General features: G+C 38.9%; 1 protein-coding gene across 1 annotated transcript; it reads right to left on the bottom strand.

The window, feature by feature from the left end:
* Positions 1-6,388: 6,388 nt before the first annotated feature.
* On the bottom strand, positions 6,389-56,752 carry UBE2W (ubiquitin conjugating enzyme E2 W). Its single transcript, XM_079796400.1, has 6 exons — positions 55,848-56,752; positions 41,009-41,100; positions 34,811-34,913; positions 23,447-23,602; positions 19,670-19,745; positions 6,389-11,507 (listed from the first exon to the last, which is right to left on the bottom strand). The coding sequence occupies exons 1-6, from the start codon at positions 55,860-55,862 to the stop codon at positions 11,494-11,496; spliced, it is 456 nt and encodes a 151-aa protein (XP_079652526.1). The 5' UTR covers positions 55,863-56,752; the 3' UTR covers positions 6,389-11,493.
* Positions 56,753-72,089: the final 15,337 nt, after the last annotated feature.

Below are 72,089 nucleotides of genomic sequence, written 5' to 3' on the forward strand. Positions count from 1 at the left end.
GTACATTATTTCCCCTTTTTTGCATGTATAGCCCTAGCCGGTTTTGCTCAGTGGATAGAACATCAGCCCTCAGACTGAAGGGTCCCAGGTTCGATTCCGGTCAAGGGCACATACCTAGGTTGTAGGTTTGATCCTCAGCCCATTGGGGCGTATGCGGGAGGCAGCCAATCCATGTCTCTCTCTCACATTGATGTTTCTCTCTCTGTCTCTACCCCTCTCTGTCCCTCTCTCTAAAAATCAATGGAAAAATATCCTCAGGTGAGGATTAACAACAAAAGTAATTTTTGGGTACATTTTGCTCTCATTCCCTGGCTGCATTCTCCCCTCCAAGTATTTTCACTCCTGATGCTAAGTTGCAGCTGAAAATTACTTTGTCTTCCACCCTGGATTGATAGGTGAAAGCGAAGTCACACTGCTTGTGACCTAAGGAACTTGGAAGTGAGTTAAAACTGTCATCCTTGAAGCTGTCTCTGTGTCAGAATCATCTGGGGGAGCATTATTCCCCCAAATATAATTCTGGCTCCAATCCAAATTGTACCAGCAGGAGATTGAGTTGACTTGACTTAGCACTCAGCAATGCTATACTCTTATTTTTTTTCTTGACGAGACAGGATATAAAACATTATCTCTACTCTCTGGCACTGGCAGGCATGGATGAGTTCATGAGAGTCTCTTCAGCTTTGTGAACAGAGGAACACTTTGGCCAGGTCCGCGTTTTCACTAAGATGTGATTTTAAGAATATCAAGATGAGAATGATGAAAAATTATGTTTGAAGAGTTCAGAACTTTTGTTAATCATGAACGTTTATTGAATTCCTGATCTACAGCAGGCAATATGGAAGCAACTGGGATAAAGAAGTAAAAAGAGCCCTGGCCGGTGTGGCTCAGTGGTTGAGCGTCATCCCATGCACCAAGAGGTCACTGGTTTGATTCCCAGTCAGGGCACATGCCCGGGTTTCGGGTTCAATTCCCAGTAGGATGTGTGCAGGAGGCAACTGATCCATGCTTCTTTCTCATTATCCTTCTCTCTTTCTCTCTCTTCCCCTTTCTCTCTCTCAAATCAATAAAATCATTTTTTTTAAAAAAGAAGTAAAAAGATTATTTTTTACGTCAAGTTCAAAGTCAAGTAAATTTCCATGACTTAAGTAAAATTTCCAGGGGTACTGTTATTTTTATTTCTGTTAAATTGTATGTATTGATACTCAATTCTTATGTACTACAGAAGGTTATGTTCTCCAAAAATTCTCTTCTGATATAGAAACTGCATTAAGATCTACGAACTGTCACTAAAGAACTTTAATAGTACTTCTTGGGAAAAATTATGCTCAAGCAAAGTTACAATGTCTTCTCCCAGTCTAAATCTGTAAGAGATTGCCTTGCGTCTATTCAGATTCCTAAGCTGGCCATTAGGGACAATTACCCCTGTCAAACTGGCCTTATCGCTGCCTGTCCCCAGACACAAGAAATCCAAAGTGGCCCGGCGGGCGTGGCTCAGAGGTTAAGTATGGACCTCTGAACCAGGAGGTCCCAGTTCGATGCCCAGTTGGGGCACATGCCCAGGTTGTGGGCCCAATCTCCAGTGTGGGGCATGCAGGAGGCAGCCAATCGATGATTCTCTCTCATCATTGATATTTCTCTCTCTCCTTTCCTCTCTGAAATCAATAAAAATATATTAAAAAGAAAAAGAAATCCAAAGTGCTAAAACAGTAGCTATAACTTGGACTTATATAAAACAATGGGACTGGTGCTATGTCCCCTGGCAGGAATGGGGTATGTAGTTTTCAGGACCCACGTTCTTCCTACTGGAGACGAAGCCCCATAGAGAGGTCTCCGATTCCAGAGCATGTACAGCGTCCTGGAAGATGGCGTGCACCTTCGAAGATGGTTGCCTGCAAGCTGACACATCATCGTCCCTCAGCAGGCTATTCTAATGCACTCTCGGGCCAATCACTTCCGGATGATGCATACATGGTAAGGCCAGCTGACCCCATGGCCACGAGCCCACTCCTGCACCTCCTTTGCTGTGAAGTGAGGCTCCTGGTCAGACGGCATGTTGTGTGGACTCCATGCCTGTGGATCAGGCACTCCCATGAGAGACCCCAGACAGTGATGTTGGCTGACTGACTCGACTGGCAGAAAAGGGAAACCGTTACCCTTTGCATTAGATTGCTAGTAAAAATTTTCACAAACTGGGAAGCTTGAACAGAAATTTATTCTCAGAGTTCTGGAGCTGAAAGTCCACGATCAGGTGTTAGCACGGCTGTGTTCTCCAAAGGCTCTGAGCAAGAATCCTTCCTTGACTTTTCCCACAGTCCTCGGTGTTCCTTCGCTTGTAGTTAACATCACTCATTGTTCCATGGTGTTCTCCCCTCAGGTGTCTGTGTCTTCTCCAGTTCTTAAAAGGACACCACTCACACTGGATTAAGGTCCACCCTACTCCACTATGACCGCACCTTAACTAACCACATCTTCAATGACTCTGTTTCCAAATACAATCTGAGGTAATGGGAGTTAGGACTTCAACATATCTTGGTAAGGGACACAAGTTAACCCATGACAGATGGTAATAGTTGGGAGGCAGATTGCAGTTTGGGAGAAGTAACTTTCTAGGAATAAGATTTATTCAGAAGTGTAATAACTTTCTGAGGTTAATTCTCATCAGTGAAGGTGGACAGGGGTGACCCTTCAAAGATGTTGAAGAATGACTAATTCAATGGTTAGGTTATTGAACTAGAAAATATTAAATTCCTCTCCAGCTGTTAGTCAATAAGCTCATGAACTAAGTAAAATTACAGCACACTAAATGTTTCATTGGCATTGCCACCTAAAAACTTCAGTTCACATCTCCACTAATTGACTAGATAAGCTACTATACTTGGTGCTATGGGGAATACCATCATATCTCCTCCCCCAAATTGGTTTCTCCTTTTGTGGAAGTCATCACTCCTCACCCAGTTGTCCAACTAAAAAATACAGCGTCCTACTAAGTATAAAACTATTGACTTAGAGCAGGATTTTGGAGTAAGTCAGACAGACTTAAATTTCAGCTCCATCACTTTTGAGCAAGTTGTTCATTTTCTCATTCTCCACTTCAGGTCATCATCATCATCTGCTGTTTTTATTGCTGAAAGCCTAATTCTGCTCAATTAAAGCAGAATGTTCAATAAATAACAAATACTTAAAGTATGTAATTCAATAAGTTCTGACATGTATCTGTGAAACCAAGATAATCAAGACGAAGAATATGTCCATCAAGTTCATTCATGCCCCTTCCCACCACCCCTATCCTCACACAAACTCTTACCTAATTTTTGTCACTATAAGTTCACATTTTCTAGAATTTTAATGCAAATAAAACCATATAATATGTACTCTTTTCACCTGGGTGTTTTCACTCAGAATAATAGAAAGTTATCAATGTTGCATGCTTCAAGTTTTTTCCTTTTTTTGGGGGGAGGGGGGGTCCTTTTTTTTTATTGCTGAGCAGTACTCCATTGTATAGATATACCAGGGTGCTGCAATCCAATCACCTATTGATGTTGACATTTGGGATAAACTTGAGAAAAGATTTGTGATTAAGTCTTTGTGTGGACATGTGTTTTCTTTTCTCTTGGGTAAATAATACATGGGTGAAATGGCTGATTTGTATAGTAGGTACATGTTTTACTTTTTGAGAAGCTGCCACACTGTACTCCCAACTGGCTGTACAATTCTGTTCCCATCGTAGTGTAGGCAAGTTCCCATTGCTCCACATCCTTGCCAAAACTTGGTACGGTCAATGCGGTGGGTGTCTCCCATGTTATTAATTCGTATTCCCCTAATGACTAATGATGTTGGGTAGCTTTTCATGTACTTATTTGCCATCCCTGTATTTTCTTCAGTTAAGTAGCAGTTCAAGTCAAAATATTAATAAAATTTTCCCATTTTTAAACTGGGTTTTCTTCATGTTATTAAACTGTTTTAAAATATAGCCTAAATATGTCCTTTATCAGATATATTTTGCAATTATATTGCCTTGCCTTTTCAGTCTAAGTGTCTTTTGAAAAGTCTAAGTTTTAAATTTTGATGAGCCCAATTTAGCAATTGTTTTTGTATCACAAAGCATATCCTGGGCTTTGTTTTATGGGCAACCTTCCCTGTGCTATTGCCCACACAGTGGCTCAGGTTCCTAATTTCCTCCCTATTGATAAATGTCCTGAGGACAACAGGAACTCTGACTGCTAGTTTATCTGTTGAGTGGAAACTGAAAGCCCAAAGTTGGTTTTTACTGAATGTGTATCACTTTCACACCATTAAGTTGAAAAATTGTAAGTTGGGAACTGTCTGTACCTATTTAATGTCCATTTTTAACCTTAATGAGTGTGAGGTTTACCTTTATGATCTCAGGGCTCCTCAGATGTACTCAGTTTAAAGCAAGTAAGTTCTTAACTTATGAATATATTAAAGACAACCAACTTATCTCAGAGATATAACAAGAATATGATAAACACCCTTTTTTAAATAAAAGAAAGCAAACACAATGAATTTACTTAAGAGTAATAATTTTCTGAAGAGTAATTTTTTTCTAACTCTGGGATGGGAAGGGTAGCATGTTCTGCTGTAACACTTCATAGATAGTGATTTAGATGTATGTATGTTTCAAAACTGCTGATGCTTGCCTAAGTTTCTTTGAAACAACTATGATAAAAGACCAAGTACCATCAAGTTACTACAAAAAACATTTATTAAAAGCTTATATGATAGGACTATGTGCTGGGGACACAAACACAGTTGGGACATTGTTCCTATGGAGTTCAGGATAGAAGACCGAAGGACAGAGGTAACATTTTAACTGGTGCTTTCAGGTAGGAAAGCAGATGATGAACACTCCAGGGACTGCAGAGACCATCGGCCAAGTACAGGCACTCGTGCTGTTACTACCTAAGGAACGAGGTGTGTGGACAGCTGCAGAGCAGCCTAGGACACCAGGACCAAGTAGTGTAAGGCCAAGGGGACTGAGAAAAGGGAGAATGTCAGAGATGTCTTAAAGACAGGCTCAACAGGGCTTAAAGATGTCAGAGATAACTAGCAAGTAACGTTAAATTCCCCATTTGGATAACTAGATTGGATAGAATGCTATTATGACAGGAAAGATAAATGTTTTGGGGTGTGAGTGAGGGTAAAAAAATTTTAATGTCAAGTTGAATACCTATTCTGCAGGACACAGACATCCATATTAGGTACTCGCCTGATATGAATCTACCCACATTATGTCCTTGAAGGCAAACACATATAAAAGATATTTTCTACCTTAGTTTATTTTACTTTCCTATTAAAATACTCCACTGGACTGGAAAGGGCACACAAGTATTCCCACTTATACACTCTGCCTTAAGCAAACATTAAAAAGAAATCTCATATGCAATTTAAAAGACTTGTTGACAGGGATTACCAAAAGGACAGAACCACTGTGGCCTTGGGCCATATTCTCCAAGCACACAAAACCCTTGGCTGTGTCACCTGACCCTTCAATTCAGTTCATGTTTGATTTTGCTGTGTGTTATATGAGTGTGAAAGTACTAAAGAATACAGGAAGGGCTTCAACAGAAACACTCATTTATAGCAACTTACACTAGTGGAGAAGTCATACCATCTATGACAGGTAGAAATTATTCTGAGGATTACAGTAAAGGTGAGAGTGGCATCAGAGTCCAGAGGAGATGGATCTTGTATTTATCTAAGGAGCTGCTCATCGAGCTGGTTAGGGCTGCAGGAACTGCCCGTGGAGATAAGACATCCCGCAGGATGGCCGCCCAGGTAGGAGTGAGGTGCTCCTCGGGCCACAGATGCCCTGTGAAAAGAACACCACTCAGACCAGCAGCAGGGCACACGAGCTTCCTCCTGCTAGGAAGAGCTGAGATGCAGATGGCCTTCTGCTGCTTGCTTCCTTCTCTCTTCTCATAGCTTCAGGAGTCCTCATGTACCTTAGGTGATGGGTCTGTATACTCAGGAAAATACCAGAAGTTCTGTAGAGTATGCCCTTATTAATCACTCAACTTGAAGTTCAACAGCACCAGACTCCTGTTAACTCTAAGTGCCCAGGTCTCTATTTCCACCTTTTCTGAAAAGGCCCAGTCTTTCACCAGGACTTAATTAAAGCACGAAGAAGCACTAAGAGGCAGCAGGCTACACTGCCAGGTGAAGGCGACCTGTGACAGATACAAACAAGCCGCTTTAGTGACTGTCTTCTCTGTTGCCCTCATTTTGGAAATGGACACGTTACTGTTTCCGTAATCTTTTAAAGATCAGTCTTTGTAAAGAAGAACTACCATAGAAATAAATTTTTACATTATTATCTATAAAGAGGTTTAATATCTCTGCGATTTAGTATTCAAGTCTACAGGAAAAAAACAGTGACAACTGCTTTATTATTAAAAGTTACTGAATTCCATGAAGCACACAATGTAACTTATATTCAACTAACAAAAGTTTGATACATGTATTTAAAAATATATAATATATAGGCTTTATCTGTCTTTTAACATTTATATTCTATTTAAAAAGCAATAGCTTTACATATTTTACAACTTGGATTTATAAAATATACACATCCACCCTCTTCAAGTCTTCAAGCAAAGCTTCCATTCCTATTAATAAAATGCACAATGTGTATTTCTAAATATTGAGAGGAAAATGGTACCAAATAATAAAAAATCCATTTTGACTTATAAACATGCAGTCAATTCTAGATAATTTAATAATCTATTCAAATAATTATTTTACCTCAAGCGTGACAATCCATTCCATTTATGTGAACAATCTGTGGCTAATTATGGAGAGGTTTGTATTTTCATGGTAACTGACACAATCTACCAACCTGCTTAGCAGTCTTGCTTCAGGCTTTATAATTAAAGAGGCAGGATTATTTCATCTTTCCCTTTACCAGGAAATGTGACAAGTGATGTCATGTTGAACAAGCCAAAGCCCATGCTTCTGCCTTTGAGCTTAGAAGTAACATAGGAACAGTTTCCTCAAAAACCTGCCAGTGTCTGTGCCAAGAATCAGACCGAGAACTGTTTCCTTTTCTCACTACCTGCACTCGGCTCACGAAGCTGGTGCTCCTTAGGGTGTTAGACAGGCCAGCTTCTAGTCTGGCATTCCTTCCACACATTCAAAATGACTTCCGATGTTACTTTTTTTTTTTTAACCAACGAAGTACCTTTCATAAAAAAATATCTTCTTGTAAACATTCTGGAGATTCATCCCCAAATATATGTTCCAATACTAACATTTTAGAATTAAAATCACAGTCAGTACCATAGAACCAGAACTTCCGACTTCAGGGAAGAGATGGAGTTTGAAAAATGTGTTTAAATTCTGTGGGCCTCTAATGATAATGATAAACAAACGCACAGTTTATGCTGAGAAAGCAAAGGTCTCCCACAAATTATAGTTTAAAAGAGTTCCAAATCTCAAAGTGACTCAGAAACTTAAACAGAAATATACTTTTACTAAAACAAGTAATTTAAAGGAAAGGAAAAGGGAAGTAAAGAAAAAAGGAAAGGAGGAAGGAAGGAGGAAGGGAGAAAAACTTAGAAGTCAGAAAGAGAAACTGAAGAACAAAACACTACACACACATCTGTGAGGACACAGTGAGGAAAAAAGAGGAATAAAAAAACAAAACAAAAAACAACCGACTGTGAAGAGGACTAGGGCTAGTTGGTGCAGATGAAAGACACCCTCTTCACAGATCTTACTCATGCAAAGGTATTAGCCCAACACAGAATACCAGAGCAGCTGATTCTGATAACAAGGAAACCTCAGAAGAGAAACATATGGTTAAGACTGAGTTCTTTATAAAAATCAACTCACACAATTATAAAGCTAAAGCATTCAGCTAAAATATGCACAAAAAAACTAAATAAAAGTGAGAGCGAGAAATATAAGCAGGAGTAACAATAAAGCCTTAGAACTAGTGACACTGAATTCTTTATTTAAAAAAAGTTAACACACAGTACCTCCTCTTCTCTTCTATTTTTAGGGAGAAGCTTTAACAAGGCTTAAATATCTCAATTCTCAAAAACAATAGGCTTTTTAAAAAATAAGACTTGATTAGCAGAAACAAGTCATATGTGGTTACATACCATTTTCACATCACTACTCATTTCCATTATCTGTCAATTCATCTTTGATGCAATCTGGGAATGATCAAGCAGCCACTAGATACCTGTTTTAGAATCTGACAAAATTATTATCCACCACAGGAATCTAATGATATATTATATTGCATATATTTAAAATTTCAGAAGGGAAAAAGTAATAAACTATTCTAGTAATTTTATACCAAATACGGGTATACCTCGTCAAAACAATAAGGATTAATATCTTTCTCCAGGTGAACTGTTTAGAAAAGCTATTTTTAGCATTTGCCCCTGGGGATTAAAAAAAAAGTTTTATTTCCCTGCTAGCTAAAAGGAAGAATTTACACATTATAAGTAAAGTCCTTTAGAGGTGAATATCAAATTCCTTAAGAGAAAATCCATAAAATTTACTTTTAAAAAATGTATCTTAAAAAACTGAAAACCATTTCTCTCTTTAAAGTCTACGGCAAATACCTACTTGACATAATAGTATTTTTCTTTTTTTGAAAGGGCCAAGTTCCTGATCTAAGCATGCAAAATGAGGAACTGAATGCATCACTGTCTTAACAGAATTTGGCAAACCAGAAGAATGGCCTTCAAATAAATAAATAAATAAATAAAAAAGAAGAAAGTGCGCGTTGTCTGAATATGAGAGTAGGATTCTGTAGGCCTCCGCGGCAGACAGTGCCCAGAGGGAAGCAGGGAAGAGGGAAGGCGCAGGTTCCTATGTACATTTTCTTGGCATTGTGGTTGTCTTTCAACAACGTATCACAGAGAAATAGTCATTTAATTATTACAAAGCCATTAATTGCCCTTTCCAGAGCAATGACTCAGGTAAACATCTTATGTCTTTTAATAATGTAACTTACATTTAAAATTAACTCATTAAATCTAAGTGCAAAGGACTTTTCAATGATTCCTAAGTTCAAGGGAGAAATAAAGTGTTATCTGATTGCAAATTTTGAATGGTTGTTGTTTCTATATTTTAGGATATTTCATCCTCATTTCTTCTCTTTAAACCATAAAATGTACTGAAATTATTTGGTTTTCCTTTACTTTCCTCTGCTTCATTTTAATTTTTATGGTGTCTCCATGTAGAGAGAGAGGTATGTTAAAACACTATTATTCATATTTTAAAAACTGAACTGAGGTTATATCTATAATATAGCATTGTTAATCTCTGACCTGGTATATCAATTCTTTTGGTAAATAATGTCACAGGTCATTATTTTTAATAAAAGGATTTTAGTAAGAGGACCAGCAGAACAAAGAGAATTTCCCCCACCTTCACCCCCGAAAATGATCACGTTAATCAGTTTAGAGCAGTTATGCAAAATATGAAAAATATATAATTTACAGCTGCGATTTTCATATTAAAAAGCAGTTAAAAACTAAGAGTAGTTCAAAGCATCCCCAAAAACATTTTCTGTCTTGGTTAAATAGGCCATCTAGTAAGATAGATAAAGACTACTGTGGGAACTTATTTATGCCTAGTCAAGAGAGAACAAAAATGTTTTTAATTTTAAAAAGTGGTAGTTGCTAACTAGCAGTATAAACAGTGTCCACAATTTGGTGGCTGGCTATAGTTTTAATTTTTTTTCAAGTTATTTCTAAAGCAGACGTATTTTTGAAGTCTACCCACCCCTGAGTTCAGCAATTATACTTTAGAGTGTAAAATTATATGCCCTTAATTAACAACATGTACAAAGCTACAAAATGTTGTCTATACAGAGGTTAAAAACAAATTTTAAAATATTATTTGCCAATTATTGATTGGACAGTTTTGCTGGGGTACATATTTCAAATCTTTCAGCCAATTGGCTTTTATTTTTAAGCCCAAATTGATTCATAAATTCACTGCAGGATATGTTAAAAGAGTGCAACAATATGCATTAGTAAAAATAACATTGTAGTAGAAACAGATTTTGCATATGTGAAAAGGTAATTTATAAAATACATTAATCACTTTTTAAAAAGAGAACCTAGCTGCAGTATCATTAACTTACACAGTACTGAGAATTGGACCTTTCAACAATTTTTTTCCTATAGAAAAATTTTTACTGTAAAGCAAAGACTGTAAGCAAAGTCTTTTAAACAAGAAAACAAAACAAAAGAAATCTCTCCAGGAATAACTGTATGGTTGTGTGAGATAAATAAAATAAGTAAACATACCATTGTATAGTGTACTTCTGCCTAAATTTTAAAATAAAAATGTCCACACTCTTTTGATAAAACATTAAGCCTCTGTCAAAAATGTATTTCTTATTTTAGGGTACAGGATTGAAGGACAAGATGATAGTTACAAGTAAAGAAAATTTACAAGAAAAAAATTGACAAAAGTTTTTCAATTAAAATATTGTAACATTCAAACTTGACTTGAAACATAACAAAAGAAACAAAATGGCAAACAAAAAATGGTTTGGGGTTTTCCAAACAAATAAATGAAATAGTGTTTAGGCAGTAGGGCTCATGCTGATGGCTAGCAGGAAGTAACAGAGTGTACTCTACTTGGAAAAATCATTAATGTACAAACAAGCCCAAATTATGGACTGCAGTAATTTAATCATCACTGCCATTTATCTTCCAAAATAAAGCCTTGATTAAACCATTCATACCCTATTATTACTCATACCTTTACTCCAAAGATTAAGGAACTATATACAACAAATGAATTTATTTTCACCATAGGGATAACATATTGTACCTCTCTGCCAATGTTACTTGAAAACCTTCCATGTCAAAACAACTTGACAGTAGATATAAACAATTCAATAAATACGCAATGATCTTTCATTACAGTCCTTTGAAGATGCATGTTAATTCATGCTGTTAACCTTAGGATCACAGTGCATAGAATCCAAACAGAAACAAGTTGGGGTGACTTTCAAAGTAATGTTGGATCCCTCACTTTATTTATAATCCCACTAGAACCGTTAACGTTAATTTCATAGGCCCTATCATGCATTAATCACTGGGTGGCAGGAGTTAATGAAAATTTTTCCTGTTATGACGTCCATTGCCGGCAATGAACGTCCCAAAACCGTCAAGGAAGTCATTGTTATTGCACAATACATGAGGACCTGGAACTTTTCCAAAAGCTTAAAAAAATAAAAATAAAAAATGGAATTATATTTGACATTTCCTGACACCTGCATTAATACTGTATGACTAATAAAAGCATGTCAGTTGCCTGGACTGAACCAGCGATCAACATGCGCCCAGAATGCACACGAGTAAAAATGCAGTAAAAGGAAGTAGTCTTCATTGCCTATAGGTCACTTCCAGTCAAAGGTTAAAGTTCAAAGACTGAATGATCAAAGTGCTCATTTTCTCAGTAGGACTATCTTCTGCTAGGAGGATGATAATAGTGGCATCAACAAGTATCATCTTGAAGAAAAGGAGAAAAAATATAATTAAAAAAGTCAAGCATGTGTTAGTAAAATCTATAAGTTAGTCTGACATAAAAATAATTTCAAGTACCAAGAACAATTAGGTTTACATGTCTGACTTGCTTCCCCCAATCCCTGCAAATAAAAAAGTCCAATTTGTGTTCATTTATATAGTGACAAACAAATCAAGTCCTATTTTTTCAGGGAAATGGTAGTTCATACAAAATTTTTTTAGTTCATACAAATCTTAAAAAGGATGTATTATTAGTTCTATTTAAAATAATAAATTAATATATGTTATCACATATTCAGAATTTATTAATCTTAAGAGAATTCCTTTATGGGCAATAATTTAAAATGGTAACAAGTTCAGAAGTACACCCCTGAGCAACACTGCCATGCTATTTAACACAAAACCAACAAGTCATGTCTTCAGTCTGTTAAAGGAAATAACTTCACAAAGGAGGTATAATCTCCACATCAATCAAATAATGTCATTTTAAAAAAACACGCAGAATTATTTAGTAACGCCTTCTCGTAGCCTCAACACATATTTCTGTAATACGTAGCATCATCTTCTGGGTTCATGACTTGTTTTACAAGATTTATTTCATAAAACATATCTGAAGGATTTATTTTGAGGACTGGTTATTCTTCAGAAAGAAGCTAGATTAGTAGCAACTACTAGAGTTGTTAAAGCTTTCTAACAGAAAATTCTGAAAAATTGGCCAAAATATTTTACAAACCATTCCATGTTCGGATCAATATATTGCTATTACCATTCCTATTCATAATGAGAACTAAAAACCAGTAAACTGACTTCTATCCTAGATAAACTAATGGAATATTCTGTGATCCTACACCTTCTTTTAGAAAAATATTTTTATTGATTTCAGAGAGGAAGGGAGAGGGAAAGATAGAAATATCAATGATGAGAGAGAATCACTGATAGGCTGCCTCCTGCACACCCCCGACTGGGGATTGAGCCTGCACCTCAGGCATATACCCTTGACCAGAACTGAACCTGGGACCCGTCAGTCCGCAGGCCAACGCTCTATCCACTGAGCCAAACCAGCTATGGCTGTGTTCCGTAATCTAAAGGGTGAAACAGACTAGATTTTAAAAATAAATCACATCTAAATTATTAGAATCTCTATAATAAAGAGCCAGGGTGTAACCACTGATCAGGACCAAAGGCTGACCACCCGGAAGTCAGCGCTGGGTTGCCATGGTGACCAAACGCTGACTACTGAGGCTGCAGGCCTGGAAAGAGACCTGAAGAGAGAAGCAGGGGCTAATCTGTAGCATCTGTGGCAGCTTTTTACCAGCACTTGCCTCTCTCTTTCCCTCCGAGCCTGGCAGGCAGCCCTGCCTCCATTTCTCTTAGAGCCTCCATCGGGGCTGCTGATCAGCCCTGCCTTTCTGATCAGGCCCTGTTGGTAGGCCCAGAGATGCTGACTGGCATAGAAACTGACCAATTAGAACTAAATTGGCCAGCAGGGGAGGGCAGTTGGGGGCAACCAGGCTGGCAAGGGGAGGGCAGTTGGGGGCGAGATCAGACCAGCAGGGGAGGGCTGTTGGGGGTGAGATCAGGCCGGCAGGGGAAGGCAGTTAGGGGCGATCAGGCAGGCAGGCAGGTGAGCGGTTAGGAGCCAGTGGTCCTAGATTGTGAGAGGGATGTCCGATCGTGCCTAAACCGGCAGTCGGACATCCCCCAAGGGTTTCCTAATTAGAGAGGGTGCAGGCTGGGCTGAGGGAACCACCCCCTCCATGCACGAATTTCGTGCACCAGGAAACTAGTCCTTTAATAAATAACAAATCTTTAAGAAACTGATGTGGCTCAATGGCTGTGCGTCAACCTAAGAACCAGGTGGTCAAGGTTCAATTCTTAATCAGGGCACATGCCTGGGTTGCGGGACCAATCCACCATGTGCGTAGTGCACGAGGCAGCCAATCAATGATTCTCTCTCATCATTGATGTTTCTATCTCTCTCCCTCTTCCATCCTCTCAGAAATCAATATAAAGTGGATAGTTTATAGCCTCTAAGTGTCACAACTTGAAACTATCTGTTTCTTAAATTACTGTGGAAATGGGAAAAAGAGGACATATTAGTCATGGATGTACAAACTTAAGAATATGAGTAAGTTCTTTAAAATATCACTTCTCCAGTAGTGTATTTCATAATACTAGAAATTAATACTAAAACTAATGACATTTAAATCTCTAAGCTAAGAGATAGCACTAAACTCTATCTAATATGTCAAACTACTGAGGATATAAACTTTAGCATCATGTCATGTGACAAAGTATGCACTAAGTGACAGATAAAATCAACTCAAAGTTACCCAGCAATAAGTTTTTATCTCCAAAGACATATCATCTTTGATAGGTGGTACCATAAATGTACCTTTATCAGGTTGTTCATTCTGGAAGTTTTCCAGGAGAATAGGCTGATGTAGAATGTGCTACCAACATCCAAAATGACTGGGAGATCCATGTGAAGCTATTATTCCTATCTTGATTCCCATGTTGGGTCAGATGTTAAAAGAAATGTAAAACTAATACGACACTATCTGCCTTGAATACTGTATCCTTGGAGGAATAAACTTCCTAAATAAGTTCTGAAAATGGAGTCAATTAAACATTACAACTCCACAATGGCTGTATGGCATCAAGAGTCTGTGAGCAAACACTTAAGTATAGAGACAGGTACAAGCCAAAGCCATGGCCACCTTCTCCTTAAAAAAGAAGGCTCGCCGCTAAGAAGCAAAAAACTCATTGTTAGGAGGAGGAACACAGCGTCCTGGCTAAATGAGAGGGTTCTGGGATACCAGAACTGGCTTACAAAAAATAGTTGTTATAGTGAGCCCATCTTGGATCAAAACAAATATAGGTCTACAAAAGGTACTGAAAGAACACAATGTATTTAACCTCCTGGCTAACGTGTTTGTGGCAAGATGATGTCCTAAAAAAAAAAGAAAATCTATTAACCATTTAATTTTTTTCTGGAACTGCAGAAGCCCCTGCTAAAATTATATTCTCAAATAGAATATACAAATTACCAGTTCCAAACAGGTGACACCTACCATGGCTAACTTCATTGGATTCTGGGAAACATGAATGAGAGAGAACTATATTAGAAGAAGGTCATTTAGTTTTCCCCAGAGTACAATTACCATCACATTATACTGGAAACCATCTCCCTGAATATTTCCAGGAACAGAAGATTAGAAGAAAAGGGACACAGAATAAGATCAGTAGATATGAAGTGGTATGCTACCTCCAAGAAAGACAAAAATCAATCTTTACAGTTAGATTCGTCTCTCAACGTTTAGGGAATTGAAGTTTTCCTTTGATGAACCAATTCAAGAAAGATTTCAGATCAGACAATAAAACTGATATAAAGGGCAAAAGACTGTTAAAATTAGTATAAAGTTTGGACTCATCAATTTAGAGTTCAAAAAGGTAGCACAAATAAAAAGGTTCACAACTAATGTAGATAAATCTATGAATTTATAAGGCAAGGAGAAAAAGAGTTTGTTAATACTAGTTTGAGATTAATTTTATGTTCTTATTCCCTTATAATCCTGCAGGAAATGTTTCAGCTGAATGGAACCAGAATGTAGTCTATAGTTTTGCAAAAGACATTCTTCTGCTCCTTATTAGTTTACTGAATAAAACATATAAACCAGTGATGGGCAACCTTTTGAGCTTGGTGTGTCAAACTTCGCCAAAAAACTGAGCATAACTCGAGTAGTGTGTCACTTTGAGGAAAAAACTAACTCCAAGACTCTAGTCGCAAATGTTTCATCCTCAGGAGCAGCAAATGTTTCATCCTCGGCATGCGGCCGCGTGTCATTAGAAATGGCTACGCGTGTCAGTGCTGACACGCGTGTCATAGGTTCGCCATCACTGATATAAACATTATGCCAATTTACTTCCTATAAGCCTAGTTTTCTGGAGCCAATACTCGAAAGCAGTCTTAAGCTATATTGTTCAATAATCTATCACCTTAAGAAAAGTGCTTCAGTAACCACACATCTGTACTCCTATCTATAGAAAGCAGTAATTTAAGAAACTAAGTTGTAAATGTTTTATATTAATTCCAGAAAGCAAATGTATATTATTAATGGATTCTAGTTGACTGCTAGCTCACTGAAAGTTTTTATAATCTCATAAAAATATTCTTTCTTATCTTTTTCAAGAACAATTGTGTCTGCTTTATAATATAAAAAGTTGAGGCTCAATCATTCATTCACTTGTACACTGAACTGGATACAGACTTGTCATTTAAGAAGATTCTAGCTCTGAACCACAGGTAAATCCCACAGATCCTCAGTATGCTGAGATAAACTGTCCATTCTAATACATATTTTGGTTAGGTCCCTTTATTTTTTTTAACCCTATTCTCTCAACTCAATTGATTTTTCAAAGCATATGGATCCCTGCTTTAATTAGCAACACAGAATATTTGCATCCCAATGCAGATATGATCTTGGTCAACTTCAAGTAAGCAATAATAAAGGATATGTATTCACATATTAATGAGTTTTATAATACATATACCTAGGCCATTGGTATAGCCTACTGCCTCGGCTACAGACCAGTACAGCATGTTATTGTACTGAATACTGTAGGCACCTGTAATGCAGTGGTAAATATCTAAACATATCTAAACATAGAAAAGGGATAGTAAAAATATGGTATTAAAGATTATGAGATTATATTCTTATGGGAACACTGTTGACTGAAACATCGTTCCGTAGCACAGATTATAAAATATATAATGTATATAAAGACAATTAATAGTAGGGTAGCAGTGACTAGGCTAATTTTCAAGGTATGCTAACTAATAATGCAGAAGATGACAAATTTAAGCTGAGAGGCTTTTTTTCAAGAACCCAACACTGGTAATATCTGGCAGCTCAATTTTGGTGTCAGCTGAGTCCTCCTCTTCTAAAACCAGGAGATAAACTAAATCTCAGATTTGTTGTTTTTCATTAATAGTGCCTTCATCCTGCATCCAGAAGCCCCCTCTGAAGTACACATAAATCACCAGACTAAACCCCAAACCTCTCCTGTCTCTTTGGCTACACTTGACACATATTCTGACCCACGCTGATCCAAGGATGTTGGCTAGCACCACAGAGCAGGACTGTGGAGCTCCATACCTGAGGCCTACCATTCTGCATGTTTCTAGAAACTGAAATGTTAAGTGTTTCAGGAAGTTCATCCAATTCCAAGCAAATCTTTGTTTAGTCTGATCTTTTTGTTTAGCTTTGCTGACACACTTTTTAATCCTTTCAGAATTAGATGCTGCTAAGAAGTAACAAAAGACCATCAGTCTTGGTAACTTGGTTATAAAGAGAACATGGTCAATGAAGATCTTTTGGAAGAAAGCAGCTAAGCAGAAACAAACATCTAAAACTTGATATATTCTGCTTTATAAGTGAGTATGATTACCTTTTTGATAAGATTTTTCAAATTCAACTACAATGTCAAGGTAGGCTGTTTTTCACATTGCCCATAACTGTTAATTATTCTTAAGTGTAAAAAGAAGACACTACATGGTACCCAGCTGACACACTTTATCTTTTTTTTTTTAATATATATTTTATTAATTTTTTACAGAGAGGAAGGGAGAGGGATAGAGAGTTAGAAACATCAATGAGCTGCCTCCTGCACACCCCCTACTGGGGATGTGCCCGCAACCAAGGTACATGCCCTTGACGGGAATCGAACCTGGGACCCTTCAGTCCGCAGGCCGACGCTCTATCCACTGAGCTAAACCAGTCAGGGCCACACTTTATCTTTTTAAAGATGAAGAAAATGTTCAAAGAAGATTCTCTGCACGTATCCACCCACATTTATAACTGAGCAGCTGCCCTACCATCACAAAATATATACTAATATTACTCTTCCACATCAGGCTCACTCATGGAGCAAAACTGTTGATTTAAGAGTAATTGTGGGAAGGGAATGATTTAAACTTACAGGGTTCAAGAAAACACATTGAGGTAAGAATGGTCGCTATAAGTTAATGAACTAAGGATGTTCGAAATAATTATCTGTAAATGAAAAAGAACATGTGTTCTGGGGCTAGGATACTATCCCAGGACTGAAACTGGACTAGAGTAGTCATGATTTAGTTGAATTAGAATCCAGTGCCTTTAAAAAATGGCTTATTATTTGTATTTCAGAGGGAGGGAAAGGAAGAGGGGATACTTTTAATCTGTTTATTGAGAAAATTCATTCCGATACAAACCCTGGACTATTTTACATTAAGAGGTAAATTTTGCTTAAAAAGTCTCGCTTGGCCTGGCTGGCATGGCTCAGTGGTTGAGCGTCAATCTATGGACCAGGAGTTCACATTTCGATTCCCGGTCAGGGCATGTGCCCAGGTTGCAGGCTGAACCCCCAGTGGGGGGCATGCAGGAGGCTGCCAATTGATGATTCTCTAATTGATGTTTCTATCTCTCTCCCTTTCTGAAATCAATAAAAAAAATGTATTAAAAAAAAAACACACAACTCTGTCTTTTCTTGGCACTTTTTGGCCAACTTAGACATGATCCATCTCCAAATATTAAAAGACTTTTCTAGTTTAGTTATGGAAGTACAGATTTCTCAGAAAGTAACAGATAAAAACTATTTATATCGAAATAACTTCTATTATAAGTGTATTTTATTTTAAAGAACTGATTTTTATATTTTTAGTATCACTGTGTGAATTTCTCCATTTCTTATTAAAAAACAGGTAATAAGAAATTCTGGAAGTATCTATATATATAAAAGCCCAGCAACCAGAATGGTGGAACGACCAGAACGACCGGTGGCTATGACACACACTGCAGCAGCCAACCAGCCTGATCCGGGCCCTGATCAGCCCCACTTCCCCCACTGGCCCAGCCCGATGGGCCCCCACTGGGGTGGGCTGGCTGGACCCCACCTGTGCATGAATTCATGCACTGGGCCTCTAGTTCTTAGATAAAAGGCTTCTCATAAGTCCTTTCAACTATATAAGGGCAGCATTGGAGATCTTGAAAGATGATTAAGTTGTAGAGAGGGTTATACTTTTTTTTAATCCTCACCCAAGGGCATACTTAGAAAGAGGAAGGGGGGAGGGGAGAGAAGGAAAGACAGGGAGGGAGAAGAGAGGAAAGGAGGGAGAGGGGGAGGGAGGGAGAGAGAGAAAAAGAGAGAAACATCAATGTGAGAAATACTAATCAGTTACTTTATGTTAGCACCCTGACGGGGATGAAGCCCACCACCCAGGTTACGTACAACCAGCAACCTCTAGGTGCATAGCACAATGCTCAACCAACTGAGCCACTCCAGCCAGGCAAGAGAGGGTTATACTATAAAAATAGATGTATTTTTAAAATTCACCACTCTAGGACAATTTCCTCTCACATTTTAAAACTTGGTTAAAAGCATTATAAAAGACAATGGAATTTTTCTGTTATTAGTGAGGCTGAATCTGAAATAAAATGACCACTATCTTAGGAACTTTGACACTTTAAAGGCACAGAAGAAAGAAGCAGCATAGTGTTTGGTCCTACAATGCAAGAGGCAGTAAAAGAAGGAATAGTCAGCAATGTGAATTGAAGTAAAGGGCCGTTTAATCAAAGTAGGGTCTTGTTAAAAGTTTTAGTGGAACTTCAGTGCTCAGAAAGAATTCCTGAAATCTGACTATTAATGCATCTTATTTGGAACGTTGTCCTTTATAGCTAAGAATCCCTGAATAACTATTAGAGGAGGAAGCATTTTCTTTAATTTGATGGGTCAGCTCTAACAATGTGGTTCTCCCTCCCAGAGAACAGCACCAAAACTGAAGGAGTACACAGGCATCAAAACCTCTATTTCAAACATCAGGTTTCCCAATAACTAGCTATAATTTGATCTAAACATTATTAAGGACTTCCTTTTTGTAATATAATGGTAGTTTCAAAATGTTAAAGCAATTTTAGATTTTACTTGTATGATGGTTATGATTTTACGTGCCCCATTAAGAAGCTAATCTAACTTATCCATAAAATATCTTAAAGTATTTTTAAAAATTTTCTCCATATTACAAAAATCCAACATCTTTTTCTCAAGCAAAAAGATATTTTTCAAATCAAAATGCTAAAAAGTTATTATTCTAAAATAAAACTGCTTACCATGATACCACCATTTTGTTTTCTTTGGATTCTTGTTACATGTTCGAACATAAAAAGAATTATCTGGTGGTCGTCTCTGAAACGAAAAAGAGTTTAAATAGATAAGAAGTTGTAAAATAGAAAAGCATAAGGGAGAGACAGATTTAATAAAAGCTTTAGCAAAACTGTTATAGAATGTATAAAAAAACAATATAACTGCTGATGGCATAAATGAAAGAAAACCTAGGGAATGTAGACATTTGACACTAAAGTTGCTTTTAAAAAACTAGAAGTGTGTGGTTTAGTTTGAGTTAGGCTCCTGTGGGATTACTAGAGAATGAATATCAACTAGTAGTGGCATCATTAGGTTTGAAAAATTTTGGTTTCATTTACCTTATCTCCCTAGAAATAAGTTAATAATTACTTTTGTGAGCTAATTAAAACAAAAAAGTCTACCTAATTAGATTTGTCTGAGAAAACTAATGCAACTTATACACCTCCACAAAGGATTTTACTTTTCTGTAAGATCACCAAGGACAGACCACAGGATTCAGTTTCCAAATAACATGAGAAAAAAGGGGAAAAGATATATTGGCATTTCTGCTGTACATATATATGCCTTACTAGAGCCATACTATAAACATATGGCAGCTTTGCAAGAGATATACATCAGAAACAGTGATGCCAACACTGAAGATAGATTATAGAAGAGGGCTGTCCTGAAAACTTTTGTATATTAATCAGGCACAAGGAATATGTGACACTAAAGATTTGGAAACAGGTCAAACCTGTACTACAGTCACAGAGGGTAGGTTTGTAGCTAATAGGATAGGCTCAAGCAAAATGCAATGGAGAGCAGGACTACCTAGAGACAGCAGGAAGGAAAACAGGTAGTCCACCTCATCTAAAACTCACATACACGACTCTAATCTTAGCCGAGCCTCATAATGCCCCTAGGAGTTAATATTAACTTAACAAAAGGGAAGAGTAGAGCATAAGACGTACAACAACTATCCCAAGATTACCCTGTTAATACAGTCTGGGGAAATTCCTGAAAAATTAATATTATGACATTAGATGCCTGACTACTTCAAAGACTAGATGATCTGCTGTTGCTTGTCCTGCAAAGTCATAACCAGTGCTCACATGGAATAAATTGCTACTACTACGGCAAATAATTTCACAAACTACTTTTATGTATATTTATTAGAACCCAATTAAAAAACACTTAACTCTATTTGTTTAAGTCAAGAATATAACCTAACTGGTAAGTAACCAAGGAGATTGTGTTCTTAGAAAAAATAAACTATATATAAAGATGGATTACCAAATTGTTTTAGAAATGAAACATAGGCTGGGAAGTTTGGTCTATCTGTATTATTAGGGCACTGAGAATAAAGGGTTGATTACTGAAAAACCCTTGATCTCAAATCTACTAAAACCTACTGACATAACAGATTTACTAGTAAATGCCTCAGTTTAGGAAACCAGTCTTGACTATGAAAAGGGAAACTGGAACAAAACAATTATGACTAAATCTAAATTCTTAAAAGCCTATAGTAAAAATTAAAATTTGCATTAAAGAAGAGTCAACTAGCAAAGTGAAACTCAGACAACCATGTCACCACAGAATACAATTCACCTGCTTTACTAGAAGAGTTTTCGGTGGATATTTAAAAGACATTTTAAAGCTTATTTGAAGCTAGAGCACCTCAATGACAAAGCAAGTTTCCTCTTTGTAATCTACTACTTAGCACAGTTAAAATAGCATCAAGTAGGTACCTAATAAATGTTTGCTGAATTTCATTACAGAGTTAATGCTGCCAGAATGCTGACTTCCAGATTACCATCTTTGTTGAATACATTATAGTTGATACAATATTATATAGCTTATCAATAATTCAAATGGAGTGGCTAGTCTTACATATGAAATATCAAATAAATGGTAGCAAACAACTAAATATGAGGGGAATGGTAAAGCTTAGAAAAAGATGAAGAAGGTAAAGAATATAGTAATTTTCTAGTTTTTAATAGTAAATCCATAAATTTAAATGTAAACAAAAGTTAATCATCAGGTATATGCAAGAGCTATGTGCAGATATCACTAGTATTCATCTCAGCTTTTCTTATTCAATCCTGTTACTTCCTCACTTTTCTATAGACATTAAACATTAGCAGGGACATAGAAACCCTAGTCATTGCAAACTGCTCTGTTCTACTAAAAGCTTAAATTGGTATGTGTCCTGGGGAAGAAAATATGGAAGTAATAAATGAGTAAGACTTATTTCCAAAGCCCTAGGGGTTTACTAAAGCTCAAATTTAGTGTTAAAATGCAGCTTAGAAAAGCCAAAGAGGAAACTAAAGTTAAAAAGTGATACTAACATATGTACCCTATTTCATCTCTTTTAAGATGTACATTTTTCCTTTACAGTTTAATATTCTTAACTAATGGTGTGTCACAAGTTTAACTGCCCGAGTTAATTTCCTTACTTATATGGTATATAAAAGTGCATTTTAAGGGCTCTTAATACTGTAATTTGAAAAAAAACAAAACAATTTAACCCATTATTTAACCATGCCCAGTTGAACAAACCCTTCTTTTTTCCTTTTTAAACCTAACATCAAGAAACTTGTTATGGAACTAACATCCCAAGAAACTTACTTTGCAAACAGTGGCTTAAAGTGCTTGAGTCTAGATAACCTACTGTTTAAAAACAAAGTACTCTGCTAGCCAGTTTGGCTCAGTGGATAGAGCGATGGCCTGTGGACCAAAGGGTCCCGGGTTTGATTCCGGTCAAGGGCATGTACCTCGGTTGCAGGCTCCTCCCCTGCTCGGGCCTTGTCAGGGAGCATGCAGGAGGCAACCAATTGATGTGTTTCTCTCACATCGATATTTCTCTCTGTCTTTCCCTCTCTCTTCCACTCTGTCTCTAAAAAAAAAAATCAATGGACAAATATCCTTGGGTGAGGATAAAAAAAATTAAAGTACTATCTTAAAAGTTCTCTAAATACAAATTTAATAAAAATGACAGTTCAATTTGGAAATAGAAAAATAAATAACCTCTCAGCTCTCTAATCTCAAGGAGAAGCTTGTTTCCTCTGTAAACAGAATACAAAGGAAAGCCCCAGGGGAAGTAAGGCTTCAAAACCACAGCACTCTATGAATATTGTGCCGCACTAACCCTCAAGTGGGAGTGACAAAAGGACCAGAAGTGCAGAGGATTTAGGGTCTTTAAAAGGATATCTTAAATATTAACTCATGTGACTTTTGTTTTTGGTCTTATTCTCCTCTGCATCAGACAAAGAACCTGTGGATTTGTAAAGGAGAGTAAGAGGACAAGTCCTAAAAATTCTCCTGGTAATCTAGTCTGTCGCCTTCAACCTAATCATTATGATAGCAAAGCTCCAGTTCCTGGGAAATGCCTTCAAAGAGGCTGATACGGTGAGAGCCAGCACAGGAAGAAAGCAGGGGAGTAGGGAACTCCCTCATGATGCTTGTTCTTGGGGCTTTTCACTCTGAAATCTAGAAACAAGAATTTCTTGTACACTTTTGCCCTGTGCATGTTTATGGAAATAAAATGCAGACTGTTTAGAACATCTGCAGGTATTTTCTGTTTAAGAAATATAAAACAATATCTAACTTCTATTTGGGATGAAAGATGATCAAAATATGCATTCCCTATTAACTTTATAATAAAAAACATTAAGTCCTTCCTTCAAGTAAAATTATATTAAAATAGTTTCTCTACCTAAACTGAAAGAAGAGACATTACCTGGAATAATTCTGAAAAGTCCTACCTTTTCTTTGCAGCTGGAAAGCATGCTAATAATGCTAAGACAAACTGATTGGACTGAGAGCGCTGGGGACCAGTCTTCTGTTAGAATGGATAAACAGATATGACCATTGCTATAAACATGAGGATGAACGGGAATATTTTCACCAGTAAACATGACCTAAGAAAGAATAAAATTCCATTAACATGCAAATATTCTGTATGACCAAAAAAAAAAAAATTTCCCCACATAACTTAATATTTTTAAAACCAAATTAAAAACAAACAAAAACAGTGCCAGGAACAAGATAAATAACTGCTTTTTTATTCTGATGAATTCAGTAAATACTGGTTTCACTGTATGAATGCCCACGTCATAGGGGGAGGAAACCCCCAAATTATCTATTTTGTATTTCAGCTATTTTTCAAATCCCCTATAAAAATTTTCAAACTACCATGTATTTTTAGACTAGGAAAAGTCAACTTTCCATTTGTAAGAATGGTTTTCAAATTCTATTCATTGCTCTCCGCATATAGGAATCAAATACAATAAAATTCCCAACAGAAAGTATTCAATTTTGAGACAATATGAGTTATAGTTGGGAGGAACACCCCTTCCACCTGGAACAATGCTACCAGCTCAGGTGCTATATGCAAAAGGAAATGACTGCATGTATCCACCGCCTCTAAACTCACACATCCATTATGATGGGCACAAATTACTACTTATTAATCAGTAAATAACTATGTGTCTAGACAAAAATAAAAAACACAAAACTGGGGGTTGCTGTTTTTCTCTGCCTTTTCTTTTACTCAATTCTTATAATAGTTTTTCCTTTCTCCATCTTGCTTATACACTATTTTGAAAGGTAATAAATCTATTATTTCCTTCCTTTGCCCTAATAATACAACAAATATCCTAACAGTAGTGTTTCTTATACATATCTACCTAAGCATCTGAAAAAGAAGATTAGATCCATGTATCCTGAAGAATTTATAAGCATAGCCCAAAGTAGGTCAAAGACAATAAAAGTTATTTTTAAGAATGTTTATATGTTACTTCATATTAAATTATTTATTTTAACATATAAGTTAATTCACCAATCTTTAACTGAATTTTATTCTGCAATAAAATGTACCATTTTTATTCTGTTGTTTAGTATTCATTGCTAATTCCTGAACTGGCCTTTAAAAAAATTACCTGAAGATGTGGATAAAAATACAAATTCAAGGATCCACTTTCACAGATTTTGAATCAGTAGGTATAATGGGATTATTATAAAGCTCATCAAATATAAACCAGTAGTTTCCAAACAAGACTTACAGTATTTTTCTCAGTCCTGCAAACTGCCTCACACTTGAATATAGCAGAATCTTAGTATGAAGAAACTTTACCTTAACTTATGACAGAAACTGATGATGAAACATATATTGCTCTAGGCATACCTTTCCTTCCCTTTAGAGAGAAAAGAGAGCCAGTGAAATAAACGTGGCCAGCGTAAAGTATGTCATAATTTAATATAGGACACGTTGTAGAAGATTACCATATGCTAGGCCTTTTCTTTTATATTTACACAGCTAGCTACAAATCTAATTTTATTACAATCTCACAAATACTTACATTTAACAAAGCACTCTTTCATACAAGTAGGAGTTCTCTAATATTTCAAACACACTACTAACATATGGGACTCATTTCCTTGGCTAAAGCTAATATAAGACAGCAAAAGGATTTTTTTTTTCTCAAAGGAATGACTTTTTCAAACATTATTCTTTTTTTTTTCTCTTTAAAATCTGGCCATCCACCCTCCATTCACACTAAAGAGAGCTAAAATAAAGCTGAAAAATAAAAGCAAAATCTCAAAATAAGAGACATCAAGTTGCTTTCCCTGCCCAATTACAGAAAACCCCTGAAAGACTGGCACAGCTGGGTTAGAAGTATACCATTTACCTGAATTATATCTACCCATGCTAATGCTTTTTTCACGACTTTTTGCTTAAAGAAAGTACTGCTCTGCAAAAGAAAATGACTGCTTACATGGTCTTGCAATTCTTGAGTTTATCCTAGTTTCCACAGGCTATTTTAATTTAATTTTTAAAATTAAATTTTATTTTTTACCAGTACAAATTATAGTTTATTATTACATGCATTTGATATTCCCACAACCTATTGTAGATGTCTACAGTGGGTATTAACGAATCTCACAGAATATGCATCTGCTTTGGGATATTCCTTTTGCCAGAAAATACCATTGGACCAGTAGGATATATTTATTAAGAATGCAAGCAATGCCCAAGAGCTTATTCCCTGACCACAACAATTATTTTTTCACAGGATATTTTTCAGTAACAACTCTTTTTTAAGAAGTCAAGTAGAACAGTGCTTTGAAAGTGCCAATAAATGAATAACCACAAAGTTATCTTCTTTGGCAAAAAAGAATCAATGTTTCAGCAACCATCAAAGGAAAATACACAGACAAATACAAAGGTCAACACTGCATGCTCTGACTAGCCAATGCACAGAGCAGAAGGAAAGCAGTATTCTTGGACAGAAATGATGGTATACGAAATCATTTGGCCTGGGAGCCAAGAAATATGCACAGACCAGAAGGAAACAAGGAGAAGCGAGAGGAAAGGGACACCTGCAGCAGAAGCAGCACAGTCTGTAAGCAGAGAAGAGCCAGAAATCAAGAGATCAGCTCCGAAGTATGAGGGGACTGAAATAAAAATCAAGTCTCCGTAACCCTTAAAAAACAAACAAACAAAACGGGGCTTTTTAACATGCTGCATGCAGGGCAAATGCAGACAGTCCAAAACTTTTAGCCACCATAAAAACAGGGGAATGAATTAGTTGTACACAGTACAGGTAACCCCTAAGGCTTAACCTGACAGATACAGAATTTTAGAAGTCCCAGGTCTAAACATGGAAAGGCTGAGTTTACATGCCATAGATGAATTGCTAAAATAAAAGAAAAAACTTTTCAAGAGTTTATCATGTAAAAAGCTGGTAAGTGGTTTCTACAGGCTGTTTTAATGTAAACTTTACTATTCTGGTCCTCTGCATGCGATTGGGAGAGTAACCAAGGCTGAATTTCTTCAAGATCACTCTCTCAATCATCCTCATTTACTTAACACCAGTAGAAGCCAAAGGAGGAAATGTACATTTCAGTTATTTTAATGCAGCCAAGTAAGTTCTAAAACCTTAAGAGATAATTAAGCTATTTTCAGAGTTCAAAACTTTTTATTTGAAGTCCCAAGTAGCTGATAAAACTATCTAAAACAAGTCTGGCAAGACAACTGAATACAAACGAAATTGAAACCAAAAGGAATAAATAAGAATGTTGCTAATTTATTTATTTTTAAAATAATTTATTCATGCCCGGCTGGTGTGGCTCAACAGGTGAGCACTGACCCAGGAACCAGGAGATCGCTGGTTCAATTCCCGGTCAGGGCACATGCCCAGGTTGCGGGCTTGATCCCCAGTAGGGGCCGTGCAGAAGGCAGCCAATCGATGGCTTTCTCTCTCATCGATGTTTCTATCTCTCTCTTTCCCTTCTTCTCTCTAAAAATCAATAAAAATATTTTTTTAAAAAATAATAATTTATTCAGATACAAACTAGTCATATAGACCTAATGCATGTAAACCACACCTAAAGTTCTCAGTCTGCATTAGAAGCAGTCCTCAGATGTCTCTAAACTTCCAAACATCTCCCTATCAGTGTGGCTCATTTTCAAGAGCAGGTGAGATCTGAGAGAGAACTGTGCTCAAGATTCATATAATTTTATAAGCGTGCATATCATACATCCAACCTAAAATTTTAAGCAAGCCAACCTCTGGGTACTGAATGTACGGTCATAAAAAACTACTAAAATTTAAACTGAAAGCCACCAATAGTGACAAAATAAAGGCTGGAGCTTAGCTGTTCCTAATATGAAATTAATGCTACTCATATATAAGATTTCCAAGCATCAAGCTGAACCGTACAATACAGAGGTCTTACCACAAGGAAGGCATATTACTGTGTTCAGACTAGTGCACGAGAAGTAATTATAAAGTCAGATACCTAATCTGGCGTTAGGTTATGTCAAAACACAGCATATACAGAATGAGTAGTAGAAAAGAGGCTATAATTATAAAAGCCAACTGATACTATGTTTAACAAGATTTCTCCAGGGACAATGCGAGAGAATACTTTCTTTCCTGATGAAAATTGTAAGTGGATGAAATAATGTATAACCATAAAACTGAATACACAAGCAGAGAATTTACTGTAATAAACTAAATTGAGTATTGAATTATGAATAATACTAGAGGTCCGGTGCACAAAATTCGTGCACGGGGGGGGGGGGGGGGGGGTCCCTCAGCCCAGCCTGCACCCTCTCCAATCTGGGACCCCTCGAGGGATGTTCAACTGCCCGTTTACAGGAATCGGGCCATGGGGATGTGGCCGGCCTGGGTGAGAGGCAAAGGGGCTGTTTTCAGGCTGGCCACACCCCCTTAAGGGTGGGGGTCCCCACTGGGGTGCCTGGCCAGCCTGGGTGAGGGGCTGATGCCTGTTTGCAGGCTGGCCACACACCCCGGTGACCTAAGCTCCCAGCCCCTCCATTTTTTCTTTCTTTTTTTTTTTCAGCGCCTCCTTGAGTGGAGGCCAGGGCTAGCTGGAAGCAGGTATCTGGGATTTATTTATCTTCTATAGTTGAAACTTTGTAGCCTTGAGCAGAGGCCAGGGCCAGCCAGGGCTGGCCAGGGTGGGTGGGAAGCTTGGCTTCCTCCATCGCCAGAGGCAACCCAAGCCTCCTGCTCACTCTAGCTCCATGGCTGCCGCCATCTTTGTTGGGTTAATTTGCATACTCGCTCCTGATTGGCTGGTGGGTGTAGTGGAGTGATGGTCAATTTGCATGTTTCTCTTTTATTAGTGTAGATATGATTATAGGTAGTCTAGTGTAAATAGTGAATCTTTGACAAAAGTGACTAGGGATTAGATTTTAACAGTTTTCAACTCAATTCCTCCCTTTGGTCATCTACTATGAATTGGCAGCATCAGCACTAACTGTTTTCCCGGTCTTTCAGAATTACCATGACCATACAGCTATACCTGTACTGCAAAGACAAAATTGCTGGTTATAATTAAACTAAGATTGGGTTCCCCTGGATGGTAACAATTCTCTCCTTTATGCCCTGTGATCTTCTAGCCTACCAGTCTTTTCCTGTACCTTCCCTCCGCTTAACTTCCAAGGCTTCAATGAACAGGGTTCATTGTCAGATATCCTAGGTGGTAGACAATTTAAGGCAATAGAAATTGTTAGTAAGACTTTGGAAAGCTTTCCTGCCATCACATGACAGAGCAAGGAGAATCAGAGCACAGATGACAGGACGAGGACACTATGAAGACAGGCTTGGGATCTCCACAGTTAGGGAGTTCTCAGCAACCAAATGAAAGGTCTATGTTTGGGGCATGCAGAGGAGGGGAATAAGGGTGAGGGAGAAATGACTACTCTTTTGCCCCAATGTTTTGAAAGCTTTGTAGTCAAGGCAAGTATATTTTTAGCACTGCTCTTAGCATCAATATGGTTTCAAAACTAAACAGTGTCCTCTCCCTTCTAAAAAAATATTTCCCCTCCTATTTCTAATATGCCTAAAATTTCTCCAACAAAAATTAGTTGAAAGCTTAAAAACATCTATAACTGGGACATTTACAACCTAATATAGGTGTGCTTCAGATTTGTTTTATGCAAATAGGATGCTCTGCCCTAGCTGGTTTGGCTCAGTGGATAGAGTGTCGGCCTGTGGACTGAAGGGTCCCAGGTTTGATTCTGGTAAAAGGCACATACCCGGGTTGCAGACTTGATCCCCAGTAGGGGGCATGCAGGAGGCAGCCCATCAATGATTCTCTCTCATCATTGATGTTTCAATCTCTCTCTCCCTCTCCCTTCCTCTCTGAAATCAATCAACAAACAAACATAAATCAACTAGGATGCTCTGACAGGGGAACGGGGTCTAAGAGAGTAGATATTTTCAGGAAGAGGAGTTGTGAATGTGAAGGAGGAGGTAGGAAGGAAAAGAAGCAAAACAGTAAAGACATAAGCTTGAAGACTTTATAGTTTTGATGGAGACTGACCATACCTCCCAAGTCCTTTGAGATAAACTTCAAACTCCTTCACATTATTGTTTTGACAGATTCCCAAATATCCATTCACTTTAATCTCTCATTGTAGCCCTCCATGATCTACACACAAAACCACAACAACATAAGCTCAAATAACTCAGAAGAGGCCACATTCTCTCATGGCTTGCCCATTTGACCTAAACTCTTCTTGTTCTTAAGTCCCAATGCAAACAGGTTTTTCAACAAAAATTAGTTGAAAGCTTAAAGACATTCTACTCTAAATCAGTCACTGCTTTCTCTTTGCTCCCAAGCATACAATCACACTTCCAGTTGCAGAGCCCAAAACTTGTGGAGTCCTCCTCTACTCCCTTCATTCACATTCCACACTGATCCATCAGCAAATTCTGTTAGCTCAACTTTTAAAATAGGTACAGCCCAGCCAGCGTGGCACAGTGGTTGAGTATCGACCCATGAACCAAGAGGTCAGGGTTTGATTCCCAGTAGGGGCACATACCCAGGTTACTGGCTTGATCCCCAGTGGGGACTGTGCAGGAGGCAGCCGACCAGTGATTTGCCCTCATCACTGATGTTTGTTTGTTTGTTTGTTTCTTTCTTTCTTTCTTCTTTTTCTTTCTTCCTTCTCTCTCTCTCCTTCCCTCCCTCTCTCTCCCCCTCCCTCCCTCCCTCTCCCTTTCTGAAATCAATAAAAATATATTTAAAAATAAAATAAATAAGTACAAAATATGGCACCTTCCATGACCTCCATTGCTACCCTTCCTGAATTATTTCAACAGCTTATCTGGCCCTAGCTAGTTTGGCTCAGTGGATAGAGCGTCAGCCTGCGGACTGAAAGGTCCCAGGTTCGATTCTAGTCAAGGGCATGTACCTGGGTTGCAGGCTCCATCCCCAGTAGGGGGTGTGCAGGAGGCAGCCGATCAATGGTTCTCTCTCATCATTGATGTTTCTCTCTCCCCCTCTCCCTTTCTCTCTGAAATATATATATATATATTTTTTAAAGCTTATCTGGTATCACTGCACCCGTGTCCCCAGTCAATTTGCTATGTAACAGCCAGCTTTTACCTTTTAATTTTAAGTAGGATCATGTCATTTCTCTACTCAGAATCTTCAAAGGTTTTCCATTTCATTCAGAGTAAAAGTCAAAATTCTTACCATGGGCTTTAAATGTCCTATCAGCCCAAATTACCTCTGCTCTATGCCCTACACTTCCCGCCTTGTTTATATAGCACTCTAGGGACCACTACGGGAGCACTGGAGTCACCTGCTCTTCCCCTCACCTCTGTCACATGGTTCACTCACTCATCTCTTTCAGATCTCTGCTCCAATGCCACCTTTTCAGTGAAATCTTCCTTAATCACTCTTTCCAAAACCATAACACCCTCATTCCTCTTTTCTGTTTTTCCCCCCATCATTTTCCATACTACTAGTATATGTGTTTTACTTACTGTCTGTCTCTTTCCACAAGAATACAAACTACATGTAAGCAGGATATTTTTTTCTCCTGTAGTTTTGTTTACCACTGAATCACCAATACCTAGGCCAGGATCTGTCCTATGCTATGTGCTATATAAATACTTACACAATTATTGAATAAATGTCTACCTGTCCAAATATTTAACAGATTATAAGGCAGGACCAATGCTTTTTAATTTCTGTACTCCTATCTCTAAAGTACACAGAAGAGTATTTGGCGCACAATTCATGCTCAATACAAGGTAAATTAGCCATTTACCTGCATGCTAATATAGAAAAGTAGTATATTCAAAAATATTATATTTTCTTTATGCCTGGTCGTAAATGCACATTCGTAGAAACCAGTGATGAAAAGGTGGCTCATCTTGGCTCTCACATTAACTGAAAAAGTTTTTTGTCGTTGTTATTATTTTCTTTAAAGCAAATGGCCAGGCCAAACAACATTATTTTAGATAGGTAGTCTTTTCACTATAAAGTGAAATAATGTGAGATAAATGATAACTAGTAGGGGAAAAGGCAAACTATCATGTTTATGTATGGTCTTACAGATCTCACTCACAGATACAAAAGTAATAATTTCACAATGAGATTGGTCTATTCTAGTGATATTTCCCCAAATTCTACTCTTGTAAATAGTGGTAAATTTAGTGTTGTTCATTGCACAGGAGAGCGAGTGAATGATTAACCCACCAGTGCCAGTGCTGCCAGGTCTCATCAAATATAATCTTTGTTTTGAATGGAGAAATTTACTGCCTCAGAGCAATGGTCTTCTACAAAGTCTGTTATTGCAAACATCTTTAAATCTATATGTATATCAAGTGTTTATTGTTTAGATCCATTATAATTACATTATAACCATAAAGATGATGTGATTAAAAATAATTTTAAACTATTACTGGACTCAGAGTAGCTCTGTCATGTTCTCAATCCTGGATATTAGAATATGCAACTTCTATGACACGGAAGAGACTACAGGATGAACTGATGTTAAAAACAGAATCCTCTTGCCGAAACCGGTTTGGCTCAGTGGATAGAGCATCGGTCTGCAGACTGAAAGGTCCCAGGTTCGATTCCGGTCAAGGGCATGTACCTTGGTTTCAGGCACATCCCCGGTAGGGGGCGTGCAGGAGGCAGCTGGTCGATGTTTCTCTCTCATCGATGTTTCTAGCTTTCTATCCCTCTTCCTTCCTCTCTGTAAAAAATCAATAAAGTATTAAAAAAAAAAAAAAAAAAGAAAAGAAAACATCCGAGAGAAAATTGTCAGGAAGAATGGTGTCCCCGATTGTCAGTTGCTTCAAATACAACTGAGAGGCTAAGAGAACTAACATCTTAAAAAAAAACAAAAAAAAAAACAGAATCCTCTTATTATTCCCAAAGATTGGGAACAAGTGCCCAGGAGCTTACAAAGGTATCATTCTACAAATGATCTTTCTCTTCCAGACATAACATTACTGAATGGATAAATAGGCATTTTCCCCCCATGCTGGTACTCACTCCTAATTGGCAGTATAAGGGAGAAGTAACTTGGTTTTAAGTCGTGACTATTCTACTAGCTAGCTTTTGAACCATGAACATGACATTTTACTCTATAAGTTTCAATTTCTTCACTTATAAAATGAGGATGAACCCATCTCCCCCTAACCTCTTCATTAAGAGCTATTAAAATACAAAATGAGGATGGATGTTCATTAAAGTATAATATAAATATTACTATATAATAGGATGCATGAAGGTAATGTGTAGCTAAAATGATTAAATTCAGACTTGACCATGAAGGGACCTAAGCTAAAGAGTTTTTAGACCTGACAGGAAATAATGAACCATTAGAGGTTTTACTGAGGAAGGTGAGGATGGTGGTTCTGTGTGTACTAGTACATGTAAAATCCAATGAGGTAACTGCGACTTCAAAGAAATCTAATGGCACTGTAAAAGGATGGCTAGGGGTGAAAAGAACTAGGATTGCAGCACTGACAGTAAGGTAAGAGCAGAGTGACTGCAAAAGGATCTGAAAAACTGCATTTGGAGTGTGGGAAACAGAAGAATTTTAACACGAGCAGATAAGTGGACAGCAACCCAAGGGGGAAAAATATCCTCTTATTTTGTAATTGGAAAAGACTGAGTTTAAATGTGTTATGTTTCAGTCGTCTGGAGTTATTTAAGTAGAGATGTCCAAGAAGGGAGTAAAATTAAACCTCAGAAGGAAAAGCTTATACACAGAGCTGTAGACCTGGGACCAGCTGCTTAGGATGGTTGAACTCAGAGAAGAGTGAGAAGAGTAAGGGAGAGCTGAATAAAGAACTCCAAAATCAGAAGGGTAGGCAGAGTAAAGCTGGAGAAAAAGAATTTTTAAAATATGAGATAAGAAGATAAAGGGAATTTATTACAAATGACCATATGTTAAAAATGAAATTCAAATGATGCTCAAATTTGATATTTGATTTAGAAATAAATACTAAGGATTAGAGGACACTTTTGACTTAAGTTTCACATTTACAAAAATAGTATTTTCCTGATGAAAAATGTGTGAGCTCTCACAGTAAGCTTCCAGTAGTCAAAAGCTTCCATAGTTGGTTAGTTGTAATCTCCTTCCATATACTCAAGACCCGTTTGCCTTCAAGCATTAATAGTCAGCAATGATGCTAATAAGCCAAAGGCAACAATAGAAAGTGAAGCTCATTTTCTGGAGAGAAGGAAGACATTTATTTTTGTTTTTTATTATAGTCTATTTCTATTAGACTATGGTATATCCTCTTTAAAGTAGCAACGCGCCCTGACCGGTTTGGATCAGTGGATAGAGCGTCGGGCCTGCGAACTGAAGGGTCCCGGGTTTGATTCCAGTCAAGGGCATGTGCCTTGGTTGTGCGCACATCCCTGGTGGGGTGTGTGCAGGAGGCAGCTGAGAGTTTCTAACTCTCTATCCCTCTCCCTTCCTCTCTGTTAAAAATCAATAAAGTATATTTAAAAATAAAATAAAGTAGCAATGCAATATGACTTTCCTTAAAAATAGCATATTTTAGCACCAAACAGGTTGAATTTCAGGTATTTGGGAAATTTCATCATCCAGAACACCTCATTACCTAGCAACACTAGACAGAGTTGGCATTAAGTTTTATCATTTTGCCATTACAAGTAACTCATTTACCCTTACCAAGCCAGAAATCTGAAGTCATCTTAGAGTCTCTCCCCTTCTCTAACCTCCACCGATTAATTATTCACCCTATTAAACAGCTCTCAAAAATGTTCCTCCACCACTATTTTCCCCTATCCAAGTATTAAGCCATTAACTGACAGTGCCTCAAATTATAATGATAAGATTTGGGGCTCATGTCTAGATGTTTAACATCTCATAATATATTCTGCTCTTGCAGTGCTAACATGTTGCAAAGACAGCATGTCAATGCAAAATCAAAGAAGTGCTCCTTTGAACAAATCACTTGCCTCTTTACAATACCATTCTATCATCTTATCTAGGAACAAACGCCTAGCTATTCCAGAATGTTAAGTTCTCTCTCCAATAATCCATAGGCCTGGGTCAGATTTCCACCCCTTTTTATTAACATCTATGGTTAAGGAAGTTTTAAGTTCTTGGAAGTACAAAAGCAGCAAAGCCCTAATCTCAATAATGTAAAATGTTCAAAAGATCCTGGTTTACATTATGGTAAGATAAAGGAAGAAATCTATTTACATAATTAAAATAAATTTATTTTATAAAGTTTTTCTTGGTCAAAAATCACCAATTTAGCATTTTGCTATAAAAAATACAATGAATTTTTAAAAAGCAGGACAGTTACCTGAGGAGAGTCAAAAGGATATCGACTACTAAACTTAAATAGAAGTTGAAATTTTTCCCCTTCATATAAGGTACCTGGTGCACCTTCCATGTCTACAATCCACCTAGAATAGAAAAAAAGAAATTAAAAACTTCAGATAAAAGGGATTGGGGCAAGAAGGAGAAAAGATAACACCAAGAACTTCCTCTATACCAAGGTATTGGTATAGGAGTCATTTGTGTATAATAGCATACTTCATCCTTCCAATAATTATAAAAACAGCCATTCTCATTCCTGGAATGCCTACTCAAGGGTTAAATAACTAAATCAAGTTTAGATAGCTAGCAAAAGACAAAGACAAATTTTATCCCAGGTCTCAAAAAACAAACATAATAAATAACAAATGAATAAATCAAAAACAAAATAAAAACCTAACTCAGGGTGATAACAGCAAAGCTTGTGCTATTCCTACTCAATTTATCCTATCTTATTATCTCAAGATTATTTCTACAATGACTAAAAAGATTTTATAAATAATATCAAACTAATTAACTTCCATTCTGATATCAATTATTTTAGAAGCAATGGGGGAAGTATCAGCAATGACTACAGAGAACTGCAGTCGTCTGACCGACGATCTCATCAGTGTTCTAGAGAAGACTAAATAGGAAAAAGAAAGCTAAGCTGACATTAGTCCACTTACTCTGATGGGCAAAGTTCTATATGGCCTTTCCTTAGTCTCTCATTATGTCTCAACTGTTTAATAAAACCCAGAATGGATTTCTATAGTATCTCTGCAAGCTTACTTTGTTTCCACATATAAAAACCATGAATATAAAAGAGACATAATTAGTAACTCATTCTTATGACTTTGGTCCACTTTGCTTCTAAAATACTGCCCCATCATTTTTCTCATCAAAATCTCTATTTCTCTACCTTCCCCTCCTCCATTTGATTTAAAAGAAAAGAACAAGAGGTAATGTATCCTAACTAATAAAGAGGAAAATGCTAATTGACCCTCATGCTGTTGCAAAGACGGCGGTGCCCACAGCCAATAAGGAGGGAATATGCTAATTGACTGCCATGCCCTCAAAGATGGTGGCGCCCATAGCCACAAGATGGAGGCGCCCAGCCGCCCAGGGCCGCCCGAGGCTCAGGTAACCAGGGCTGGCTGAGGCAACCAGGGCTGGCTGAGGCTTGCACTGCCAGCAGTGGCAGCAGCAGAGGTGTGATGGGGCATCGCCTTCCCCTGATCGCGGGGTCGCCTCCCGCCCCTGAGGGCTCCCGGACTGTGAGAGGGGGCAGGCCGGGCTGAGGGACCCCGCTCCAGTGCATGAATTTTTATGCACCAGGCCTCTAGTAGAATATACTTATATCTCTGCTACTTATAGTAATTATTGTACACCTGGCCAATTTCTTGAATCTTATGCTTTTCAGGTATAAAAATTAATTATCTTAAATACAGGGAAACAAAAGAAAGAAAGAAATGAGAATACAGTTTTGGGGTTCTATTCATCACACCATATACTATAGATTAAGAGTATGTGAAATAATAAATGTGCCTATTCTCTCAAAGCAACCAGCGAATGTGAACAGACTCTTAAGAGCACAGCTATTCATTTTCAGAATGCACGCTGAATACCATTATGTGGTAAAAAAGATATGACCACAGACCCAAGAGGCAATATTTTACAGTGAAATCAGATAGATCTGCCCCTTAGCTAGCTGTGTGGCATGAGTAAGCTTTTTTACCTCTCCCATTTTAACTATTTCAATTGTAAACAGATATTTTTTTTAAAAAGGTTTTCACTTCAAAGTGTTGTTGGATACATAACATTACATATGCAAGAAAACCCCTAGCATATTCCTGACATCAGAGCCAGAACCCAGTCAATTAAATAGAATGCAAAAGCTGCACTAAAAACAAAATCTAAAACTATTCTCTTTACAAACTAGATAGGTCCTTCCTAGCCATCAAAATCCCCTTTTACCCACCCCCCTAATCCAGACACCCATTGCAAAGCGATATTCTGAGGAAAACTCAGGACTTCCTGGTGGCCTTTCATTCTGTTTTATAAGGTAATTTTTAGGACAATGCACCATAAATTTATGTGATCTACTCAAGCGCAGCCTTTTTTTTTTTTTTTAAATCCTTGCCCAAGGATGTTTTTGTTTTTTTTTTAAATATATTTTATTGATTTTTTACAGAGAGGAAGGGAGAGGGATAGAGAACCAGAAACATCAATGAGAGAGAAACATCGACCAGCTGCCTCCTGCACTACCCCCACCGGGGATGTGCCCGCAACCAATGTACATGCCCTTGACTGGAATCGAACCTGGGACCTTTCAGTCTGCAGACCGATGCTCTATCCACTGAGTCAAACCGGTTTTGGTGCCAAGGATGTTTTTAATGATTTTTTTTTTTTTTAGGAAGAGAGGGAGGAGAAGGGGGAAAGAGACACAAACAGACAGAGAAACATCAATGGGTTGTCTCTTATACACCCCCAAGCCCCTACCTGGGGATTGAACCCTAACCTAGGTATGTGCCCAGACCAGGAATCAATTGAACCTGCATCCTTTTGGTGTACAGGAAAATGCTCCAACTGAGATACCCAGCCAGGGCTACAGCTTTTAAACAGCTAAGCAAATACCTCAGTAATCCCTCCAATAGCTGGGTGACAGGTCAAAAAAGGCATAATTTTCTATTGTACAGTATACTGTATTTTTAAATAACATTTTATTAATTAAAAAGTAAAATATGATCACCACAAAAAATTTAGAAAAAGTATCAATAAAATAAAAATCACCCACAGATAGTTACTGTTAAAAGTTTTTTGGGTACATCTCATTCTAGTCATTTTGTGTTGCAGTTTCTTTATCGATGGTATCGAAGACTCGTAGTTGTAGAGGGCCACCTGGGAGGCACCTGGGCATTTCCTTAATTATCATCAGCTGAACTCAGGGAGTAGGCCAAGTCACACCCTGGGAACATGCTTCCCCAATAAGGCTGGACATGTTAATCAGTTCTGACTTCATAGCAGCCCAGGTGTCAGCAGGGGCGGGTCTAGATATGTAAATCCAGTAATGCTAGGGCCTAGTTAAGAATGCAAATAAGCTCCTTTGATCCTAAGTTTTGGTGTTACTTCCTGGATTTTTGGGATATAAAATAAACCTGCTGGGTGGCTCAGGGTCGTCGTCGTGCTGCCTCTCCATCAGAGAGGAAAGATGGCGTCCCACCCAGCCCCAGCTTCATGAATCTATTTCTGTGTTTTGTTTTCTTTATTTCTATTATTTCTCAATCCCTGGCCGCCTCCACTTAGAACCGGTTCGTTCATCTCTCTTTCCGCGCGGGACGCGGAAAAGGGAGATCCCCGCCATGTTTGGCCCCCGCCGCTTCAGGCCCCCGCAAGTAGTTGCATTATGTGCACACTTAATTACATAAATTCAAATCATCAGTGTTTAATTTCAATCACAAGCACATACCCCAGAGTAAGGATGAGATGGGAGTAATCTCAGTTCTTAACTTCTTGTGAGTAGCTGAGATTCTAATGTTTAAATATAGGTTTGAACTGCGCAGGTCCACTTCTACGTGAATATTTTTTCCATTAATATGTACAGTACTGTAAATGTATGTTCTTTCTAGTCAATCTTTCTATATCTCTATTCCTTAAGATAGCACAGGGGTTTATTAGGTTAAAGGATATGATACTCGTGTTTTTAAAGTTCTTAATATATGCTACCATAATGTCTTCTACAAAGCTTAATGTGCTTTCATCATCTTCCTTATCCATATCCATATCCCATATAATCCCACTAAATAAACTTTTGTGATTCATTTAAATAGAAAAATTACTACCAAACAAAAATCTCTAAATGCATTATTCAAAGATAATACATGCTGTTTTCAAAATAAAAATAAACAAAATGGAAACCAGTCAAATGGGAGAAGATATTTGCAAACAATACTTCTGACAAGGGGTTAATATACAAAATATATAATGAACTCATACAACTCAACAAAAGAACAATTCAATTAAAAAATAGGCAGAGGACCTGAACAATTTTCCCAAGAACACATACAAATGGCCAACAGATATACGAAAAGATGCTCAACTTCACTAGCTATAAGGAAAAGACAAATCAAAACCACAATTATATACCACCTCACGTTAGAATGGCTATTATCAATAAGACAAGAAATAACAAGTATTGGAGAGGATGTAGAGAAAAGGGAACCATTATACACTGCTGATGGAAATGTAAATTGGAGCAGCCTCTATGGAAAATAGTATGGAGATTCCTCAAAAAATTAAGAATAGAGCTACCACATGACCCAGCAACCCCCCTTTTGGGTATCTACCCAAAATATTTGTAAAGATATAGTTATCTCTATGTTCACTGCAACATTATTCAGTGGCCAAGACATGGAAACAACTTAAATGTCCTTTGACTGATGACTGGATAAAGATGTGGTATGTATATACAAGTGAATACTACACTCAGCCATAAAAGAAGATGGAATATTGCCATTTGAGACAACATGGGTGGATCTTGAAAGCATCATGCTAAGTGAAATAAGTCACATAGAAAAGGCCAAGATGATATGACTTTATTCATATGTGGGATGTAAAACAAAAAGCAATAAAAGAACAAACAAAACAAACTCACAGACACAGACAACAGCATGGTAGTTACCAGAGGGGAAGGGGGGTGGGGAGAGGTTGTAGAGGGTAAAGGGGGAAGAATACTAGATTTTGGGTGGTAAGTACACAAAGAAATTTAGAGATGTTATATTATAAAGTTGTACACCTGAAACATATATAATGTTATTAACCAATGTTACCCCAATAAAATTAATTTTTTTTAAAAAGTAATGCTGGCCCAGCTGGTGTGGCTCAGTGGTTGAGCATCAACCTGTGAACCAGGAGGTCACAGTTCGATTCCCGGTCCAATTCCCGATCAGAGCATATGCCTGGGTTGTTGGCTTGGTCCCAGTGTGGGGCATGCAGGAGGCAGCCAATCAATGATTCTCCCTCATCGTTGATGTTTCTATCTCTCTCTCTCTCTCTCTCCCTCTCCCTTCCTCTCTGAAATCAATAAAAAATATTTTTTTAAAAGATACTGTTATAGAACTAGAGATGTGCATTGCATTTCCAAACATCAATATATCTATCTAAATATCAACATATTAATTGCCCATATTCCTGTTCTTAATGTTTGACTCCTGTCTTAACTCAAATGTCAAAGTGAAAGGTAACCAAAATTTTTTCCTCTAGAAGGATGAGTATGTCCCCCAACCCTCCATTGTGTGAATTTTGATTACTTTTGCTCTCTGAACCTAAAATAGCCTATATAATAAAAGCCTAATATACTAAGTGTCCGGTTGACTGGTCAGCCATTCAACCAATCAAAGCATAATATGCTAAGGCCACTCAACCGCTCGCTATGACATGCACTGACCAACAGGGGCCAGACACATCCTGGAGCCCTCCTGCGTCCCTCCCCGGCCCCAATTGTGCACCAGTGGGGTCCCTCGGCCTTGCCTGCACCCTCTCGCAATCCAGGACCCTCAGGGGATGTTGGAGAGCCGGTTTCAGCCCGATCCTGCAGGCTAGGCCAAGGGACCCCAGTGGTGCACGAATTCATTCACTGGGCCTCTAGTCACAATTTAATATTTGAATTGTCCTTATTTGTCCTACAAGATGGTCTATAATAAACTTTTATCTTGTAGGCTCCTATCCTTTTTATGTTTTTCTGGAGATTTATTTTTAAAGGAAAGGAGCAATTATTTTATATTTTCTCCCTCTTTCAGAACATTCACCCTTATCTAACAGAATTATTTAACCAAAGGAACAGTAAGAATAGACCATACTAGGTTGTGAGATCTTAGAATGATACTCCTGAAAATATTTTAAACTAATTCAAATTCATTTTTAAGAGAGGGGACGCATCTCTCTCTACTCTTCTTGGTATCATATCTGGGAAGACACTTGTGCTCCACTCCCAAGGAATGAGCTGAGTTAGAGAGAACACTTGTGTTCCCTTCCACCCTTCACTTTTTCATGCAGAGAATAAGTCTGTAAACTGTATTTACCACTTGCTGAAAGACAATGTGATGAAATATGAAAACAATTATATATTTAATAAAATAAGTATACATTCATATATTACACTGATAATAAAGAAACAAATTAAGTACTTTAAAAATTAAATACTTACTGTGTAATTGAATTTTGAACACTCTTTTCATTTAAAGTCATCCCAGGAGGTGGGTCATTTTGCAAAGCCAACAGTTCTTTCTGCAGTCGTTTCTAGAAAAAAATACCAATAATAATTTGTACCTTTTTGTTATACATCTAAATAGTTGTAAAAATTGATGTTGTGAGGGTTATGAAGAGCAGCCAACTATCTACAAAACTTCATAGCTACTCCATAGAGGTTTGTAAGGTCTCAGCCTAGGTCAGTGATGGGCAACCTTTTGAGCTTGGTGTGTCAAACTTCGCCAAAAAACTGAGCATAACTCGGGTAGTGTGTCACTTTGAGGAAAAAACATTATTTCACAAATGTTTCATCCTCAGGAGCAGCAAATGTTTCATCCTTGGCATGTGGCCGCCTCAGTGGCCGCATGTCATCAGAAATGGCTACACGTGTCAGTGCTGACACGCGTGTCATAGGTTCGCCATCACTGGCCTAGGTTATAAGTGCTGAATGTTAGTAGTGCTTCTTTTACTGCTTTTCAACTATAAATATAATCCTTAAAGAATATGTCATTTCAGAAATGAGTAAGTTTTAAATAGTTTTTATTTATAATTTACAACCCAGGTTTCTGTTTTCTTAAATATGACCACCTGCACATAATTTAATCTTTCAACACCAGAATATAACATATCAGTGCCCAAGATATGTAAACTTATTTTCCAACATAACAGATGCCCCCAAATGGCTATGTATTTTGCCTTCTTGTTTGTACAGTTTTTATTGTCCAACTCTTCAGTTATTATCACTAGTGTACATTAATTTATAGTACACAACAACAAAAAACTCACAGAAGCTCATAATTTATGGGTTTAAAACCCAAATAATTAGAATTGTATGCAACATTATAAAGATTATGAATAAACGTCTTTTCTTGGATTAAAGTAGACAAATATAAATATCTGTTCAGAACTCAAGAATTTGCTGCTTAAAAGCTAGTATCAAAAATAAAGAGCTAGTATCTGCTTTTTTTCTGGACAAATATTACTATTAATATAGTAATATTTCTAGATCTTTTCAATATATGACACTTTTAAATAAGCTTAACATCACCCAACACCAATACAGTTTAGAAAACAACTCCCCTTCTTTGTTGAGAATCACTATAATAGAACTTATAAATGGCTCTTTAGTTGCTAAGAATTAAAAGTTTTCCTCAGACATTGCAATATCATAATTGAAAGTAACAATGAAAATCAGGTATCAACTACACACAATTCCCCCCCAATCCCATTCGGACCCCACCCCACATTATCCAGCAAAAGGGTTTGTTTGGGCGCCTAGATCATATTATTTTGGTGTAACAAACTCATCTTCAGTACTGGCATTACATTGACTAACATTTACTGCTTCATGTGCTCTTTTTAAGTTATTTATTTATTATTACTAGAGGCCCGGTGCACGTACTCTGTGCACTTGGGGGTGGGGAGGGGGGTCCCTCAGCCCAGCCTGCATCCTCTCCCAGTCCGGGAGCCCTTGGGGGATGCCTGACTGACGGCTTAGGCCCGATCCGTCAGTCGGACATGCACTGCCGCGGAGGCAGGAGAGGCTTCCCACCACCACTGCTGCGCTTGCCAGTGGTGAGCCCAGCTTCTGGCACACTGACCACCAGGGGCAGCTCCTGTGTTTAGCATCTGCTCCCTGGTGGTCAGTCCACATCATAGCGACCAGTCGTTCTACCATTTGGTCGTTTTGCATATTAGCCTTTTATTATATAGGATTGATTGATTTTAGAGAGAGAGGAAGAGAGAGGGAGGAGAGGGAGAAATATAAATTTCCTGTTCCACTTATTGATGCATTCATTGATTGATTCTTGTATGTGCCCTGTCTGGGGATCAAACCTGCAACCTTGGCATATTGGGATTACGGTCTAACCAACTGAGTTACTTGGCCAGGGCCTGCTTCATCTGCTCTTAAACTATATTACATACCACCTCATAGAAACTAATTAGAGGAATTAGGAATGATTTTTCCAAGTCCTCATAAAATAAAAGCATGACCCAGCAACAGGTCCACATTGTGTAGCACAGTGCTAAATCATGGCATTTCATCCCAATGTGATTTTTGCTGCTTCAGCTCCTGATCATTTCCTTTTTCAGACCGCTGAAGATGATGGGTATGACAGTATAAATATGTACTAAGATGTTTGTTTTATAGTGTACATTACTGTTTAAGTTGAAGAATACCATAACAAACGAAATGCTCCTAGTAAAAAAAAAAAAAAGTGCCCTGGCCAGTGTTGCTCACTTGGTTGGAATGTCATCCCATACACCGAAAGGTTACAGGTTTGATCCCCGGTTGGAGGCAACCAATTAGTATTTCCCTTCTTATCTCTAAAATCAATTTTAAAAATATTTCTAAATAGCATCCTAAAAAGGCCATTAATATCTAAAGCAGTTCAGCTTGTAAACTAATGCATTTCTGTAAGTATTATCCCATACTAATATATGTTGAAACCAAGACACAGAACATTTAAATGATACTTCTGTGATTATAAATCAAAACCAGAACAGGCCCTAGCCAGTTAGGCTCAGTGGATAGAGCATTGGCCTGCGGACTGAAGGGTCCTGGGTTTGATTCTGGTCAAGGGCACATGCCCAGGTTGTGGGCTCAGTCCCCAGTGTGGGGTGTGAGGAAGGCAGCCAATCAGTGATTCTCTCTCAGCATTGATGTTTCTCTCTCTTCTCTCTCCCTTCCTCTCTGAAATCAATAAAAATATATTTTAAAAAAACAGAACAGAATATATTCCTCTTAGGTACTAACAATGGCAATACATAAAGGGACAAACTGACAAGATTCCTGGACCTGTAAAGCTTAAATGATAGTGGGGGAAAAGATGGTCAGTAAATAATAACAAAACAAATAAGTATATGGTATATTAAAATGTGATGAGAAATGGAGCAAGTTTAAGGGGATGGGGAGTTGGGCCTCACATCTTGTGAAGTTTCATCTCAAAGTGACAGATTTATGAAACTATTTTAAAAGATAGAAATCCTTGTTTAGCATAGGAAAAGAAATGAGTAGGGAAAATATAAAAAATGTAGCTATATATATGACAATGGTTGCTAATACAGCAGTACATACAATGGCCAACAAGTTTTCTTTCCAATTTCATCTAACAACAAACTAAAGATGAAAGAATAACAATAGGGGAGCAAGAACCTTAATCAATAAAGAAAATTATAAAATAAAATAAAAATACAAAAAAATAAAATAAAAACAATAAGGGAGCAAGATAGGAAAAAAAATTGTTGGTATGCATTAATATCATGACAATAACAACCACTATTCCTCCTCTCCCCCAATATATTAAGAAATAATTATAACAGCCCTGGCTGGTTTGGCTCAGTGGATAGAGCATCGACCTGCAGACTGAAGGGTCTCGGGTTCAATTCTGGTCAAGGGCACATGCCTGGGTAGCAGGCTCAATCCCCAGTAGGGGGCATGTAGGAAGCAGCCAATCAATGATTCTCTCTCATCACTGATGTTTCTAACTCTCTCCCTCTCCCTTCCTCTCTGAAATCAATAAAAATGTATTTAAAAAGTAATTATAACAATTGCCATTTATTTCTGGGTGAGATGCTAAGCAATAAAACTTTATTTTAAAATACTGATTCAGGCATATTAAGGAAATGTTTTCTTTCCTACTGAATTCTAAATACACTTCTAGAGACCTTAACTCCTAATAACTTATTGAAACTTTCCCCCCCTTAGGAAATGGAAAGCCTTCAATAAATGAAGCTACTCATTCTTATTTTAAATTGACATCTTCAAAAATCAGATTGGAATGCAAAAAGCTACAAGACTTTTTTAAAAGCCCATAGCCTAAAGAGAGACAAATCCATAAATCACTTCTTCATGCTTTCAGGTTACAGTAGTGCCCAAAAGGAGTGAGTGGTCACAAAGGATTTTGAAAAGCCAAGACTGTGGTCTACTGAAAGCCAAATAATGTGTTTCAAAGACTAAACAGAATTTCATTTCCAGCACAGTGACAGAGTAGATACTCTAAATAATTCTATAGAAAACAAAAACAAAGTGAACTCGGGGACACTGAAATTTGCCTTGGGGTTTCTACCAAGCCAAGGGTGGGGGTGGGAGGAACCAAAAAGTGAGGAATCTAACAGAAGACCTACATAAAACTGTGACGAGCCCCTCCCCCCCCCTCAGTGTAAGGATGAACAAGGTAGTGGGTGCAGAAGACAGCAGTGAAATCTGCCTGTTTTGAACTCAGCAATGAGTAGAGGGGGAAAATTCTTCCACGAAATGTCATAACCTCAAATGGACATCTACAGGGGTGTACAATCTGAACTCCTGCTACACCTGAGAACCTTAGGCAAGAATTTAATTAAGCCGAAACTGGTTTGGCTCAGTGGATAGAGCATCGGTCTGCGGACTGAAAGGTCCCAGGTTCGATTCCGGTCAAGGGCTTGTACATTGGTTGCGGGCACATCCCCAGTGGGGGGTGTGCAGGAGGCAGCTGGTCGATATTTCTCTCATCGATGTTTCTAGCTCTCTATCCCTCTCCCTTCCTCTCTGTAAAAAATCAATAAAATATTTTTTTTTAAAAAAAAGAATTTAATTAAAAGTGTTCCATGAAGTAATGCCCAAGCCACTGACAGAGCAAATAAAAATCCTGGAGAAATACAAGTTATATCTTTTGAAGCAACAATTTCACTTCTCAGAATCTAGAAAGATATATTCAAAAATTCATTAAGACCAAATGAGAAATTATTCAGAAAACAATAGCATGCAATACCTGATATAATAAAAATCTATCTTCCCCAGCTGGAAAGCACTAGTTCCCCAATTAATTTACTTTATGTTCTTGTAGCATTTATATAACTGAGCAACTCCAAGGCAGAAATTATGGTCTATTTATCTTTGTATTCCTAGCATGCAAAACTGTGCCTGGCACATATGTATTTTTGTCTCACTGTCTGTAGGAAAAAAATCCATAAACAATATATATATATCTATCTATCAACAGGTTATAAAAATTATTATGACATATGAAAATAAGACTACTAAAAGCACTGAGAATTATGTGGATCTATGTGTACTAACAACAAAAGAATGAAATAAAGAAAAAGCAAGCAGCAAAAACACATAAAATCCTTTTATGTTAAAACACAAGCAAGAGATTTACCCAAATGTCATTTAACACATACAAGAGATAAGAAAGAAGCACATCCAACTATTTTACAGTAATTCCCTACTAGCAATAAAAATGAAGAGGACATCCCTATTTGCACTATATACTTTTATATTATGACTATTTACAACAAGAAAGTAGGAGGGTATTTCTTGTATAATTAGAGAATAAATTTAAGGGCCCGATAGATAAAAAAAACACCTCCACATAAAAACACGTCCACAAATGTTGATAGCAACATATTCATAATAGCCAAAATGTGGAAGCAACCCAAATAAATATCCATTAACTGACAAATGGGATAAACAAAATGTGTTGTATATATAAAGTGGAATATTATTTGGCTATAAAAAAGAATGAAGTACTAACAATGCTGCAACATGGATGAACCTCAAAAACATTATGCCAAGTAAAAGAAGTCAGTGACAAAAAACCACATATATAATGATACCATTTATATGAAATGTCCAAAACAGGCAAATCTATACATACAGAAAGCAGACTGGAATTTGCCAAGGGACGGGGAGAATAGCAAGTGGAATGTTGGAGAATACATGCTTATGGGCACAAGGTTTCTTTTGGGAATTATGAAAATATTCTTATATTAAATTATGGAGATGGTTGCACACCTGATTGTACACTTTATATGGGTGAATTTTCTGACAGATAAATTCCATCTAAATAAAACTCAATGATAGATTAAACAGTAGGTTAAACACAGGTGAAGAGGGAATTAGTACCTAGGAGGAGGATCTGAAGAATTTTTCTAGGATGTAACAGAAAAAATAACACAAAGGGAACACAAAAAAGAATGGAAGGCAACATTTAAAGAGATAATGCCTGAAAATTTCCCAGAATTGTTGAATACATCAGTCCTCAAATTCAAAAGCCCAATGAATTCCAAAAAAACATAAAAAGAATTCCAAACTGCCCTAACCAGTTTGGCTCAGTGGATAGAGCATAGGCCTGACGACAGAAGGGTCCCAAGTTCGATTCCGGTCAAGGGCATGTACCTTGGTTGTGGGCACATCCCCAGTGGGGGTTGTGCAGGAGGCAGCTGATCGATATTTCTCTCTTATCGATGTTTCTAACTCTCTATCCCTCTCCCTTCCTCTCTGTAAAAAATCAATAAAATAATTTAAAAAAAAAAGAATTCCAAACTTAAAACACATCACTGTGAAAGTACAGAATACCATCTAAAATAGAGTTAATTCTAAAACCAGAGAGAAAATATAGATTACCTACAAAAATACAAAATTCAGAGTGATGGTTATCATAAAAAATTGTTTTTTAATCTCAATTCCAGTTGACATACAGTATATTAGTTTCAGGTGTACAACATAGTAGACATTTATATAACGAAGTAACCACCTCAGTAAGTATAGTCCCCATCTGACACCATACGTAGTTATTACAATATTATTGACCATATTTTCTATGCTGTACTGTACAACCCCATGACTGTTTTCTTATCTAGAAATTTGTACATCTTAACCCCCTCCCCCTTTTCATGCAACCTCCTCCCATCTGGCAACCATAAATTTGTTCTCCATACTTATGAGTTTGTTTGTTCATTTATTTTGTTTTTTAGGTTCCATATGTAAGTGAAATCATATGGTATTTGTCTTTGTCTGACTTATTTCACTTAGCATAATACCCTATACATCCATCCATGTTGTCACAAATGGCAAGATTTCATTCTTTTTTTCTAATGGTGGAGTAATAATCTATTGAACACATGTACTGTATCTTCTTTATCTAAAAGCTGTAACTATGTTAAAGGGTAAAAAGGCTATCAGAAGCCAGTCTGCATTTCATAGACATCAATAGATCGTCTGTCCTCTACAAGATCTGAGAGAACCAATCACAAAAATCCCTATACCAAAACCTCACCCCACACAACCTCATACCCTCTCTTCCCATGCACACACACAGACAGATCTATACCCAGACACAGCCTAAGAATAAAACATTTGGAAAAGGGATACAACATCAAGAATGATAAGTAACCTGAAACACAACATTTCTGTTTTTAAGGAGAAAATGATCACATAATTTCAGTATCAATGAAGCAAGATCTCAGATGATTTGCTGTCAAGATCTTAAGGTTTGTGAACTGGAAGCTTAAGAGAAAAACACTGCCCTGGCCAGTTTGGCTCAGTGGATAGAGCATCAGCCCGAGGACTGGTTCTTTTTTTTTCTTCTTCTCCAGGTTCAATTCTTGTCAAGGGCATGTATATCGGTTGCAGGCTCGATCACAGATCCTGGTCGGGGCACATGCGGGAGGCAACCAGTCGATGTGTCTCTCTCACACTGATGTTTCTCTATGTCTCTCCCCCTCCATTCCACTCTCTCTAAAAATCAATGGAAAAATATCCTCGTGTGAGGATTAATTTAAAAAAAGAGAGAGGAAAAAAAAACACCCACCATCAGAAAAAAATAGAATTTCTCTGAGGCATTATCTACAAAGTGAAATAATCACCAACCAGATATTAAACTAGTTGAAAGAGATGCATATAATTAACAGAAATTTTACACTAATTTTAAAATACTATATACTTTATCCTATTTAATTCTTTAGTTTCTTTAATTGGGCCAGGGAAGAAGCTGAAGCAAAAGGAATCAAAGAGAGGGTAAGAAAGCGATGTTTGCATATTGTTTATGACCTATTTGGGGGAGGGGAGAGTATTTACTTGATTATTTACTTAGAAAACATCTGAGTGCTTACAAACAATAGAGTTGTCCTTAGTGAGTTAAAAATCTAATAAAGACAAAGTACCTCTATATTAAGTATGAGGCAGAAATGAAAAATCCCATGAAAGGCAAAATGTGCTGAGAGCACAAAGGTAAAAAAACGTGTACACTGTGAAAACAGGCTAAGTTTGGTGTGTTCATGATGTCAGGTATAAAGCTGTGAAGAACTAAAGTAGATTTGAGTAAAATATGAATTCAGAAAAATAGTACAAAGAGTGGAAGGACTAACTAATCTGCTAGAGAGGGGAAAAAAATCCCAGAAACAATGAAAAGACAAGGGGAGCTATTGAACTAGCCAGAATTCAAAATGGAATTTCAATATAAAAAGTGACTAAAAAACATTGCTAAGTTTTCCTAGCAAGTAAAGGAGAATAACAGAATGTACACATCCGTAGTAATGTCCACTTCGACCTAAGGACAAGGGAAGATAGACCCAGGACAGAGAATCAAAAACAACCTAACTCCCAGGGATTTGAATGGACTGAAAGAAAGTTCAGCACAGGATATACAAAGGGAGGTGCCTGGCTCAGTAGTTGAGCGTCTCAGGAGGTCACAGTTTGATTCCCGGTCAGGGCACATACCTAGGTGTGGGGTGTGCAGGAGGCAGCCAATCAATGATATCTCTCTCTCTCTCTCTCTCTCTCTCTCTCTCTTCTTCTCCGAAATCAATCTATACTAATAAAAGGGTAATATGCAAATAGGTCATGACACCCTCACAGTAACAACCGAACAGGAGGCTGCGTGGGGCGACCAGGCCGACAGGGGGGTTAGTGAGGGACAACCAAACGAATGACCAGCAGGCTGTGTGGGGCGACCAGGCTGGCAGGGGGGGCAGTGAGGGGCAACCAGGATGGCAGAGGGGGGCAGTTGGGGCAACCAGGCCGGTGGGGGCGGGTCACTAAGGGGTGACCAGGCTGGCAGGGGGGGGGGGGGGGAGGGGGCAATCGGGGCAACCAGGCCGGCAGGGGGGGCAGTTGGGGGGCGACCAGGCCGGCGGGAAGGCAGAGGCGGTTAGGGGTGATCAGGCTGGCGGGGGGGTGGGGGGGGGAAGGGCGCAGTTAGGGGCGATCAGGCAGGCAGGCAGGTGAGCAGTTAGGAGCCAGCGGTCCCGGATTATGAGAGGGATGTCCCACTGCTGGTTTTAGAAACCAGCAGTCAGACATCCCCCAAGGGGTCCCGGATTGGAAAGGGTGCAGGCTGGGGACTCCCTTCCCCCGTGCACAAATTTTGTGCACCGGGCCTCTAGTAAAAATATATTTAACAATAACAACAACAAAAAAGATGCAAGGACTAGCAACAATGGCCCTAAAGGGCTATTCACATTTTAATACAAGGCTCCTAAGATTATTTAAAACAATAAAAACTTGAGTTTGAGCCACCGTTTGGGTCGATGGACAGAGCGTCGGCCTGCAAAGTGAATGGTCCCGGGTTCGACTCTGGTCAAGGGCATGTACCTCAGTTACAGTTCCCTACCCTAGTCGGAGGCAACCAATTGATGTGTCTCTCTCACATTGGTGTTTCTCCTCTCCCTTTCCCTTCCACTCTCTCTAAAAATCAATGTAAAAAATATTCTTAGGTGAGGATTAAAAAAAATTTTTTTTAAAACAACAAAAAAAACATGCCCTAAACAGAGCTTTAAGAATCAAATGTGAGCCTTAGCTGGTTTGGCTCAGTAGATAGAGTATTGGCCTGCGGACTGAAAGGTCCCAGGTTTGATTCCTGTCAAGGGCATGTACCTTGGTTGCGGGCACATCCCCAGTAGGAGGTGTGCAGGAGGCAGCTGATCGATGTTTTTAACTCTCTATCCCTCTCCCTTCCTCTCTGTAAAAAATCAATAAAATATATATTAAAAATAATAATAAACAACAAAAAAACACTTGAGGTTGTAATTATCCAACTCCAAAGATTCATGACATAAAATTTGTAGGTTTATCTAGGTATACAACTGGTATAGGAGAATCACTTAGCTCATAACCGAGTCTAGAGGACAACCCAGCAGCCATATCTTAATGTACTTGGTACACTAATCCTCCTCCACAAGAAACTCTCAGGGCAGTTACTTTGTTTCTTTGAATAAAATAGCTACCAAATGAGATTTCACTAAAATTATAAAGCAGTTAATATTGGCTCTGATATTTAGTTCAGTAAATGAATGTTCTTTAATAGAAATGTGATTACGTGGAGATCCAGGAACATGTATAAACATTTTCACAGTCTTACATTTAATTCTTTAAAAAAACAAAAACACATATTTTTATTGATTTCAGAGAGGAAGGGAGAGGGAGAGAGATAGAAACATCAATGATCAGAGAGAATCACTGATTGGCTGCCTCCTGCATGCCCCCTACTGGGGATCGAACCCGAAACCCAGGCATGTGCCCTTGACAGAAATCAAACCCGGGACCCTTCAGTCCGCAGGCCAATACTCTATCTACTGAGCCAAACCAGCTAAGGCTCACATTTGATTCTTAAAGCTCTCCCCAAATGTATCAACTTTCATATGTCTACCATCTCCTAAACTTTAAATCTGGTCTAAGATGTATTACATCATCCAATTTACAAAATCTGCACACTAAAACCCCCCCATAAACTTTAAACTTAGGGTGTGCATTAGCTGAGAAAAAATCCAATGCCCAAGATGCATGCCAGATGGCTCTCTGGGGATAGTTTTGTTTTGTTTTGTTTTGTTTTGTTTAAAGCTTCCCAGGTGACTTAAAATATAATGCCCAAACTGAAAACCAGTAACTCAAATTGTGTTGGCAACTCTAGAAAAAAAACTAGGGGGAAGTATTGATCTACAGTAGAAAATAAAAAAAGACAAAAAAATGTAGCAACATCACAATTTTTAAAAATATGGCGTGTTTTTTAATTGATTTTAGAGAGAGGATGGGAGAGGGAGAGAAACATCCATATGCACAAAGAGAGAGAGAGAGAAACATGGATCTGTTGCCTTCTGTGCACACGACCAGGAATGGGACCCACAACCTGGGTATGAGCTCTGACACCGGGAATAAAAACCTTCAACCTTTTGGTGTGCGGGACATCACTCCAACTGAACCACATTGGCCAGGGCACAATGTTACTTTTTACCAGTTTTAACCAGGCTTCAATACATTTCAAATTAAAGGTGAACTGGTAATTTAAATCAAAATAGTCAATTCTCATTAAATTCACAGTAGTTATGTTCTATAAAGTCACAGCAAATATTGAACCACGGTTCCTAGGGGAAATACAGGGTTAGGTTCCTGCGATCCTTTGGTCACATTCAACCAAAAATAATAATGGTTTCTGTTTAAAGACACCTTAATATAGACTGTTGGTTCTTTAACACTGAACCCAAGGCCAACAGCACATGCCTGAACAAAGGTTACCTAACATACACAGTCTTCTTGCAATTAGGAACACTAGGCTGCACTTCAGTCCTCCCCTTGGGAGCTATTTTAAAGACAGAAATATGTGGAAAAATGGCATTAAATAGACTGAAAAAAGGACATTTGTTTACAGTACAACAGCTGAAACAAGGTAGAGAATCACCTTGTTTGACCTCAGCTGGGAACATAAGCTTCCAGAAACTGAATTTTTTGGTCTTTTTGCCAATCGGTTGTGTAAATCACCACCAAAGCACCATAAATATCCATTTTTAGTGTTACAAATAAATTTTACTGAGTGGACGGATTCAAAAAATACAGAATCCGTGAATAAGGATGGACTGTAGCAGTATCAAATCAAGGTAGTTCAAACTAACTGTCATAAAGACATGAATTCTATGAGGTTTCTACTAAGCAACATCACGAGCAAAGATGGCACCAATATATGCACTATGTAATTTTTTCCACTGGGATCCTTAAACTGGGTTTCTTAAGAATGTAACAATTTTTCTCATCAAAATCTTCATACTAAAAAAATCTATATACCAAATTTGCTCAATATATCTTCCTTTCATGTAGTAAAAAAGTAAACAAATTATACTCTAATTAGTATTTCAACTACCTCTAATTACAAAATGCAGCAATAATTTTAAAGAAAAGGTATGGCCCTAGCCAGTTTGGCTCAGTGGATAGAGCATTGGCCCTCAGACTGAAGAGTCCCAAGTTCAATTCTGGTCAAGGGCATGTACCTTGATTGCAGGCTTGACCCCAGCCCCCATCGATGTATCTCTTTCACATCGATGTTTCTGTGTCTCTCCTCCTCCCTTCCACTCTCTAAAAATCAATGGAAAAATATCCTCAGGTAAGGATTAACAAAAAGAAAGGAAAAAGAAAAGGCATGTTGATTGGACTACACCCATGTTTCTCTCATTGATGTTTCTCCCTTTCTCTAAAATCAATGTAAAAATATGTATTTTTTTTAAAAAGACACAAACACACTTTGGGACAAAAATAGAAGGCATCTCATTAATTGCAAAACAGAGTAGCACAATGACTGCGAAGATGGTTATCCTAGCTTAATGTTTTTGTTCACTTAGACGTGACTCTACTATCCACTGAGTTTATCATTCAAAGGGAACACCTTTAGTTCTACTGTTGCCCCATTCTCTGGGCACTTGGTCCAACAGCTCCTGAACAGCCCTATTCCCCGCCAGAACATCCAGCCAAACTTCTCAAATACCATAATTCTAGCTATATTCCCCAAGTTTCCAGTGCTCAGTAAGCCTCTGTATCCAAGATGACAATTTTCTAACTTTTGATTATCCTGTAACCCTTCATAATGAGATCAACAAATAGTGATGTGGGATTTAACTGTCAAGGCAGCATGACTACAATAGTAATGTTGGTAAGAACCCATATTCACCTCCCTCAATCACTATATACAATTACTTGAGTAAAGAGCAATGAAATTATGAATAATACAAAATAATTTACTTCTAAGTCACCTGAAAATTAGCACACATTCATAGTCCATCTTTTGTTACTAAATTGCAAACTCCTTCCATCTAGCCAAATCAACAGTCAATAGTCTAAGATCAAAAAAAAAAAAAAAGTCTAAGATCCAATTAGGTAAGATAGGAAGAAAATGCAGAAAATCCACAAGAGTAATTCAATTGACCATGTCTCTCAATTATATCACTGTTTTTAGATTTGACAAAAATCAACTATTATGCACTGACCTTCTAAGACCTTAGACATAACGTAAGGGGAGTCCACACCTGAAGTTAATATATAAATCTGGATGGTCAAATTAGAAAAGTATACCAAGTATACTTAAAACTTCCAACGTAAGAGAAGTCTGAATGAAACAGTTGTATTCTAAGATCAGAAAATACACTGAGTGGCCAGATTATTATGATCTCTGAACACATAATAATCTCAGTGTATATCCTATATAATAAAAGGCTAATATGCAAATTGTCCCCTCGACCAGGAGTTCAACCAGCAGGCAGGATGGCCAACCACCCATGTCCCCTCCCACTGGCCAGGCTGGCCGGACCCCAACTATGCACGAATTCATGCACCGGGCCTCTAATACACACACACACACATATACTGAGTGGCCAGATTATTATGCGTTCAGAGATCATAATAATCTGGCCACTCAGTGTATATTCAGTAGGCTAAGTTAGTTAAATACTTTATAATACATATTTGTGAATGAAATGAGCTGATAGGGAAAAAAAAAAGATCAAACACAAAATGAAAATAAAACAACACACAAAATACAATTTTATGGTTTAGCTGAATACAGAATACCCCAATACTGCTATACTCTTTTGAATGTTTAGAATCACATAAAAATTCTCTTTAATAGTGCTTTTGTAGTTTGGGGACAGAAAGTTTGTAGCAAAAAAAATCAAGATCCCTAAAATGTTATGTCTAAAAATGTGCTACAAAAAACTTTCATTTAGTATTTTAAGATTTCTAGAATTATCAAAATTAAATGTAAATCTACATCTTTAATCTAACTCCTACCAATTTTAAGTACCATCACAAGCCCACCATTCTCTAAGAATAGTTTCTTTTTAAAAAAAATATATTTTTATTCATTTTTTACAGAGAGGAAGGGAGAGGGAGAGAGAGTTAGAAAAATCAATAAGAGAGAAACATCAATCAGCTGCCTCCTGCACACCCCCTACTGGGGATGTGCCTGCAACCAAGGTACATGCCCTTGACCGGAATCGAACCTGGGACCCTTGAGTCCGCAGGCTGACGCTCTATCCACTGAGCCAAACAGGTTAGGGCTCTAAGAATAGTTTCTTAAAACATAAACTGGCTCTTTCCTAATAGCTCAGTTGGTTAGAGTGTCATCCCAATACTTCAAAGTTGTGGGTTCAATCTGCAGACAGGGCACATACAAGAATCAACCAATGAATGCATAAATAAGTGGAACAACAAATGGTTGTTTCTCTCTCTTCCCTCCCCACACCCGCCCCCTAAAAGAAAAAGGAAAGAAAAACAAACAAAACATAACTGAACCATAATCTTCTTAGTGATTTGTGACTGTTCCAAAAAGAAAAAACTGGGAAACCATAATCTTGAAGGGTAAAGAACAACCCTAGCAATATGACAGAGCAGAGCTTCCCCAGCATTACAGGTATGCCAGGATACTGATCCTCATCCTCAACGTTTCATACACCTAGCTTTCAACCTCCAACTACCTCACCCATCTTAATGTGCTATTCAAAAATTATTTTCTGCTGTGGAGAACAGTATGGAGTTTCCTCAAAAAACTAAAAATGGAACTCCCATTTGAACCAGTGATCCCACTTCTAGGAATATATCCCAAGAAACTAGAAACACCAATCAGAAAGGATATATACACCCCTATGTTCATAGTAGCACAATTCACCATAGCTAAGATTTGGAAACAGCCTAAGTGCCCATCAGCAGATGAGTGGATTAAAAAACTGTGGTACATCTAAACAATGGAATACTACGCTGCAGTAAAAAAAGGAGTTCTTACCATTTGCAACAGCATGGATGGAACTGGAGAGCATTATGCTAAGTGAAATAAGCCAGTCAGAGAAAGATAAATACCACATGATCTCACTCATTTGTGGAATATAATGAACAACATAAACTGATGAACAGGGACAGATCCAGAGAAAGAGAAGCATCGATCAGACTGCCAAACCTCAGAGGGAAGATAGGGGAGGGTGGGGGAAAGGAGGAGAGATCAACCAAAGGACTTGTATGCATGAATATAAGCCTAACCAATGGACACGAACACCAGGGGAGTGAGGGCATGAGTTGGGGGTGGGGGGGGGGGGTGGGGGATTAATGGAGGGATGAAGACACATATGTAATACCTTAATCAATAAAAAAAATTTAAAAAAAATTATTTTCTGCATGTGCCACAACATGAAAAAACGCTGGGAGGCACGATTAAGGTGTTACTAAAGCAGTTACAACTTCAACTTTAAAATAGATATTCTCCAAGGAGAAATACAAAGTCTACCCTTAGTTATGGATCCTAAAGAATATTTCATTTTTATCAATTTGAATAATCAAATTCTATGTTAATTTGTATAATATGTAAACTACAGTTCCTCTTATTGCTTAAGTAACCTCTTCAGCAGCAGTAATATCCTCCTGTGGTTAAGATAAAGAAATCTGGCCTGGCCAGCGTGGCTCAGTGGTTATGCGTCCACCTATGAACCAGGAGGTCACGGTTTGATTCCGGGTCAGGGCACATGCCGGGGTTGCAGGCTTGATCCCCAGTGGAGGGCGTGCAGGAGGCAGTCGATCAGTGATTCTCTCTCATCATTGATGTTTCTACCTCTCTCTCCCTCTCCACTCCTCTATGAAATCAATAAAAATATATTTTAAAATATCTGAAAGCTTTTTAGGTAAGGACTTGGTCAGAGCACAGAATTCGTGTATTCTATACTTCCTAAGCATTCTAATGGAAATCCTCCAAATATACATTTCCTAACCTCCTTCCATGCTTTTTCTCCACAACACAATCACCTTCTAATATGCAATTAACTTAAATATTTTGTTCCTGTCTCTCCCAATTAGACTTTTTATATCCAAAAAGGCAGAAATCTTGTCTACTTTTTTCACTGCTATATCCCCAGCACCTTAGATGAGTAGGCCCTCACATAGTAGGCCCTCACAAAATTATTGATGAGTAAATGAACAAATTTGGTTGCAGTTTTATGTGTAATTTAATTGTTTTGAAAAAAGTTAACCTTTGCTATTAAGATGGTCAAGTAAAAAATTTGTTCACCAAAGACAGAATAATCACAGAAAGTTGTGTTGTGTTTGAAAAATCTTGATTTATGTATATTAAAGTATTTGTCAAGATACTACCAGAAAAATCTGAGATGTTTTAAAAATATAAATAAAAGGAAAGACTTAGTTTTATTTTAGTTAAATGAGGGAACATCAGTTTTCCATTCCTCTCATCAGAAAACACAAAGGAATAAAGGGTGATAAGAGATAAATGGAGTACTTGGGACACAAAAAGTATTACACTGGCAAAGTTTTTTTTTTTTTCCCCACTGCTTAAGCCGCCATGTAAAATTCATAATTATCAATATTAAGTTCTTTACTGACTCATTTTTCTCTTAAAAACAAACATGCCCTTTCCAGACACTTGAAGCCTAAATCTAACCAGCAAATTAGTTATTCCCATCCTTCTCTTGTGAAAAATCACCACAAATATTGTGGATTTTCATCTTAATTCTCACTTTAAACAAATATTTTAAATCTTAATACAAATAATCTTAAATTGGTCATATAGCCTAGCTACCGTTCAACTAGTGTCCCAGTTCCTTTTGGGGCCTCAAATGACGGAACTTCTCTCACATCTCTGGGGAGATTAGTGTAAAGTATAATGTTTCCTGAAATTGTTCTTGTTTTTCCCCTGCACCATTTCATGACATCTTTTCAACTAGGAATTAGTTCTATACTTATTTTTTTTCCTATTCTGCAGGAAAGTCCAGAGGGAGAAGCAACGGTAAAAACAAACAAACCACACACACAACCAAAACTGTATGGAAAACAGGTTGAAAGGGGATAACACAAAAGCACAGAAGTAAATGCGAACCCAAATATGTGCACAAAAGAGGAAGATGATGAAAAAAGGAGAAGAGATAAAAGAAAACGACTGTTCCGGCCTACAAAGGAGAAAACTCCAGAGGGGGGGAAGACTTGCTTATTATTCAAGAAACAAAAGCACAAAATCCTTCTAAGAAAAACGTGGTCTCTCTCTCTGCTCGGGGAGTCGTCGTTACAATCTAAAAAGCGCTCGGTGGCCACTCACACGCGAGTTCCACCTCCTCCTCCGGCGTGTTTCGATACAGGTAGTCCCCACGGGTAAATTAAACAGTGCCGGCTATAGGTAATGTGGAGTCCATCTCTACCAAACTCCGATTGCGGTTGCCATCTTTGCCAGAAAAACACCTACAGATTCCTTGGATTCGGGAAACAAGGGTTCTAGGAAGTTGGAAAGCCAGAAGGGCACGCAGTGCCAGGTCAGGTAGCGGTGGCACGGGTTAACCAACAGCTCCTACCAAACCCGGGTTCCGCGGACGATCGGGGGCAGAGAAAGGGCAAAGGGCTGCAGCCGGACCGCTACCACCAACCAGGGTGGGGCGCCGCGGGGGAGGGACCCCGAAGCCCAGCCACCCCGGGAGGTCTACGGGGTCGTGGCTCGGCTCTCGGGGGCCTCGCCTCTTAGGCGGCAAGGGATGTCGATGGACGACGGGCAGCTTCGGGGAGAGGGAGACAGCGGGCTGCTGTCCGCCGAGTGCGGAGGCTCCTAGAGAAAGGTCCCCCAGAGGCAAAAAAATAAATAAAAATGAAGGGGCCAAAGGAGAGCCGAGGGGCCGAGCAGTCGCGGACGGAGGCCGGCGTGGGAGGCCTGGGCAGAGGCCGCCAGCCGCCCTCCCCGGGAACGCCTTTTCAGCTCCCCCACACTCAGCCCCTCTCGGGGCCGCTCCTGCCCCGGCGGCGGCGGCCAGAGCAGCTGTTTCCGCCGGGCCGGGGACCGCGGAGCGAAAGGCATCCCTGGGGCGGGCGGGCAGGCCGGCAGCGGCCAACTGTGCGAGCGGGAGGCGACTCCGAGACGACAGCCGCCGAGCCCACGCCAAACTTCGCCCGCTCCTGCCCTTCGCCTTCTTCATCCCCCAACTTTCCGGCCGGCTGGTGTCCGCTTCGACCGACCGAGCCCGCCGCCGCCGCCGCCCCCCCCACCACCCGCCCTTCTTTTCGCCGCCTCTCACTCCTCCCCAATGCCCGCAGACTGGGGAAGGACCGGCGGCCAGGGCCGCTCCCGAGCCCGCCCGGCGCCCCGGAGTCCCAGACACCGCCCCCGACGAGACGCTCGCATCCTCTCGGAGGCTCCCTCGCCCGCCCAGATGCTGCAAACCCCTCTCACCTGCATTGACGCCATGATGGAACCATCCCCCCCCTCCCCCCCCAAGGCCGGCGAGGCCAGAGACGCAGGGGGCGGAGCCGCCGTGCTCGCGTCACGCCGCGGGGGCCCAGCATCCCGGGCGCGGGGGCGGGGCCTCCGATGGGAGGGAATGGCGCGACGGGATTGGCTGGCGCGCTGGGCGCCCGCGGGAGGGGCGGGCGGGGACGAGGGGAGCGGTGCTGTCAGGATCCCCGGTCCCCATCCTGCTGTCCGGCGTCCGCGGCGAGCCCACCGGCTGCCCCGATCGCTGGGGGAAAGCGTCTCCGGGTCGGCGCTGGCCACGGTTGCTTTTTTTTTTCTGTCCGTTCTCCGAGATCCTGATGATGTCCGGACTCGTGGTTGTTTTTTTTTTTTTTTTTCTGGTTTGTTTTGTTTTTCCAACCACAGGTAGATGGTGTCCAGATTTCCCCTTTCGGATGGCTTTCCCCGCCCTTGTGCGCACTTTCACAGCCTTGGGGATGGAAAAAACTTTCCGCGGGGCTGCTTTCTGGTCTTTTCGAACCTGGAAGGCTTCTCATAGCCCTAATTTGGGAAGAGAGACACGCGTTTCCTTGTGCAACGGTGTGAGAATGGAAAGCAGAACAACACTTTGCTCTAAAGGCAAGCGTAGATTTTGTAGAGCTGAAACTTGCCCGGAAGGGAAGGGAAATCTTTGTGAAATTTTTTCTCTCTCTCTGTGTGATTATAACCCCTTCATCCCAGCCCCTCCGTTTAAAACTTTACGTGTATCAGTAAGAGTTACGGTTGTTACAGCATTGACATTTGGTTAGACATTTGGCCCTGGACATGAATTTCTTTGTTTAATGGATCAGTGTCACGTTGTAACATACACATACCTTCTATCACATCCATACTTCAACCTGTTTCGTGGTAGACAGTTATGTGGTCATTCGACATAGGGATGTATTTGAAAGCTGAGCATACAAAATTTATTCTGGGAATGAACCAGTTCTGCCAAAATTTATCAGAAGTCACGTTTAAAAAAGCGATTCCAAAACTGAGGATGTCATTGGTTGATAAGAGGAAAATGGAAGCCAAAGGCTTTCACCTCGTATTCTATCTCTAAAAAATGAAGGGGTGTGATATATTGAGTTGAAGGCTTTTACTTAACCAGAATGAAAGCTTAAAACCTCTCATTTCATTTGGAGACCTTTTAGAAATTTCTATAAGATTTGAGTACAAGAGCAATGTAGGATATTATTTCCACACTAATGTTCTCTGGGAAATTCCCTAATGTAAAATGTGTTCAAAATGAAAAAGATCTTTAAAATATACCAATTATTCTATGGTATAGAGAGGAAGTTACTATATTAGTATACTTTTTTTTTTTTTCTCTCAAGACTTCCACCCTAATTGCCAGAAATGGGCTGGTTTTCCCTTTTTGTGCAAAATGACTTTGTCCTTAAGGAATGTTTGGAGGCTCTTGGCAACCAAGAATAATCCGGAAGCACATCAGGTGTTAGCCCAGTGTGTTGTCAACATTTCAACTGTGAGTAAAAGTCACATGTACCAATGAAAGAGAAAAGCTTTTCCAGATTCATTTTGGAGATTTTTTTTTAATCCCATCATCTCAGAAAATTGCTCCAGAAGATCACATTTTATCATCTAAGGTTCGCTTGTTTAAAAGCTGATGCTCCCTAAAGTGTGAGTGACATCAGATGACCCCACAAACAAAGCATTATGGCATCATCAGAGCCAACAACCTGCTGTGACAAATACAAGGAAAGGGGTTATGGGAATCTTGACATGCCTCACGGTAAAATCAGCATCTGGTCCCTTGTGTTTTATGTGTTAAAAAGGATCTTCATAGGAGGGGAAAGTCGGTACCACGCATGCTTATGAGATTTTGTATTTCAGGGAGTTACCTGACCCCACAAGTCCATCCATTGGCAGAGGTGTGTAAGCCTCAAGATGGGAACACCTTTACTAAAGAGGTGGCAGTGGAGATCAGCTCACTCTCTTGCCCTTCGAAACCCATCTTTTACAGAGACATAGTTGCATAGCACTTCTTTTCATTTATTTATGTTCCAGTCTTCCTGAAAAGCAGGGTGCTGCGTGGAAAGCTCTGGATTGGGAGCCAGGAGAGTTGAGCGCTTGCCTTGTTCCTTCCCAGAGGTGATGGGAAACATAGCTAACAGAGGTGGCACAGATGTGGCACAGGGACCAACCGTGCAGAACAGAAGCTGCTCATGCTGGGGCAGGGATCTGGATGCTCCCTGCCTGGTGGGCCGGGTCAGGGGGAGCTCTGTGGGTATTCAGAAGCCACTGAAGGGAGGTCCTTTGGCGGGGTGTGGGGGGCGGGAGTTGAGGGCACTGGCTCTTTACTAACCTCTATAGAAGTATTTTAGTGTTTTCTTCTGGGCGTGACAGAAATGTTCTAAAAGTAGATTGTGGTGATGATTGCCCAACTGTATAAATTTACTCAGAATGACTGAGTTATTATCATGGGTGAAGTTTACAGTATATAAATTATACCATAATAAAGCTGTTCAAAGAAAGTCATCTCAATGTGTTAACACAGCCTGTAGGAAGCGGTTATAGGGTTAAGCCTCGGACTGACCTGCTGGCAAAGTCGCAAACAAGTCCCAGCTTGGAGGGCTCAGTCCTCTAAGCATAATTAAGCTTGATCTTGTGACTGCTCCCTAGATCTTTCCTGGGTAGCTAGTGGGCTGTGGGAGGGGCAGCAAGTGCTGCCAAAACAAGTGAAACTTACAACAACATTGTAGATTACCTTGTTTGTCCCTGATGATAAAAAAAGCACCAGCTTTGCAGTCTGGATCTGTTCTGTGGCCTCAGCAAGGCACAGAAAGATCCACCCAGCTCTCAGCTTTATGAATCTATTTCTGCGCCTTGTTTTCTTTATTTCTAATATTTCTCAATCCCTGGCCGCCTCCATTTAGAACCGGTTCGTTCATCTCTCTTGCAGCGTGGGACACAGAAAAGGGAGATCCCCGCCATGTTTGGCCCCCACCGCATCAGGCCCCCGCATTTTGGCGCCCAACTTGGGGCGCGAAAGAGGCAACAAGAGGTATGGGTCAAGGGATCGCTCCCAAGAATTGCGCGCCAAAGATTTAAGAAAGTGTAAGGTACGGGGAGTGTATTGTTGTGAATTGATATGAATTAGCTGGGTGTAAAACGTGGGTAATCCTCAAAAATGCTTTAAACTATGCTCTGTTAAGCGTAGTCAGATTCTTGATTTCTTAAGTTTTGTTGATTAAACCTGGGAAAAGGTTAGAGAGCAGTTGTGTGACCAATACTCAGCAAAAAGTCCAGAGAAAATTCCTATTTTAATTGGTGATGGCCTTGATTCAGCACAGGAGAGTTTAAGAATGTCTAAGTTGGGTACAGCCATAGCCTTACAACCTGCAGTGGAACGGTGCAAGTCTGTAAGAATACCATCTGCACCTCCTCTGCCTCCACGTTTAAACTACTTGTAACCAAGTAGAAAAGAATTAAAGGAATTTGTCAGCAACTGCCAATAATTCTTTATCTTAAAAATCTTTTTCTTTCCTTAAAAAATAAAAATTGAAAAAAATAAATAAAATAAAAACAGTAGATGCCAGACCATTACTGAATCTTCCCCCTAAGAAACAAGGAGATGGGGGAAGGGAGACACGTGGCGATCCAATATGGACATCACTCCCCAAGAAAGCCACTTCTTCGCCTCATCTTCATTTTATTTTCCAGCTGATGACTTGAAGCTTTTACAAATTCATAAATGCATCTGGGATTTCTGTGCACATGTAAAGGGAAAAGGCCAGTTTTAAAATGAGTGCACATAGATTTGAGCTGAACTTGACCTTTTGCTGTGTACAGAATAAAAACCCGAGACTGTTTTGGCCTTAAAAATGGTGGAGATGAACTGGGGAAAGAAATAACAGGCTAGTTTCCCAAGGCATCTAAAGTAGCTCTTTTGAAATTTCCCGCCCAGTAACCACCAGGAAGTAGAAAGCAAGTTTACATGTGAATTGCTATGGGTTTGTTTCTTGACTTCCCCAGCAGGAAAATTCTTTTAAAAATTTAGCAGCTGTGCCAGGCCTATTGGCTGGAAATTTAAAACTTTTAAGTTCAAATTATCTAGACGTATTGAAATTTATAATACTGAAATATTGATCTAAGTATGCCTAGTATGAAGTCTAGATGATACAAGTTAATCTATTAATTGAATATGCCTTATATTTTATTTGAAATGTATCCTTAAAAATGTAAAAGTATTTGCCGGGGCCGGTTTGGCTCAGTGGATGGAGCGTCGGCCTGCGGACTCGGGGGTCCCGGGTTCGATTCCGGTCAGGGGCATGTGCCTTGGTTGCGGGCGCGTCCCCGGTGGGGGGTGTGCAGGAGGCAGCTGATCGATGTTTCTAGTTCTCTATCCCTCTCTCTTCCTCTCTGTGGAAAATCAGTGAAGTATATTTAAAAAAAAAAATGTAAAAGTATTAATTATTTGAGAAATGCTAAGTATTTAATTTGCTACCTAAGATTTAAAGCTCTGAAAGTTTAAGGTCTCTTTTCTCTCCATTAAAAGGTTTTAAAGCTACACCCCTTTTTATGGAGGGAGGGGTGAACACGCCCTTCTCCTAGCATGCAGGTAGGCTGGTTCCCGCCAGCAGCCATCTTAAAAGAATGTTAATTTTCATTTAAATGGCTACACCTTTTGCTAGCCAACCTTCCCAGAAAAGGTCAAGTGGCTAGGCCAAAAGGTTTTTCCTGAAAAAGTGGCTCCTTTAACCTACAAGTTTGCTTCTCAGTTTCCCAGGGCAGAAAAAAACATGGTTTAAAGTTAATTATTAGATTTTAAAATTTATTCTTAAAAATATAAAGGTGTGCCCTGGCCGGTGTGGCTCAGTGGATAGAGCGTCGGCCTGCGGACTGAAGGGTCCCGGGTTTGATTCCGGTCAAGGGCATGTACCTGGGTTGTGGGCTCGATCCCCAGTAGGGGTTGTGCAGGAGGCCGCTGGTCCATGATTCTCTCTCATCATGGATGTTTCTCTCTCTCTCCCTCTCCCTTCCTCTTTGAAATCAATAAACATATATTAAAAAATATATATATAAAGGTGTTATTAATAAAGAACTGCTAAATATTTGACTTGCAAGCTCTGAAAGTTGAAGGTTCAGATTAAATTGGGAGAAATTAATTAAATATCTAAAGTACAACTTGTTTTTGAGAAAATAAAATGTGTTTTCTCTTAAATAATTAGGAATTCAAAATATGTTACTTCTTGGCCTGATTTAAAAAAGATAATTAATTCTGTGATCCACATTAAATGTAATTGATATTCTTTAAGATAATTTAAGTATATAATCTTTAAATCATATATATAAGTATATAAATGTATATATTTGATCTTTCCAAGTGTATTTCAAGGTTTTGAGAGTAGCTTTTAGACATTTCACGGGCCCCGAAATGTTTCAAAAGTCTGTTTCTCTCTTAAAATAAATATAATTTTAATTAAACCGATTGATACTTGAAATCGCATGGAAAGCTTTATCAAATTAAGATTAATTAATATATTTTACTTATATACATATATATTAAATGTTATGAAGGTTTTCGCCTATGAGAAGGGCAAAAAACTACATTTCTTAAATATAGCCAAATTTTTCAACAGCAGAATTTCAAGAAAGACAAAAGCTGTGTTTTTAGATCAGACCAATAAAATATCAAACCTATAAGTTTTACTGAATAAGTTTCTTTGCTTTTTAAATTAAAGATACCTACTTAAGTTACTTTATAAATTAGCTTTTAAAATATAATCAAGGTCTCATAAATTAAGTTACATGAAAAGCCAATGTTTTTATAAGTAATTTAAATAAGTCTTCTAAGAAAGTTACTGAAGGCTTCCCATGATCCCTCTGTATATGCAAATTAGCTAACGGGAATACTCTTAAAAATTAATATAAATTTAATAAAAAGGAGAAAATTTTTAAAATTTTTGAAATCTCTTTCACTGGTATTACAGTGTAAACTGGGGATTGTTATTAAAATATTAAACCTAATCCATACTAGTGGTCACCATAACCTTAAGAGAAATTGTTTCATGTGGCAAAGATTTTTAAATGAAACTCTCTGTAAACTGAAAATTATTTTGGAAGGAAATAAAGAGAGGTTTCCTTCAAATATCATAGGGATTGTAATTGATAACCAATGCATTAGGCCTCAGAAGGTGGAGATAAGAAAAGATTGCCTTAAAACTTTAAATGACCTTTAGAAATTATTAGGGGACTTTAACTGGTTAAGACCTTTTCTATACAAAAAGAAATTGACAGCCAGTTTGAAATTGAATTGCCATGGCCTAGAGCAAAGAATATCCTTAAATGATATTATTCTACAATTTCATTATAATTTTTGAAATTTTACAACAGCATATTGTACATTTATCCCAAACAAACTTATAAACTAATTCTTTGAATATTTGGCAGCAATTTTAAAGGACTTGAAAGGATTTAATCCCTTCCACTGAGTGGAAGGCCCCCTGGGAAGGCACTTGAGCATTCTATATTGGCCCTTCTTGCCCCTTTGCCAAGAGGGATCCTCTTCTCACAATCCAATTGCCCACAGCTGTTGCCTGAGATCTCTGTTCCTGCTGAGGTTGAAGCCTCATTGTGGCTGGTACCGTGGATCTGTCTCTCGCCCAATGGCGTGAGCTGGGCCCTCCCTGGAGAAGAAAGCTGGGTTCCCCAAGATATGTGATCAATGCCAGGGCCCCGCCAGCAGGTGAGGGGATCCCAAGGCAGGTGCTGGGCATGGAGGCCACAGGAGCATAGGCTACCAAGGAAACAGAACTGAACCTCACATCACCCTGCTTGGCCCTGGAGGATGGCTGGTTAGCCAGAGACGGGTAAGATTCCTCAGGAAAGGAACAACCTAAGACAGGCACAGTCACAGAGGGGCCATCAGGAGAGAACTTGGGGGTCAACAGAGGTGGGGCACAGATCCTCACCCCCCCAACATTACAGGGGCTTGAACACTCGCCCCTTCTGAGGGAGGTCTCCTGCCCCATGGCTGCTTCACTATTCCCATGCCCAGCTCAGATCGGGACCCAGGCAACATACAGAGACTTGGCCCAGCTCAGATCTGGACCCAGATACAGAAAGATACTTGGACCAGCTTAGATCTGGACCCAGGCAACAGAGAGTTGGCCGATGGCAGCTGCCCTATATCTAAATCCAGCCTAAATCCAGGAATGCTCAGGGCTTTCTCAAGGATGCAAATAATCCTTTCCATTAATATTTACAGGGTAAACTAAGATTGTTGTTAGAGTATTAAATTTGACAGTAAAATTTTCAGATTAATTTAAATTGGCTAAATGAAATAAGTGAATATTAAAGAAAATCTAATTGTACAAAAAGCTGTTCCTAAGGTATTAACCAAAATTTCTATTGGTAGTTCATTTCATGGTAAAATTGCTTAACACCCAATGAATCCAAAGCAGTCATATTTTTGTGCAAAAATTAAAAATAAAAGTCATCAAGACTGCATTAAAATTTTTTTACAATAGCCTCATAATAATTAATCAAAAAAGGATAGTAGAATAATATCCTGTAAGTAAATTACATCAAGCCTTAATTGCTTTAAAATTTTACTTTAAAAATTCTTTTTCATTTATAATGCTGATAAAGGCACCCATGAAAAATCTTATGGTGTCAAAATAAGCCAAAGGAAAATCATTTGGACAAAAATCAAAAGGATCCCGAGTCTAAATTATAGAAAAGAGTTCTTTATTAACCTTTGGTCGAGAATATGTTTATATTTCCAGAAAACTCCAAAGCCCATATGGATTCCTGCAACAACAGATCCCAGAGAGGACCTGATAGGACTACTGCAGCCACAGAATAAGCAGTGGCCCACAAGAACAGAGGAGAAATAGTCCAAAAATAAAAATAGTGAAGATGCCTTGCCATGCCAGCAGTCAGCACCTGTGCATTGCTGCAGGTTGACCAGGACCAAGGGCAAGGAAGGTCGGTGTGCATGCTTACAGACAATGTGTGCACACCCTTCTGCATAGAAGTAAAAATGTTTGATGTTTTTTGTTTTTACCAGGACCCCTGACTTGGGGTCTTGCTTTATTTCTAACACAGGGAATGGTATTAACTGCCACATTATAAGAAATATTATACCTCAGGCATTAACCATTTTTACAGATGGATCCAGTTCTAAAAAGGCTAGAGGTACTGCAGCAGGGAAACAAGATCCTTCAAACTTTTTATATGTTTCAGTAGAAATACAAGCTCTTATTTATGCCTTAACAGATTTTGCTACGGAGCCCATCAACCTATAGTAATAGTGCTTATGTGGTAAGTATGGCCAAAATTATTGTAATAGCTACTATAGGGCACACTAATTCAGAGGAACTTTTCATTTAATTTTCAGCCTTTAAAATGTTATGAGAAGGACAATTTCCATGTTTTATTGGAAGCAATGTCCTCAGGCTGTTATCCACCTCTCTGTGCCAACTTTAGGGGTAAATCCCCGAGGACTTAAACCTAATCAAAACTGACATAATGGATGTCACTCAATAGTGGAAAGAGCCAATCGTACTCTTAAAATTATTTATTAAAACAAAAAGGGGGAGACAGATGTTATGTGTCACCTTAAGAGAGGCTCAGTCATGCTTTTTATACTTAAAAAATTTTTTTTGAATTGTGATGCAGAGGTTGTACAGCAGTCGAAAGGCATCAGGCCTCCTGTACAATAGCCTCCACCGAGTCAGCTAGGTGGAAGGAAGCACAAACCAGACAAGAGTTTTATCAGATTCAGTAATAATGTGGGGAAGAGGTTGTGTTTTATATCTTTCCAGAAGGAGCAATGCAGCCAATTCGGGTGCCAGAGCGTTACATCCGTCACCACAGTGGACCCAGAGAAGCTCCTGTGTCCCTTCACTCAAAAGGACTGAGAGCTGCCCTGATGACAGCAAAGCAGAGGAAGAAGAAAACTGAAAGCTATGCAAGGGACTGAGGTGCCAACATGGGGTCAGCTGAAGAAGTTAACAACTAAGGCCCAGCAGATGGCAGAAAAGCAAGAAGTGGAAGCTACTGCCTCAATCATGCTAGCATTGGTTAGCTGCCAGTCTTCTGCAAACTCTTGCATAGCCAAGTCTGAGGACTCTGGAATAAATCAGCAAAAGAAACTTTCATTTAGTAGGAAAATGTTACTGTAGTTTGATTTCTTTATTGTTGTGTTGCATTGGCATTGTTTTATAGCCATGTCTGGGTTTTTCATTTGCATTGTTTTGTTAATGTTTTAATAGTCAGAAATTTGTTCTTGATGTTTAAATTTTACTTCCATTATTAGTAGCTTAAATTTAAAAGAAAGGATGAGATGTAGGAAGCGATTATAGGGTTAAGCCTCGGACTGACCTGCTGGCAAAGTCGCAAACAAGTCCCAGCTTGGAGGGCTCAGTCCTCTAAGCATAATTAAGCTTGATCTTGTGACTGCTCCCTAGATCTTTCCTGGGTAGCTAGTGGGCTGTGGGAGGGGCAGCAAGTACTGCCAAAACAAGTGAAACTTACAACAACATTGTAGATTACCTTGTTTGTCCCTGATGATAAAAAAAGCACCAGCTTTGCAGTCTGGATCTGTTCTGTGGCCTCAGCAAGGCACAGAAAGATCCATCCAGCTCCCAGCTTTATGAATCTATTTCTGTGCCTTGTTTTCTTTATTTCTAATATTTCTCAATCCCTGGCCGCCTCCATTTAGAACCGGTTCGTTCATCTCTCTTGCAGCGCAGGACGTGGAAAAGGGAGATCCCCGCCATGTTTGGCCCCCGCCTCATCAGGCCCCCACAACAGCCAACACACCAGTAAGGCCTACATGGCCTTCAGTCTGGCTCCCCCTTAATGGTATGAGACAATGGTATGGTGAGCTATCTCCCTGGGTCTGCATTTCTCCAAAGCTTTCCAGATAAGTTATTTCCATTGTGAAAAAATTCCATAATGGTGTCATCACAATTCCTGTTGCTCTCTTTCACCTGCTCGTCAGGCCTTCCTTGCCCAATCACAGTCATCTTTGTTATATTGCTTAGGAGGACAGCAGCCCTACTGTTTCTGTCCCTGCCAGACAGTTCTTTCTCAGCCTATGACCTTATGTCCTGCCTAACTTCCCCATCCGTTTTTTGTGAGCATTTTTGCCTGATCTTGCTTAACATGTATTAGGAAAGGCACTAGATTTGAAGTCAAAAGGCCTAGATTTGAATCCTAACGCAGCTTCTTCTTAGTTCGGTGACCTGGAGTTGGTCACTTAAATGTCTCTGGACTTAGTTTCGTCCTCTATAAAATGGGGGTAAAAATGCCCGCATGCAGTTTGTGGTGGAGTCTCGATGAGATGATGTAGAGGAGCTCCATGAACTGCACAGCAGCACATGGATGAGAGGCCATACCTGGTGTTTCTCCTACAGTACTCTGTTCTCTCTCCAGTCGGCAGATGAGATGCTGGCTAGAGATAAGAAGTGAGGTATATGGCCATGACTGAGAAATACCCATGCCAAGATCCCCAGATTTCATATCACTGTGAACACAGACAAGTCTGGGCAGGCACTCTCTCTGACCTGAACTCTTCATAGAAAACTTTCGAGGTTGGGATGTTGCCCCGCCCTACCCCACCCAACGTCCTTGCCCGAATGTGGCACTCTCCCAAGCCTGCCCTTATTAATGACAGTAATGATAACATCTACCTTGGGTTGAATATTTCCATGTGCCACACAGGCACTGTGAGAGGCACTTGCATTTCCTGTAGTATTTAAACTTTGAAACAGCATTATGAGGTACGGAAGCCATTTCCCATTTCCAGGTTAGGAAGAGGCTTAGAGAGGCAGCTTATGAACAGCAGAGTCAGGCTTCTACTTTGGGAACGCTAACTCCATGACTCTGCAGACTGAATTATTTGACTAGTATGCATGTGGCGTTGTTCTTCCAATGCCAAGTAACTAATCATATTGAGTCATTTTAAACTTGAACTTAATAGACAAGGTGGATTTTACATTTCACCAAGAATATCTGATGCCCCCAAATATATCTAATTGGTGGATTTTCACACAGTTTGACAAAGTAAAAAGTTTAAATTAAAATTAAAAAGTGGCAATTTTGACCAAAAAGCACATACTGAATGCCAGGCACTGCGGATATAAAGATGAGTAAGACACAATTCCCATAGTCGCATTGCTTACAATCAGGAAAACAGATGAAAGGTTTTGACAGAATATGGGGAAGCTACTTGCTGCCTATGATGGGATGCTAAGTGAGGCTCAAGTGGACTTGCCTAGGAGCTGAAGATGGCTTTCTGGAAGAGCCAAGGCCTGGGCAGAGGTGAAAAGGGGTAGAAGAGAGGCGTTCCTGAGAAGGGAGCATGCATGTAATTGGTGTCTACAGGGGATGTCAGTTTGGTATTGCCCAATGGAAACTGATGGGAGGAGCTGGGAGACTAGAGGCAGGCAAGACTTGGTCATGGAAGGCTTTGTTGGCTGATGAGGGAGTTGGACTTTATCTTAGAAACTATTTGGCAAATGGTTTGAACCGGGATTGAAACCTGGGTAAGTACCTTCCACCTCTGGTGTATGGAGGATGCTCCAACCAACTGAGCCAGCCCCAGAAGGAGCCCAGTTCATTTAGTAAAATGATTACATCTGAAAGCATGAGAATAAAGAGATCATTTCAGCAGAGACTTTGGGAGAAAGAAGAGTATGATTCTGAGGTCAGAAGCTAGGGGAATACCAACATTTACGAGGAGAGTAACCTAGCAGCCAAAAGAGAGTGGAGGAGGGAGTAAGTTGTCAGTAATGTAAATTCATCTAAGAGGATTTGTTTTTTAAAAAAACAACTGGCAACGTGGAGTATATCAGTGATCTGCATCAGATTACTTTTTGAATTGTGGTGTGAACTGCCAAGTGAAGCCATAGAGACATCAAAAGGCTTAGCTGAGAAGAGAAAGAGGGAGATCAGACTATACTAGAGACAAATGCCAGATAGAGGGTGGGGGAAATTTTGTTTGTTTGTTTTCAGAAAGATATTTGACTATTTTCATATGCAAAAAGGAGTCAACAGAAAGAAGTTTGAAGAGAGAAGGATTATATATATTTAGTTTGATGCTGAGGAAGTCTCCTAATAGCTTCTTAAATCATAATGTCATAGAACTGGGGGAAATACAATCCGCGGATATGGCAGGGTAGATGAAAACACAGGATAAACACCGTACATGGTCCTAGAGCATGAATTTTACTGTTTAATAGCTTATTTAAAATAGAATATTCTTCAGACTCTTTGATATTCAAGGGCACACTTAGGGTTACTTAAGTGGAAACTTAGAGAATCACTGAGGTAAATATTAAATTTCAACCTGTTGCTTGTTTCTTTGCTTATTGGCCTTGTCAACTGCAATGAAAAGCAGCAAAGAGTTGAAAATTATTAAGAGAGGCCAACTTTGAAGGGACTCTTCTGGCCAAAGATAAGATGGTTTGAGCAACAAAACAAGTAAGGACTGCAATAAACTGAAGCACATCCACATGGAAATACATAGATATATATATATGCATATCTATGTACACACATACACAATCACAGTATGCTATAAATTCATAATGATATAAGGAAAACCCCGCACTGATCACCTTTTGAATTTGCTAGGTCACCAACTCTTTGGGGAAAAGGGGAAACATTAACTTTTTCTACCTTTCCTCTATGCACTGTATTTCAAGATAACCAAATGGTTGATAAAGGGGAGTCCTTCCTTATAGAATTTCAGCTATTGCACATAGAAGCTATGAAGAAATAAGAATAATTTTGCAAACTTCA

Source organism: Cnephaeus nilssonii (assembly GCF_951640355.1).
Source record: "Cnephaeus nilssonii genome assembly, chromosome: 18".
In the NCBI taxonomy this organism is placed as follows: domain Eukaryota; kingdom Metazoa; phylum Chordata; class Mammalia; order Chiroptera; family Vespertilionidae; genus Cnephaeus; species Cnephaeus nilssonii.

Excerpts from the sequence above, each read along its gene's own strand:
- UBE2W (XM_079796400.1), bottom strand. Across the intron at positions 23,603-34,810 it reads ATCCTTTTGACTCTCCTCAG|GTCATGTTTACTGGTGAAAA; the intron begins GTAACTGTCCTG and ends ATTCTTTCTTAG. Across the intron at positions 19,746-23,446 it reads TTTCCAGCTGCAAAGAAAAG|AGACGACCACCAGATAATTC; the intron begins GTAGGACTTTTC and ends TTTTCGTTTCAG.